The sequence below is a fragment of the Lytechinus variegatus genome, chromosome 8 (genome assembly GCF_018143015.1).
Source record: "Lytechinus variegatus isolate NC3 chromosome 8, Lvar_3.0, whole genome shotgun sequence".
Classification (NCBI taxonomy): Eukaryota; Metazoa; Echinodermata; class Echinoidea; order Temnopleuroida; family Toxopneustidae; genus Lytechinus; species Lytechinus variegatus.
Genome location: NC_054747.1, coordinates 8,402,388 through 8,474,476, shown reverse-complemented (window position 1 = coordinate 8,474,476; position 72,089 = coordinate 8,402,388). Strand labels below are relative to the sequence as shown.

Genomic DNA, 72,089 nt, shown 5'->3' with positions numbered 1-72,089 from the left:
GGGGCAAAAGGGTTCAAAAGTTGATATTTCAAGATGGCTTCATATGGCGGCCATCTTGGATTTGACCTGAAGATAACATTATATTGCAAAATAGGAAGCAGAAAGAGATTCTGCACACGCCAAAACCCCTAAACAGAGGTATTTAATACTCGTCATTCTGGGGCAAGGGGATCAAAAGTCAATTTTTCAAGATGGCATCTGGCGGCCATCTTGGATTTGACCTGAAGATGACCTTATATTGCAAAAATGATTACAGAAATCGGTTCTACACATCTCTAAACCCCTAAAACGAGTCATTACTCATCATTTTGTGGACAGGGGTTCAAAAGTTAGGTTTTCAAGATGGCATCTGGCGGCCATTTTGGATTTATGCTAATTAGCAAAATTGCCCAAACGGCAACTTTTGGCAACCAAGCTGAATTTGTTCTAGGACCCCATAGGAACACGAATTAAGGAAAAAACTTCATCGGAAAGAACATTTCTAGGTTGGTGTATTGAGCCTATGAGACTGTCAAATCGACTAGGAGCACTTATCGCCGGTCAAGCAAAATGTCATGGAACCCTCTATTTACACCGGTCAACATGAGAGTGTTTGCGTAGCACTAGTCCGAATACATTAAAAATCAAAATATGATCGATGTTTGAGGGGTGGGTAATTGTGGAGTTTTACCTCTCAGGGGATTAATTTTAACTTCGATAACATGATATTGAGCATAGAACGACCATGCAGTTCGGACATACAGGGCCTTTCCTTTTCGAGGTATATAATCACGAAAAACAGAATGATAGTTTGTCTAATGCAGAAGTGGGTATTTTTTCATTCATTTAAGGCACTTTTCGATTGAATTCCCTGATGAAGATGACACTAAGATGGGGTCATGTATGAGGAACAAGAGGTCCTGTTTAACTGAATTAGGCAAACAAATGAATCGTTATTTGGTTATGCATATGCTCATTTTTAGATGTTTTTTTCTTAATATTCAAAATTTAATTTACAAGCTATTAAATTAAATTAATACTTCGATGATTCAATGAAGAGATCCCTTATTTCCAATAATTCCACACGACGAAGAGATCAATATACCAATCCTGCAAATAGAGTAAAATATAATACAAAATTTGTAACGTCATAGATTGTCTCACGTCCATATGACAACTGCAGATTCAGATATAGTAATTACTGTTTAGAAAATTTTAATTGTCATAACTTCTTGTTATTTAACATCGGAATGCTACAGTGGCATAAATGTAGTCCGAGCAGTTGGGCATGGGGTGATACCAACACATAAAGCTGGAAAGTTTTAATTAGGGGGCACACCCTCTCAAGGGCTATGCATACAGTGTAGTACAAAGACCATCATTTATGAAGGTGACATCATTTATGGTGGTGAAATCCTATCACGGTTTTTATGGCTGTTTTAATGGGTCAATTTTGATTCTCAAAAATTATCAAATTGGTTTACCAAATTATTCAGTAGTTGGGGATTACATGATTTCCAAGTTCGTGCTTCATTTTTAAACAAAACTTAGAAAATGAATTTTAAAGAGTCGAAATTAATTCAATGAAAACATTTCTTGCCGGTGAGAAGAAAATGGAAAAAGGTGTCATTATAATCGGGAATTCAGGATTACGGGTGTCATAAAAAATTAATTATATGCCATTCCAGACCACAACACAACATTTGTGGTAACTTGGAAAACAGCACATTAATAAATTAAAAATAAAATGATAAAGGATTTGTATAGCACACGTATCCACCTTGCTAGGTGCTCAAGGCACTCCTACATTACCCCGGCTACGCTAGTCTACCGATTCCGATGCGCACAGCCTTTTTGAGGAATTACTTCCTGCCGGTACCTATTACCTCACCTGGGTTGAGTGCAGCACAATATGAATAAATGTATTGATGAAGGAAGAAAGTACGCCATAGCGTGGAATCGAACCCACGTCCTTCAAATTGAAAGACGAGAATATAAGTATCGTATTTTGTTCATATAATTTACATTACCCAATTTTTGCAAATGTAAGGTCGTTACTTTTGTTCATTTTTGTAATTGTATTTATGTATTTGTATTTATGTATTTTTGACTTGTACATGTATTTGAAAAATGGAAAGAAAAGAAATGAAATAAATCAATAAATCTAATTGTTGACAAAAAAAATAAAAATAAAAAATGATAGATGTTTGATGGGTGGGTAATTATGGAGTTTTACCTCTTTAGGGGATTAATTTAAACTTCGATAACATGATATTGAGCATAGAATGACCATGCAGTTCCAAAATATAAAGTTCCTTTTCATTTCGAGGTAATCAAGAATTACTTCATGTTCTCATATCTTAGTTATCGTGTTGTTTGAGGCGATTGCAGTCGAACGAAAGTAGACAAATTATTTAAAAAGAAAGTCTCTTAATATTTATGATGTGTATTATTTTTTCCATTGCATTAATTGGTTTCTTTTATTTACAGAATATACTAATCTTAATATCCATAAAATAATTACCCTTATTCACCGGATACATATTCACAATACCCGTTTTAAAGATCATTCCACGTATGTCTAGTTAAAACTAATAATGTAATGAAATGTGTACGACAATTTCCCTGTGATTTGGAACTCCATCCCTAGAGATGTAATTGAAAGCAAGTCTGTTAGGTCATTAAAAAAGATTGAACCAGTTTCCATTTCTTAAACATGTATATTTATTTTTTTCTTGTAGATTGACACCTTTTTTAGGTTGATTTTTCGGTCTCTGTTTTTAATTGTCGTTTATATATCACATTTAATTCTTTATCTTATTGTTTCTATATACCATGTCATGTTATCAATGCTCTGAGAACTGCGCTTACACAAGGCAACTTGGCTTTATTTATGCCGTTCCCCATTTCATTTTCATTTTTTACTCTTGCTTGTAAATAAATTGTTTCTCATAATTTGCTTAATTTTTTCTTGTCATGAGTTCTTTTTATCAAATACTTTGAGGGGGGGGGGGGGGGTGATAGCAATATACACATTAAAGGGCTATGCATACAGGGGTATACACACATCAACATGATATTATTTTTTATCACACTTGGCAGCTTGATGGTGACAGTGAAGGCCTATGACTATTTTTAATGGTCGTTTTAATGGTTTAATTGTGACATAAACTAATGATTTGGGATGATTATTACTGTATATACTTTTTAAAAATCGTGTTTTCTTTTAAACAAAAATGTGATTTTTATTTATAGGTGAAACGTATTCAACGAAAACATTTCTTACTGGTGAACATTAAAAATGTAAACAAATGTTCATTAACATTTGAAATACTAACTTTGTTGTTTACTATCCAATATCAAACCACAAATTTTGCTAATAAATCTGCAAGGAATTTTCCTCAATGAATAAATTATAATGTTCACAAAATGTAAAAGGAGGTGATGGATCCATTATCACATCCATTATCATTATCCCCTCGTCATATTCTATCCCATTGATCGATCTCTCCCTCTCTCTCTTTCTCTCTTTGTCCATCTCTCTCTCTCATCCTGCCCATATTCTATCTCCCTCCCAACCCCTTATTCTCTTGTCAGGAAAAAGGAAATAGTTTTCTTCTGGAAAAATGATGCTTCTGAGGGTGCGAATAATAGCAGGGCCCGCTGGAAGCACAGTTTTAGGAACTGAAGTGGCTATCCTGGGTAAATAACAATAATAATGATTTGTTGTTATTAATATCATTATTATTATTATTTCCACTGCCTGTCCCACCCTTACATATCTCTATCCGTAGTTTTGTTCCCGTACCTATCATCACCACTATGAGCTCTCTCCCGGTCTGTCATCCTTCTCATTCCCTCTCTCCCTCCCCACTTGTTCTCTCTTGTCAGGAAAAACAAAAAGAAAATATTTATTTAGACAAATGATGTTGTGAGGAAGTGACGTCGCAGAAAAAATAATTCGTGTATTTTTAAGCCCTCTCTCTCTCCCTCTTTTTTTTTAGATCTGTCACTCCTCCCTGCCTGTCTCCTCTTAACTCTAGTTGTTGTTGTTTTTTACCATACCTATCATCCGTGTGAGCTCTCTTTCTCTCATGTTCTCCCGTTCTATTCAGTTGGACATTATTCATATTTATCATTTGTTTCATTAAATCTCGAAGTACAACATATTTCACGCTGCATTCATTCACCCTGTTTATTTCCATATATGAAAGAAGGTTCAAAATACAGTAGTACAAAAAACTCCAACGTTCATAAGTATAACAGTTGTAGAAATACGTTATACATGTACATCCTAATAGTATAAACATGATAAATTACAATTTATACTCATATTAATATGAGCGTGAATAAACATTTAACCCCACAACAAAGCTTTTGGCATTAATACCACATCAAAGATGCAATAAAATTAGATGTATATGTAATTAATAAACATACAGACGAAGGTATGATACTCACATGAAATACATACAAATAAACTGTGTACATATCGGTATAACTTAAGAAATAACGTTAAGGCTACCGTATATTTATCATTAACCATTCTTAATCTCTGTTAACCACTCACAAACACACCCTCAAACACAAAATAATAACAATCAAATGCATTTCCTTGATGTGCTTTTTAAAAGCCACTGGTAGTAATGTTAGGATTTTCCTTCAGAAGTTTCACAGGTTATGCACGTAAGGCAATATAAATCTAATCACGCGTGCGATCTCTATCAATCATACTTTAAAAGAAGGAATTATTTCACGACTTTCTTATTTGTCCCCATTTCTGCTCAAAGAATAAAAAATGAAGACTTTAAAGCCTGATGAAATGACACTTTAACCCTACACCTCAACTGCGATGAAACATGTAACGTGTGCACCCATTCTATTTAAATCTTATTTGTTAATTCATTTACATTGTATTAAAAATTCATTTGCGCAAATATCTATAATCTTGATTAATAGAGATCAATAAATTACAAACAAAATGAATAAATGATTTTGAAAATCAATATGATCATGTGATTATTACGGGGACGTTCATATCCATACATTGTAGTAACGTATTTGAAAAGTGACCAACGCCTGAGGGGGGCAGAATTTAAGAGATGCTTTTATCAGTACAGTGATTTTGCAAGGTACCAGTTGTGCAAAATAAAATCATTTTTCAATATACTACACACGTGATAATCATCATAGCCAATACAAATTATTATCAATGAATATCGCTACATAACATCATACTTTGACAAAGGTAACACGTTAATTGTTAATCTACATTGGGTTTCCAGTTCACAAGTTTATATTTTCTTTATAAGCCTTAACCTACTTTGTATGGCTGGTAAACTATCTTCTGTTTCTGTTTGTGGTAACTCCCGTAGGAACTCGGCAGGACAGCATTTTAGCTGGTAAACACCTAGCTGGTATATAACCAATTACCTATGAAACATTTTACGTCTAGGTTAATCAGTCATAGTGGCTGACGTTATAGACGACAGATATCACTCTCGGGCCTTTTTATCAAAGTGGAGACAATGGCAGAGTTGGGATTCGAACTCACAACCTTGCGGTTATGAGTCCAACGTTCCAACCACTGGACCACACGACCCGTGAAAAGCATCGTGTCCCATACCGGAAGTCGAACCCGGGCCACGGCGGTGAGATCTTGATAGTTGATATCTAAGTAAATGACAAATAAATGTTCTTATCATACATAAAATCACATTGTGGGTACTTGCTGCCTTTTTACAAAAGTAGGGTATAGTATAGCTATCATAAATTTTCAACTATAATATATATATCCCATTTATGCAAAAGAGAATATAAGATATAATCAATGCATTTATATACTATTAATATCAAAACCGATTTCAATCGATAATGTGAAACTATTCCAGATTTGAATTCTTATCATGATGACAAGGGCCTCTTGCACCCATAACTCTCAATCTGAAATTGATCGAAAAAATAATTAATTGAATCCCTAGATGCCCAGTACAACTCATATCCACATTCCAATATGTGACTTAGATTTTTAGGAAGTTTTAGGTTTTTTGTAAAAAAAACTTGCTGAGTCCCAACCGCGACCAAAAAAGCTCAAGATCTTCTTCCTAAAGGATATGCATTGGGAGCGTTCCATCAACATTTTATGTCCGACAAGTAGTCAGATCTGACTTCTTTCCTTGATTCTGATTGGCTGAGAAGCAATGTTCCTATGCCAACTGTCGGGTTGGATAAAATGGTACTTGGTTGATGAAACACCCTCCCAATCCTTTCATGAAACGCTCACCAGAGCTGACATGCAGTTAAAGGGGTTACTCTGGGGTGAAAATATTTATATCTAACTAAATCCACTGATCAAAATTTACATAGTAAAAATTCATCGAGCAAAAATGCTGACAATTTCATCAAAATCTGAAAACAAATAACGAAGTTTAGCAATGCAGTTTAGAAAGTTTTATAAAAAGGGTTCAAGGATGTATCCAATGGTGAGTGCGTATTTAAGTCACGTGTTCATGCTTTAATTATGGGCAGCCTTCCAGTCGTGCATTTTTCGTGCAGCACTGTGCATTTTTTGTGCAGCACTGTGCAATTTTTGTGCAGCATTAGTTCTAATAGCACGTAAAAACTGATACGCGTTCAGTAAAAGAAGCTGGCTAGGATTTTGATGCGCTTACTTAGGCGCGCATAGAAGATACGCCTGCGATGTCATAATTGACAGTCTTGTGATCTCTTCGTCTGTGCGATCGTACACAAGTTGGAGGGATTTGAACAAGAATTCCATAAAAAAAATCATTTTGCGGACCCGTTTTATAAAACAATGAATGCACATTTTAAGATTCGTGATGTTAGTGACGATGCGAGCAACTCTCGGGCATTCACAATATCATGCAAAAGCACTCGGCGCAAGCGCCTCTTGCTTTCGCATAATTGTAAATACCCTCGAGTGTGCTGCATCGTCATAACTCACTCATAAATGTGCATTAATTGTTTAATATACACGTCGATCGTCAAGAATATTCATTAGGTGGGCTGATGTCACATCCCCTCTTTCCCTTTTCTTGCGCTATTACATAAAATGGTAATTGTTTCACTAGTTCATACATATGTGAATATGCATCCCTTGTAATGAAATAAGTTGAATCAATGAATATCTAATGCACTGAAAAGTTTGTCGTTCCAATTTTGTTAGTTCTTGAAGGTAAGAATTTGAATAAGCCTAATTACAATGAAATACAAAAGAATAGGTTGGGATATTACATTATTAGTTCGTTCATTGAACATTAATGAAGACACGCCTAGGACAGTTTCATCTCTGTGAAATCCAAACAAAAGCAATTTCTATATTAAATCTCAACATTACCGAATGAAAAGTGTTTATTTGTTCTTTATTTAAGGGAGCAGTTTTCAATAAAAAAAAGTCACTTTACGATGCATAGGTCAATGGTTGTACGCAGATATGTTTCCGGGTTTGGGGTGCGTAAACACTTTCAAAGAAACTGGGGAGCGAGGCAGCAAAGCAACCGGGCTTGTTGGATGGGTGGCACTTCTGCTTTTCCTACAGTGAAATTAAATTTCGTTCACATTTTTTTGTAAATTTTGAGATTTTCAGTATAAGCTATAAGTTTATCGAGGCAACTGTCCCATGCCTCCCCATCGGCTGCGAATGGCCATGAATAGGTATATACCTGAAGCATCGTTGAAATACAATTCATGCGTTATCAATTTTCATATACCTTCTAAAAAATCATTCAATTCAATTACAAATGGTATTTATTATGATTATCAAATATATTTATAGCTGCCGCACATGAAACGAGCTGAAGCTGGAAAATTTATGTTTACAAGCTTTTATAGGCACAATAAAATGGCACAGTAAAACATTATAAAAACCGCACATATAAAAAGTTATTACAAATTTAGGTAAAAAATCGTTAAATAAATAATTGAATATAACATGATATGAATCGTACGTTAAAACAAAAAGACGAACTGAAGGAGAGGAGACTGGCATTTTGCACACAATTTTGATGATGACAAAAGTGACTGTATGAGGGGAGAGGTGACCATAGTCTAAGCCTTTTCTAGTAAAAGTGTGTCAACCGGAAAAGGCAGTTGAATATTTTCAAATCTTGTGTTCTTTTTTAAAATTGTTGATGTTTTTAGAACGAAGTAAAATGTTGGTATATTTTTTTCGAGATAAATTTGTCTTACACAGAGGATGATTTGATTTTTCTGTATTCTTTTTACCCCTTGCCAATCTCCTCTCTTCAAGTGTTGGTTAATACATATTTGACATGCATTTGTGTGTATATATCCAAATGCCTAAGATAATTTTACAAATTCTCCGTGTATTCTTTGAATAACAACTGCTATGAAAGACTGGAGCACAAATATTGTAGAATGTATAACCTATATACATGTATATATATTGCCAACTAATCCCTCTTAGGTGTTTCATATCATTATTCTAAAACAAGATTATATATACATTTATGAGTAGAATCATTATTCTAAAACAAGAACGTGAGATAATTTTTAAATAACAAAGAGAAATAAACGTGAAAATATGACAAATAATGAAGAATACAAGGCTGAAAATAATATTTTTTCTGTATGAAAATAAAAGCATATTAAGTGAAGGAAATGCTAAGCTTTATGTACAGGTCGATCTTAGAATGTATTCTGAAAGCTTCCTACTAGACAATGCATAACTCAACAAGCTGCTTATTCATGTAATAAGTTTCACTCACTTGGGTAACGTAGGAAAGCATGTTTAATACATATTGACATATTTGAGACACAGCATCCAATTCACGCATAATAGAAATGATACGAAATATCTAAAACAAAACAAACATCTTAATTTTCGTGAAAGACTTGTGTTATTTCATTTCAACCGCTGTAAGTTATAAAAAATAGAACCCCTTTGCCATTTTGGGGATAGAACATTTAGTTCTTTTAATGATGGTGGGGGGAGGGGGTGGCAATCACTGATGAACAATCTCAACGTGCATACATGTGACTCTGTATAGGGTATTGCAATGGAGGCAAATTGAAACTGAGGACCCATCCGTAGACCAGCAACACCATGATTGATACTGCTGAGTAGGGCAATCCTCCCACTTATATTTGTCAATTTCACATGTATAATTTTGTATGTATATTTATTTGTTTTTAACGATGAAAAAAAATTAATTTAAATGTTATTTTCAGGAGGATAAATTGATTTGAAGAAAAAAAAAACACAGATTGCATTATAAGATTTGAAGTTTTACTATATATTAAAACACTAACACTAAGTTTCAGGGCTTGCCTCTCATACAAGCATGCAGCTTTTCTGAGATTTTTCGACAAAGGCAGTTCGATCTATTGAGCAAAATTTGAATTTGTTCTCTTTTTAATTCTGTTATCAATTTTCATGATTGACATGCTTTGTGGTATATTTCACTATGTACAGAAAATCAATAAATTCAGTACAAAATATATATTACCAATACTTTCACTGCCTCTCTGCGTATCAAAATTTAGTACATATCCAATAGGAAATTAATAAAAAAATGTCTATTTCATCATTTGAAATACAGTACAGAAATCATGAATTAATGAGGTTCCAAGAATGTCATTAGCATAATCAAATACATTATTATTAATACATGGTTATTTCAATGAACTGCATTGACTCTATGATACAATTCATAAAATGCAAATAAAAACCTTCCACTCGTGTCATTTAAAATATGTCTGCCCTTACACACACACAAACACGCACCGCTACTCCCATAAACACAACGAATCAATAACATTTGATCTTACATACACAGACACACACTCATCCGTGTACGTTCGCACACCCCTTCTCGGCTACAAACGTCATATTAAACTCATCCTCTTGTTTGTCTTTCTCTCATTCTATCTGTTTTTTCCCTATGCTCGTAAGCAAATGAGCAAGATATTCTTGCACAATCTCGCGAATCGCGAGACTTCAAATCTCAAAGAATTTAACCTCTTTCTATTCAAATAAAATTGATTATTCTTGTACCATAGGAAAGGGTACATGTTACTCTTTTATATTGGTCGTTTCTTTTGAGCAAAATAATTTGATAAGTGAATTTCAGGCCTGAATAGATGCCTCAAACTGAATTTTCTTCCTCTGTATGTGGCACCTTTTACACGGGTCAGCTACCAGCTTTTTCCATCAAGATAATAAAGGAGATTTCTGGAATTTCTGAGTATCATAAAATCCAGAGTTCTGATTGGTTGAATGTTTTTTAAAACAACAGGCGAGGGTAATTCGAAGAGGTAACCACATTGTGCGTGTGACCTTATAGATGCCCAGTGTTGAAACGTTGAAATTTGCGTGGGTGTGTTGTCTCTTTGACAAATTGGAGTGAAGTATTCTTGTTTTATAAGCTGCTAAATGTACTTGGCCTATGAAAAGCTGGCTGGTGACCCATCTAAAATACTTCTTCTTATAAAACTAATATCATATTAAAGCTAAGATATTCAGCTTTATCATAATTTAAAGATCATTCTGGCTAAAACAGAAATTAAGTGTAAAAAAACAACTTCAGTTGCATAAAAATAATGCAAACACCCTCTAATCATGAATATCACTGGGATAAAAGAAGCTACCTTTTGAGGACATGCCAACTGACTGCCTCTATCTAATCCTCCATTGAACAACATAGTTCATAGTTTACAAAAATCATGAGGTCCATTAAATCATTCACCAAATAGTACATCAGCGAGGTGGATTTGACCAGCCTCTTCTAGAGCAGTCTGCAATGCTTTCAGCTCTGTATTCGTTTTTTTCTTCTTTCTCCACCTACGGAGCATTGAAAGTGTTCCCATGTACGACACTCCTGTCTCTTTCTGGTTCTCCTCAACATAACGGTCGATATCCTCTGGTCCAAAGCCAAGAGCCTTTCCCAAATTATGTATTTCTTGACGTGAGGCAACCTTTTTTGCAATGGTTTCTAGGATGTCATCAAAGTCCATCTTTCGAGCAGGATTCATCCTATATTATTGATTTGATAAATTATTACAAAGTGTGAACCTTTTAAAAATGCTAATTTTCACTATTACTGCCATTCATTTCCCAAATCATCTCTAATCATATTATTCTGCACTTGCTTCACTTCTGAACAATCAAGTCCACCCCTGAAAAATAACGATTTGAATCAATAGAGAAAAATCAATAAGCATAACGCTGAAATTCTACCAAAAATCGGCTGTGAAATAAGAACATTTTGGCAATTTAAAAATTTTGCTTTTTTCACTAAACAGTTATATGCAAATCTCAGTGATATGCAAATAAGAGTAGATGATGTCACTCACTATCTCATTTTTATTGTTTGAATTATACGATATTTCAATTTTTACAGATTTAAAGGACCAACTTGACTGAACCACAAAATGTTCAAACAACATGTTCAGGGAGGAACAACGATTTAAGTGCGTCACGCAAGTTTCACGTTTCTACCCTCAAAATGAATATTTCGTTCTTTCTATTTCTTGCTATTTTGAATGTTGTTCGTGTTTTTATTGCAATATGGTTGTTAATTCAACAGGAGATTAATAAGAGCAAACAAATACATGTATCTTTCATAAGCTATCAATTACATAATTTGTATCATTTTTCCCCTTTTCAACAAATTAAATGAGATAATAAAAGCTTCCATCAATCTTTTTCCACAGTAATACCAAATGTCCAAAGTAGGCTTTTTCTTTTTCAACAAATTTATTGAGATAATAAAAGTTCCCATCCATCTTTCTGAAAAGTAATACCAAAGGTGCTTCTTTCTGCGTATTAATCAATTGGCAATGTTAGCAATTATTAGAAGTATATCAAATTATTAAAACGTACCGTAAGGTTCCCTCTGATGTCTGTTGCGCCTGTAAGCTTGTTGCACCGTGTTCTACTCCTACTAAAAAAAAAATCATGAAAAGTAATTTCGATAACTTTTATTCTATCATGTACATAACTATATTTTTTAAATTCGAAGAAGGGATTGAAGAGAAAGAAAACGAAAGATTTTAAAATATAACCGTTCAAATCAAGAGGAAAATTTCACTTATTGTGAAAATTTGTTTTCTATCAGGGTCATTTTTAAACAATAGGGTCCCCATCGTTTGAATCATATTTCTTCATTCACTTCTTAAATAATTTACTTGTGTCTTTTAATGAGCGGATTAACTCTTCATGCGTTACTTTCGCATTATTGCACACCCGTAGGCGTGTTTCGTTCGCATTTTTGCACAACCACAAATTTCCCATAGACGTCCCTGTCCCATTGTTTTTCGAACAAGTGCATGCCGCGGAGCGTGCCTAGCTACAATGTATAGCCTGGCGTTTGTGTATGCCATGGGCGGAAATCCCAGGGGGACACAATATCAAATTTCCCCCCTAATATTTTTGGTCTTTTATGATGGTAAGAAATACATCATTCTAAATCGAAATAAAACATGTATTATGGGACGAGTCGGGACGAGATGACCGTACTTTTGGGATGATAACCTTTTATTTATTGTCAAATCTCCCGCCCCTTGTCCCCATAGGCGGATCCAGGGGGGCCTCACACACATATACTCCCATAAACACAACGAATCAATAACATTTGATCTTACACACACAGACACATCCTCATCCGTGCACGTTCGCACACCCCTTCTCAGCTACTACAAACGTCATTTCAAACTCACCCTCTTGTTTATCTTTCTCTCATTTTTTCCGTTTCTTTCCCAATGATAGTATGCAAATGAGCAAGATATTCCTGCACAATCTCGTGAATTGCGAGACTTCAAATCTCAGAGAATTTAACCTCTTTCTATTCAAATATATATTGGTTGTTTCTTTTGAGCAAAATAATTTGATAAGTGAATTTTAGGCATGAATAGATGCCTCAAACTGAATTTTCTTCCTCTGTATGTGGCAACTTTTACATGGGTCAGCACCCAGCTTTTTCCATCAAGATAATAAAGGAGATTTCTGGAATTTCTAAGTATCATATAATCCAGAGTTCTGATTGGCTGAATGTTTTTAAAACACCAGGCGCGGGTAATTCGAAGAGGTAACCACATTGTGCGTGTGACCTTGTAGATGCCCAGTGTGGAAACGTTGGAATTTGCGTGGGTATGTGGTCTCTTTGACCAATCGGAGTGAAGTATTCTTGTTTTATAAGCTGCTAAATGTACTTGGCTTATGAAAAGCTGGCTGGTGACCCATCTAAAATACTTCTTCTTATAAAACTAATATCATATTAAAGCTAAGATCTTCAGCTTTATCATAATCTAAAGATCATTCTGGCTCAAACAGAAATTAAATGAAAATAATGCAAACACCCTCTAATCATGAATATCACTGGGATAAAAGAAGCTATCTTTTGAGGACCTGCCAATTCTAAATCGAAATAAAACATGTATTATGGGACAAGTTGGGACGAGATTACCGTACTTTTGGGATGATAACCTTTTTTTTTAATTGTCAAATTTTCCGCCCCTTGTCCCCATAGGCGGATCCAGGGGGGCCGAGCCCCCCCCCCGCCCCCTATTGGCGGAGCAATAAAAAGAAAAAAAAAGGAAAGTAAGAAGGGAAAAGGAAAACAAGGAGGGAAAAGAGTGGAGAAAATGAAAAGAAGGACGACGAGTGCATAAAATAAAATGAGGGGAAGACTTGGAAAATAAAAAGAATCTTTCGTGCCACTATATAAAATTTTCGCTCGCGCTTCGCGCTTGCAATGCCTGTTAGGTGATTTATGTATCTTGTTCAATATGGAGCTCAAATATCAAGTTTGGAAGTCAATATACAAAACACATTTCACCTCGGAAATCGAACTTTCATAATTTTGTGTAATTTACAAATTAATTTTTTAAAATGGCTCTTTAAAAATGTCCATTTTAATGGTCTGAATAATTGAAGTAACAACATTTGCTGCTTGGGTTGCACGCTCGTAAATTTTGATTTATCAGATACCTATTATATTCGTGTATTCCATAAAGTGTTCAAAATATCCCTTTTCAGGTCTGATTGTAAAGACGCATCAGCTAGCACTGCATGCTTGCATTTTGATTGGCGAGTAATGTATGTTTCAATATTAATTATACAACAAACTACTTAAAATCCCCTTTTCAAGACAGTTTATCAAAAGTTTAAACTCGCAATTTGCGCTCGCATTAATGCATAAAAATATATCAACTGATGCATCGTATTCATAATTACAAAAGAAAAATGTCATGTTTTTATGCCATGATATTATCAGATTTCACGCCCTCATTAGGCATTAATAAACATGATATTAATTTAATAATTAAATTGTCCCTTCTGTTTCATCTAACGCTTAGCAAGAGGAATAGGAAGATAGTCATCATTTTCATGACATGTCGTAAGGATGTCCCTGTAAACTCAAAATAATAGTAATGATTTTTTTTTTAAGTGCGATCCATATTTACCTTACACTTTTCCTACAAAGTGCTTGAAATATGAAGCTGTAATTGACTCTTTTTTCAGATCGGAATTTCAAAGTTTCATGATATTCATGATTAAAAATGTATTTAGAATGCCTAGATTCTAGGTCTAAATACGAAACGCGCGCGCGCGAATGTTTATTCGAATACTCAATTTGTTCTCTATTAAAATCATTATCCAGTTTCAGATCACAATATCAAAATTGTTCTGCTCGCACTTTGTGCTCGCATTATTAATGTAAGAAGACCCCTTATTACTCATCATTTTAATGATTTACAACTCATGAACAGAGTGGCCCAGTTTTAGGTCTAAATTCCGATTTTTTTCTGCTCGCGCTTCGCGTTTGCATCAATTGTTGAATTATATAGCTATCCTGGATACAAAAATTGATTAAAAAGTTTCATACTTTCTTTAGAAATTTCAAAATTTTTCAGCTCGCGCTTCGCACTCGCATTTTTTGATTGTTGAAATATGTAACGCCTTCATGGCTAAGTGCACGCAGTCCTTAACAGGAACCTTTTCAACAGCTACCATTTCTTAACGTATATGAACATTTTGCGCTCACATTATAAATACTAATCCTTTCATTATTTAAAAAAAAATGAATAAAGTGTCTCGTTCAGTAAATATTATCTCGAAATTTTCTACTCGCACTTCGCGCTCGCATCAATTGTATATTTATATACCTTTTCTACTAGAGTTACGAAAAGTGCTTAGAATTTCCATTCTTAAAGGAAACCAAAACCCAAGAAGAGAAGCAATCTTATTGGAAAGAGTAAAATGAAAGGAACAATTGAAAAAAGTTTCAACAAAATCGGTTATGAAATAAGCAAGTTATGGACAATTAAAAAGTCTTGTTGTACTATGTGGATCCTCAAGTTGGCAAACGTGCTTCAAAATGGCTGATTTTGTGGTCAACTCTCCATTTGTTTTGTACACATATTTTCAAATTTTTCCCCTTTATTTTACATATTTCACATTCTGACCTTGACATATATGGTGTGGATTATATTTTCCCATGACATATGTTGTGCTCAGAAGGAGGCAAGATGCAATTTGAAAGATAATGAAGAAAATCTGAAAATTTGTGTACAAAACAAATGGAGAGTTGTCCACAAAATCACCAATTTTGAAGCACGTTTGCCAATTTGAGGATGCCCATAGAAAGTAGGACAAGAGTTTTCAAACTCCCATAACTTGCTTATTTCATAACCGATTTTGATGAAACTTTGTTTAAATTGTTCCTCTCATTTTACTCTTTCAAATAAGATTACTTCTCTTCTTGCGTCTTAGTTTCCTTTAAAGTGAAAATGTCCACAAGAAATCAGCTCGCGCTACGCGCTCGCATAATTTAATTGTTAACTGTAAGCAGTCCTTAACAGGTATCTTTTCCATCAATTCATTTCTGCTCGCGCTTTACCTTCATAGTAATTATTAAGTTGCGTACACATTTTTTTTTCAGGATAACAAACATTGCCCAGAATGTTCAAATTTTAGGAAAAAAATGCATAAAATTTCCAAAAAATTGGCTCGCGCTTCGCGCTCGCATCATAAGGATTATGATATTGTACATGTATATTAATTTCTAAGAATAAAGCTACGAAGTGACTAATGGGGACTACCTTTCAAAGAAACAAACAAAAACCAACTTCGAGCTGCCGAGCGGGGAAATATGGCTGAAACAATTTTCCACCCCCCCCCCATCTATTGGCGAAGGCAGGATCCGCCCCTGTGTGTCCCCCCTACCTTTTGGGAGAGATTTCCGCCCATGGTGTATACCGTACATGTGTACCGATCGATCGATTGCTTGTGCGACATTAGTTTAGCGTTCGACGGATTATCGAAGTTTACAAATTACAGAATCGTTGAGTTTTCTTTGAAAATTAGTACTTATATCGCGTTTATTTTATTAAAAAATCAATACATCCTGATGATCACAGCCAGGAAGTTAATTGGAAAGGGAGAGGAGAAAATCAATAAAACCCTCCTCACAAACATCACTATGGCCAGGTTTTTTTGTTAGGAGTCTGTGACTCATGGCACGAATATGAATGAGACCCTTTCAATGCAGTACAATACCTTGACCAGGCAAAAATTTACTCTCTTTTATTTTCCGCTATATATGGGCTATTTTTATCAGATCATCATGATTTTGGTATCAATAGAAACCTTATGTTATGAACAGTCCAAGTGGATAAATAAAAATCATGCCACTAACACAAGATCCAAAGTAAAAGGGAGGCTAAATTTTGTTGGAAGTATTAGGAGAAGGCATTTAGAAAATGTAATTTACTATACATGTTTTCATAATTTATCCAATAAATTTATGTACGATGAGAAAGCCAAGGAAAACAATCTACAAGTTTGCTACAAAACATTTTCTTTAAAAATGATCAGATAAAAAGTTATGACACTCTAAATAACAGAGTGTATTATTGTCGTGTACAGGATTAAGTTTTTGGTAATTTCTAATTTATTTTGATACTGTTTTGTTTTATCTTGTAAATCGATTTCTATTTAGATTTGTATTCACCGACTGAGGGCGCATTGATTTTTGTAGTCATGGAAAGAATGTCACCTATCAGTTTAGTTGTTAATTTCCCTAATTTTTGTGATACAAGCCCAATGATATTGAACCAGTCAGTCTCATCAACGTTATAGTCAAGGCTCGGTCTGATTCTTGGGTTTTGTTTGACGTATCACACGCCACATCTACAGTTCAATATCAGCTTGAGTGTATTGAGTGTCATCCTCCTTTAAGTACGTCACTGCAATGGAAGGCAGCACAGATGAAGAAGTCACCTTTAAGGTCAATAGTAAGTCGGAGGATTCTAAGTTGGACAGTGTCAAGATGCACAGTGACTTTATGAACAGATATGACATCAGGCCCGAAGACTCTGTGAGTCAGAGGGGTAGTAGCAGTACCACGTCAGATAGTTGGAGGCTTCGAGCAAGGGCTAGGAGAGCTGCCTTAGAAGCGGAAGTTATGGTCTGCAAGAGCAACAAGAGCTTGAGCTTGAGGAAATCAAGTTAAAACAAAGGAAAGCTGAACTTCTTCTTAAAATGAAATTGAAGGTAGCAGAGGCAGAAGAAGCTCTTTGTAAAGGTACACAATCAGATATCAAGGTCAAAGGAAAGACTGATCCTTTAGAACAGGACAAGACTGAAGAACCTTTTAAGCTTGAACCTTCCAGGGGCAATTCAACAATGCCGGCTAAGACAAAACTGACACCAATTTGTGACAATTCTTCAACCAGTGAAAGTGATAAAGTGATGGGTAAGATGCATTCTGACATTTTCCATCACTTACAGGAAGGACAGAAACAACATCAGCAGCTGTTGGAAGCTATCACCATTTCCACTGCCAACATTATGTCCTTTGATGGTAACACTTTGAATTTTTGTGAATTCATGCGGTCGTTTGACAGCGTCATTGGTAGTTCTTCATTGAACAATAACACCAAGCTACTCAAGTTATATCATCATTGTAGTGTAGTTGCCAAAGACATCATCCATTGATGTCTAATGATGCATCCAGATGATGGATACGTACATGCAAGAACGCTACTGACTGATCGTTTTGGAAATGCCTTCAAGATCTGTGATGCCTGGATCAGAAAGATGACAGAAGGACCAGTCATACAAAATTATTCAAAACAGCTGAGAAATTTCGCTGATCAGCTTAAGACCTGTGTAGAAACCCTGATGGCAATAGGAATGCTCCGAGAGTTAAGCTGTAGGAGTGAATTGGTAAAGATCATTGAACGTTGCCATTCCACCTGAAGAGTCGCTGGGTACGTCATGTTAAATCCATCAGAGATGTTGGAAGACAGCCTACCATCCAAGATGCAGTTGACTTTATCACTGATGCAGCAGATGAGCTCAATGATCCTGTATTTGGTGCACTTCTTACTGGAGGACCAAAAAGTGGAGGTACTGACAAAGTAAGAACCATGTTAGGTAGAGGTCAGGTGAGCGTATTTTCCACTTCAGCCAATCTATCAACTCAGAACTGCATCATGTGTAATGCAAGCCATGATCTTTTTGGCTGCCAGGAGTTCAAAAACATGAATCCTGATGACCGCTTTGATTTTGCCTTCAAGAACAGATTATGTTTCAATTGCCTCTTACATGTTTCAATTGCCTCTTATCTGGCCATATTTCTTCTAGATGCAACATCAACAGAACCTGCTCTGTTAGAGGATGCGATCAAAGACATACAAAGTTTCTCCATACTGGAAGAAGTATGACATCTCCACAGCGCCCTACACTTCTTAGTGCAAGTGACGCGTCTACTCAAACTGACAGCGATGTATCATCCCATGCCAGCTGTGGCGCCATGGGGGCCATCAGGACAGCACTAGGGTGGACGTTAAATGGACCACAAGGAAATGAAAGTAGTCTTCTGAATCACCAAGCTTCATCTAACTTCGTTTCTGCTACAGGAGAATTACCGCTGAGAGTCGAACCTCAACAAAATTATAAGCAAGGTGGAGTTGATCGAGATGATGATTGCCAACTTCCATCTCCCACCCTAACTCAGGATCTGCCAAATAATCCTCAAGTGTCAAGCAGACAAGACTCCATGAAGACTCGACTGGATAAGGATGGCTGTCTACATGTGCATCCTAACTAAAGGGAGGAGATGAAGTTTTTGCTGGAGGAATCATATGCTAAGGATGTTCTTGATGCAGCTCCTGAAAAGGATGAAGGTCTGATAGAGCTTTTCTCCAAGATCCCAGGCATCGTCAGTAGCAGGCCTTCAACAAGAGAATCAACACAGGTCTATGATGATGAAGAGGTGAATTCGAAGCTCTTACTTCTGTTGGACAGGAGGCTACAGCTACTTCCAGAAGTAACAGACCAGATGTCTCGAAGATGACTCAGAGTTAAATGCGACCTTTAGCGGACTTTAAATACTATTCAAGAGAATACTTACCTCATGTGTAAATTCGAAACGTTGAAACCTTTGCATCGCAATCTACAAATTAGTCGCCTTGTGATTGATGCCAATGGAAACTCTTCACTTATTTTGTGACTGCTTGGAAAATTTATCCAGGCTTTCTCGGCAAGAAAGGCGTCAACCGCGGCAAATCCAAACAAAATCTAGCATCATTATTTAAACTATGTCAATATTGAACATTATTCTGGAAATAAATTATTCATTGTGCTAATTTAGAGCGCTAGGTCAGGACCTAATTGATCGCAGATAGAGAAACTTGTAAAGTATATGCAATTTATGATAACTGGATTAACGATTATCTTCGCGAGGATAATATCAATTTTGATAATCCTGTGCATTGATCTTTGAAATTATCACGATATGAGCATAGTGAAGTCATTGATAATCGTCAAATTATGAAATCATATGGATCCTGTTCGCGAAAGCATTACTATATGTCTACGAAAATTTAATATCATAATGTCGACAGTGATTACATCAAGTGTCAAACTGTTATATCATTATCATATCATCACGGGAAGTTTATAGCGTGATTGATAAGCTTGTGAGCTGGATTTAACTGGACCTTAACGCGGTCAGAGTATCAACAGTAGTCTTACCAGTACTGATATTTGATAACTGAAAACTGAACTGAGACAAAATCTAACGTTGAATCATTTACAAGAAATAGACTTGAACTTATAAACTGATTAATAAGGTTGTGTATCAACACATGTGGACTTATCAGCCAGAATATTCATGTTTATTCATGCATTTGTAAAATAAAATGGATGTTGTCATATTTCAAGAAATTTGCTCAGTTGACATTAAATATGTGACAAAGTTTATATGGGTTATGTAAATTTAGAAAATTTATAATTTTCAGTGTGAATTGTAAATTTGATTCAACAGGATTTGAGCTGCAGTCAAAACATGTATACATTTGTATTTGTGTTAGGTCACCATACTAAAGTTGAATGTGGTAGAAGAAGAAATTGCCTTAAAAAAAGGATTGTTATAGAAATTTAGGATTATCTTTACTTTAGGAGAGAATCAATATGTCATGCTTAGCAAAGTTTATGCAGATTAGTTTTATTAAAGGAGAAAAGACAATTGTGAGTTATTATATAATGATACGCTTTTCAAAGGATGGTTTAGAAACTTCAATACTGTCAATTTGATATGATGAATGAAAGAAATGCAAATTCATTATAAAGCAGAACTTCAGAAATGTATTGAATGTTGTTAAGGCGTTCGTAGTTTAGTTGTTAAGGCATTCGTAGAACAGTTTGTCTTTTGTATTGTAAAAAAAATGTCAAGAGTTCAACTCTTCGTGAGAAGTTCAAGTCGGAGTTTACATTTGTATTATGCAAAAAATGAATGTGTTGAGAAACAGCTAGTTTTTCTGATTGCATGTTTCGCATATTATAGTAATTTTCTCATAGTGTCACAGATGTCCCTTTTTCTAAGCCAGAATGAAGACGTCGTTTTGATTAAACATTTTCAGTGTCATTCCCGGTGTATGGAATTATAGTTAGGAATCAGTTTCCTTTTGTGTCAAATGTTTACCAAAATGATGCTTCTTCAGGCAAGGAAAGTTGGAGGCCCTGAAGTTGGTGTTGTTGTCATGGTGACGTTAAGAAGAATGTTGCAGTCATTGCAGTGTACTTATTGCTATTTTGGATTTTGTAATTTTCATCTGTCCTTACGAATGCAAAAGATTGTTTTGGCTAGTTAATGCAGTTTGTTTAAAAATGTTTCTTCATTGTGAAAACATAAAATACTTAAGATAGGTTAAGGCCTAGTTAATCAACTGAAGTTGTGAATTTTGTTTTTTTATGAAAGAATATATCAAAGGTTAAGGTTGTTGAATAAAAAAAAATGATGTTAATATAGGAATTCATGATGAACATAGTGAGTTTTTATGTAATTTTGATTTCGTAAAGGAATGAATAGTTAAATGCTCAGAAAGGCTTCTCATTTAAGGGGGCCGGGATGTCGTGTACAGGATTAAGTTTTTGGTAATTTCTAATTTCTTTTGATACTGTTTTGTTTTATCTTGTAAATCGATTTTTATTTAGATTTGTATTCACCGACTGAGGGCGCATTGATTTTTGTAGTCATGGAAAGAATGCCGCCTATCAGTTTAGTTGTTAATTTCCCTAATTTTTGTGATACAAGCCCAATAATATTGAACCAGTCAGTCTCATCAACGTTATATTCAAGACTCGGTCTAATTCTTGGGTTTTGTTTGACGTATCACACGCCACAATTATACTGCGTAGAGGGGATCACTGCTAAAATAATGCAACACACAGGGGGTTTACAGGTAAACGCATGAAGAGTCAATTGGGAATATTATTTATTATTCAAAGTCAACATGAATATGGGTTATTATAACAAGCGACTAGTTGTCATTATGCATTATTTCAAAATATCAATTTTGATATCAAACACGATGTGCGTTCTTATTTCGTTTCCAATTCATTTCATATATTTAAAAAATAATAATTAAGTAAACAAATGACGTAATTATTTAGATCTAAATTTAGGTTGGTACTACAAAATCTCAAAAAGGCATTAAATAACGATATGTTATAAATGTTTTTTTTTAATAAATATTTTGAATTCACTTGTCTTATCAAGAATATACATAAAAGTCCAGGATAGAAGAGGCATAACCTTATTTTTTTATACATACAATATTTTTTGATGGATTTTTGTCAATTCGAGGGTGCTGATTACGAATCTGAATGATGCCATTCGTGTAACCTTGAGCATTTTCCGCAATTTGGCAAAGTTCAATATGGCCGCCAAAATATGCAAATTACCCATGAATATCCTAAAATTTTCCACACATTGGCTACGAAATGCATGAAGTTGTGTGGCAGGAGTGAAGTACTATCTGAAGAAATATTTTTTTTTCGAAAATATTCATTTTCCTGGTATTCAGAATGGCCGCCATAGGCCCTTGTATACTCTTATGTACAATATGAATAGAGAAAACTGATTTTCGCAAAAATAAGCACTAAACTGCAAAAAAATTGCGATGTATAAACGAAGTAATATATGCAAATCATCATTGCTAAGGAGATATATCATTGATTATGAAATTTATGGGAACATTTCTATAGTTTGATATCTAAAATAGCCGCCACTGGCCCAAACAGTATTCCGTACAATGGCAATGGGGGCGAAAAAATCACAAGAATGATTACTAAAATGCATATTATTAAGATTAAACTAATGGAATACTGACTAAAAACATAATTTTTAACGAAATATATTATCAATATGCCATGTATGTTTCATTTTGATTTTCAAAATGGCTGTCAAAGGCCCTAAAAGTATTATTCACAATCTGAAAGAGGAGCGCACAAATCACAAGAGAGAGCACTGTAATGCATATATATGTGATGAATTAATGGGATACCGTCTAAAAACATATTTTCTAACGAAATGTATCATTCAGGTTTCAAGTTTGTGTTAAATACTGTATTTTGATTTTCAAAATGGCCGCCAAAGACGTTAACCGTATTATGTACAATGCAAAGTGGGAAACCAATATTCACAGGAGTGAGCACCATTAATGCACGTAATAGTGATCTATGAGTAAAATATTGTCTGAAAGCATAATTTTGATTTAGATATATCATTTATTCTGCCAGTTAGGTGATAAATGCCGTTATTGGAAAGTAAAAATGACCGCTATGGTATTATGCACAATGTGAATGGGAACAAATCATTTCAACAGAATTTGGCTTTGCTTGGCCAAATGGTGATGTATGAGTGAAATATTGTCCGAAAACATGATTTATAACAAAATATATCATATCCTATGTAATTTAGGTGATAAATACTGTATTTCAACATTCAAAATGGCTGCCATATGCTGTTTTTGCTAACATTATTTGTTTCCACTCAAATTGTATATTATACGATAAGGGCCCCTGGTGGCCATTTTCAATTTAAAATTGCAGCATTTATCACCTTAATTACACAACATTATGATGTAACTCGTTAGAAACTATGATTTTAGACAATATTTAACCCTTACATAACGATTCATTATTATATGCAATACTTAGAGTCAAGCAAAGCCCAATTCTGTCTAAATTATATGTCCCATGTTACAATGTATACAATACTTTTAGGACCTATGGCAGCCATTTTGGATTTTTAAGTACAGCATTTATTACCTCCACGACCAATATGTGATGTATTTAGTCAGAAGTCACGTTTAAGACAATATTTTTACTCTTATATCGCAGTTATATGTATTTTATGATTCTCACTTTTGAAAATTATATAGTTTCTCCATTCGCATTGAGCATAATAAATATAGGGCCTATGGCGGCCATTTTGAATATGTTGAATGTCAAAATACAGCATCTATCACATAAATGGCATATTAACAATGTTTTTTAGTCAGTATTTCACTCGTTTATCTTAATAATATGCATTTTAGTGCTCACTCTTTTCATTTTTTGGCCCCGGCCATTGCCATTGTACATAATACTCCTTGGGCCAGTGGCGGCTATTTTAAATATCGAAATACAGCAAATTCCCCAAATATGACATAATAAATGATAGGCCTATATCTCATTATTAATGATGATTTGAATATATTACTTCGTTCATACATCGCGATTTTGTGCGGTTTGGTGCTAATTTTTGTGACAATTAGTTTTCCCTATTCATATTGTACATAATAGAGTATACAATGGCCTATGGCGGCCATTTTGAATATCAGGAAAATAAATATTTTGTCAAAAATCAGTTTTCCAGAGAGTATTTCAGTCTTGCCACATGATTTCATGCATTTCATAGCCAATGTATGGACAATATTGCGTGCATTTATGGTGCTCACTCCTGTGAATATTGGTTTCCCACTTAACATTGTACATAATACTGTAAATGTCTATGGTGGCCATTTTGAAAGTCAAAATATAGTATATAACACAAACTTGAAACCTTTATGATATATTTCGTTAGAAAATATGTTTTAAGACGGTAACCCATTAATTTATCACACCTATATGCATCATAGTGCTCTTTCTTATGATTTCTTTGCTCCTTTTTCTCATTTTGCATAATACTTTCATGGCCTTTGGCAGCCATTTTGAATATCAAAATAAAACATTCATCACATACATGGCATATTAGCAATACATTTCGTTACCAATTATATTATGTTTTAGTCAGTGTTCTACTTATTTAATCTTAATAATATGCATTTTAGTGATAATTCTTGTGAATTTTTTGGCCCCCATTGCCATTGTACGCAATACTGTTTGGGCCAATGGCGGCCATTTTAGATATCAAAATACAGAAATGTTCCCACATATGACATAATAAATGATATATCTCGTTAGCAATGATGATTTGCATTTTACTTCATTCATACATCGCGATTTTTTGCAGTTATGTGCTCATTTTTGCGAAAATCAGTTTTCCCTATTCATATTGTACATAATAGAGTATACAAGGGCCTATGGCGGCCATTTTGAATATCAGGAAAATAAATATTTTGTCAAAAATTATTTTTTAAGAGAGTATTTCCTCCTGCTACACAATTTTATGAATTACATAGCCCATGTGTGGACAATTTTAGGATTTTCATTGGTAATTTGCATATTTTGGCGGCCATATTGGATTTTGCCAATTTGCGGAAAATGCTCAAGGTTACACGAGTGGCATCATCCAGATTCGTAATCAGCACCCTCGAATTGATAAGAAACCATCAAAGAAAATATATTGTATATATAAAGCTACAAGGTTTGGTCAAGTTTCTATGGGACGTATCCTGGACTATAACAATGGACAGAAGACAACATTAAAGCCAAAGAAAAGATTGAATAAATAAATAAATAAAGGCGTAAATGTTTCTGATCTGTAATTGGTTTCCATTGCCCCGTAATACAAAGGTTGGCGATAAATCGTCATTTTAAAATAATAGTTCTAATTGGTTCCTCTTCAGTCCACTGAACAAAATGCACATGCAATGATGATCTTGGCCGTTCCAGTTACCGATTAATCGCTAACCTTTGTGTTACGAAGCCCCGATATAACGTATATACGTATGTGGATTTTTTTTCTAGTTGTCAATACAATTGAGATGTAATGTGATTTTAACACTAGATTAGTGATAGTAAACATTTCGTGATCGAATATAACTCCCAAACTCCCGGGGGGGGGGGCACTCAGTATATAATGCATAGTGGGTATGTGCCGCGGAGGGGACCCTATTTTTACACTCAAATTTCCGTTCCCAGGCAAAGCATTTTTGTCTTATTGAGAAAAAGAACAAAAAACCGCTCCAAAGCATAGCATTTTCTTCCTATCGAGGAAAAAGAAGAACTGAATCCGCTCCAAAGCTTCGCATATTTTCCGTTACGCCGTTCCAGCCGTATTGATGTGCTACAATGAGCCGCAATTTTGGTGAAAAGCGCTGTCCGACCATCGTCTCTGCGCTAGCGCACCCGGCGCCCTCGCCGCCGGGCTAGCTGCATGCACGTTCCATAGGGATTAATACGCAGGCGACCCGTTCCAAGGACCCCCGTTTTCGCACACATTTGTCGTTTCGAAGCCCGTTCCGAGGACTCTGCTTTTTACAATAAGCCCGCTCCAAGGCCCCCGTTTTTCGTCTCGCCGGCGGCACATACCTTTTACTTTTTTGGTCGAGTGCCCCCCCCCCCCCGGGCCCAAACTACGGGTTGTTTTTGACGGATCGATAAAAGTGAAAAAAAGTACTACCAATATGGATGATACAATGATAAAATTTTAGATTCATCATCATTCAGTTTCAGGCTATTATAGGTACAAGCAAAGTCTTAAGGTTTCGTAGACAATGTTTCAAGTTGTGTGATAGTCAACAACAGTATCGGCATTTTAGGTTGAAAGACAAATAGATATGTGTGTCATCAGCATTAAGAATGGTAACCTGTGCCGCATTTATGAAATGTTTGCTGATTGGTTGCACATCAACTCCTCAAAAAAGTTTGGAAATCTGAGTTTGGCCATTAATTTTCCCAACTCCCAATTTACACTATGCATAGTTTATATCATTCAAAACTTCATTTAATTATCTTTAGAATGATACCCAAAATATGATCATGGTTCACATGGAGGTGCTTTGCCTTGAAATGTGGGGCAAGGTCAAAATTCAAAAGTTGCAAAATGATACAATATTGAAAATGACTGTTACTTTATTTTCGTGCTGATAAGTGAGCTTCTCAGCCGTTTGTTTTGTTTTCATGCACCTAATAAGAACATTAACATGGAATCAAACACACCTTTGCACAAGCAAACACGTAACAAACAAACATGCATGGGTAATTCAAACCACTATTATAAAGAAAAAAAATTAAAATCCATATTTTATTATTCGAAATATAGACATGAAATGAAATACTCCGAAAATTTGCTTTGCCCAATTAATCATCCGCTCGTCAGCCGCTATGCAGCGCAAGATCCACGAGGGTCTATCTCTTTAATTGTAGAACGCCAAACAGGGTAGCAGCAATTCAAATCTTTTGACGTCTTTCGGTCTGACACGGCCGGGGCTTGAACTCCCGACTTCCCGGTTGTGAGACTGACGCTCTACCAATTGAGCCAACACGCCGGTATCAAATGGCACTCAGTATATAATGCATAGTGGGTATGTGCCGCGGAGGGGACCCCCATGTTTACACTCAAATTTCCGTTCCAAGGCATAGCATTTTTGTCTTATTGACATAAAGAACAAAGAAAGCCGCTCCAAAGCATAGCATTTTCTTCTTATCGAGAAAAAAAAAGAAAGAAATCCGCTCAAAAGCTTCGCATATTTTTCGTTACGCCGTTTCGGTCGTATTGATCTGCTACAATGAGCTGCAATTTTGGTGAAAAGCGGTCGAAGAGCGCTGTCCGACTATCGCCTCTGCGCGAGCGCACCCGGCGGAGGCCGCGCTAGTGCATCATGCTTGCATGCTCGTTCCACAGGGATGCATATCCACTCACACACGCTGGCGATCCGTTCCAAGGACCCCCGTTTTTTACAAACATTTGTAGTTCCGAAGCCCGTTCCGAGGACTCTGCTTTTTACAATAAGCCCGCTCCAAGGCCCCCGTTTTTTTTTTGTCTCGGCCGCTGCACACCCCTACCACTTTTTTTGGTCGAGTGCCCCCCCCCCCCGGGTCATCTCACAGATCTCTATGAATAATGATGGTGTTTAGGAGCACGGTACAAAATAAACCGCTGAGAAACTCACTCATCACCCCGGAAAAAGTACAGTGTCTTTCAAAATTGTGCTATTTTGCAACTTTTGAATTTTAAGTTGCCCCACATTTTAAGGCACTACAGCTGCACGTCAGCACCTCCATGTGAATCATAATCTTATCATGTAGGGTATCATTTTAAAGAGAATTAAATGATCTATTCATTATTATCAATCATAAATTAATATTCACTAAAACCGAGAAGAGACTATCGATCAAAATCAGACTTCTAAACTTTTTTAGGAGTTTAGATGGTCAGGAGAAGTGGGCCTCCTACGGAACCGTGGGTATGCCAAACTTCACAGTAGAAAAACCAGAAATCCTTAGGCCTACATATTGTTATCGTTTAGATAGACATGAAATAAAGCAATTAAGGACGGTCTCCCCCTTGATACCTAATAACTTCAGCCTTTGAATTATGAAAGTGTGATCTGCACTTGATCTACCATTATATCAAACACTGAACCCCCTGGCGGATTTCACCGGGGGGAAAATGGGAAAAGAGAAAAGGGAGGGAGGAAAAAATGTCAAGGGGAATGAAAGGGAAAAAGGGAAGGGAAAGTGAAAAGAAAACGAGGAAAAATATATATTTTTTAGGAAAAGGGAATGAAAGCGGGGTTAGGAACGGAAGATGAACATTTGAGAAAGAACAAATTATTCTGATATAGGCCTATGTCATGCAATAGCATGGTGGGAAATGAATTAAAAGATGACAAAGTGGCACAAAATAGCGGGAAACGAAGGTAATATGGAATTAGTAAAAAGCTAACTTTTAAGCTAAATATAATAACACGACCGGGCTGCCGATGATCGAAAGTATAGAGTGGGAAGAAAGATGGACAGCATACAACATTGTGCTATGAGCTTGCTTAATTAATGCAAATAAGCTACCGGGGCTTTGCACCAGACCCCACGCAGTAGGGACTCTTCATCTATAACCTTCAAATGGCTCTATAACGCCCCTCTCCCTTGTAGGGAGGGGGGTCTTGGTTCCACACACAAGACGAAATAAAAGAAATTATATGATACAACGTATGATGAACTTAATGGAAACAATGAAACGGAAAATTGTATCACATAATTAAAATTCAATTTCAAACGGCAGTTTTTTTGCAGCTCGCTTTGCACGCTGGCGACTTGTTACAAATATTCCCACATTGCTGTTTGCCCCCTCAAAATATTTTGTTCATTACGCATCTGGGTTGAATAGATGTACTGTGTAAAAGCTATATTCTGTATATACCCGCGATGTGATTAAAAATAGCGGCAATCTGCGAGGTTTAAATGGCTTTGATATCAAGACGCCAACCGCGTTGCACTGCCGTATAAGTGTTGGGCACTATGGTTGGGCCATGGCCCCCGAAGTTCTACAACCAGTGCAAAAAAAAGGAGGAAAGAAAATCAAAGGAGAAGTGTAGGATATGATTCTATTTACTGAATACAATGTCCAAAAATATCTCAAAGTTAGATTCTCATGAAAAGGTGATTTTTTTCTCGCTCGCTTCGCTCGCTCGTGACTTATATTAAGCAGCTTTTAAACACATGCTCCATACTTTGCCCCTCGTTTCTTTGGTACTCTTCACGCTACTGCCGCAAAGAATCCTGTTCACAGAGGCGTACAGACCACAAAAAAAGGAATGGAAAGAGAGAAGAGCGAAATATATTATTCTCTGGATATCATGTCAAAATCTATCACAAAATTTGATTTTTGTATAAAAAATGTCCAAATTTTTGCTCGCTTGCTTCGCTCGCAACTTTTTTTTAAAACATAAATTCTGCCCGATACGCAATATTCGGCCCTCTTAAAATCGTCTCCTCAATCGGCCTCATTACACCATTACGCATGTTCATACCATGACATGACCGGGATTTTGTTTTTGCTCTTGCTCCCCCCCCCCCCTCTCCACCACCACCGACCCCTGTTACGCCGCTGCACTGAACTCATATAATAATAAATAATAATAATAGTACATTTCTTAAATACGCATAACACCTACAGGTCTCTATGCGCGAGTGACTAAATCAAACATTCTGAAAAAGGTGGGTTTTTAATTGAACTTTGAATTTCTCAAGCTGGGTAATATTTCTTAATGTCGATGGAAGAGAATTCCATTGTGCTGGTGCAGCTTTCTGGAAAGCCCGATCCCCATATGATTTGGTCTTGACAGTAATTTCAGAGAGATTTTGTGAGCCAGAACGGAGATTACGCTTAGGTTTATGAATCTGGACAAGTTCTTGAAGATAAGCAGGGGCAATACCATGAATACATTTGAATGTTAATATGAGAAGTTTATATTTGATCCTTGATCGAATGGGTAGCCAATGAAGGTCAGATAAGATAGGGGAGATGTGTTCAAATTTTCCTTTTCGAGTTGTAAGTCTTGCAGCAGAATTTTGGATATGTTGTACTTTATCGAGAAGCGATTCCGGTATTCCGAATAGTAAACTATTATTATTATCTAAGTGACTTAAGATGAAGGCATGTACTAATTTTTCTGTTGTTTTCCTATCAAGATATTTTTTCATTTTCCCAATTTTGTGTAACCCAATTGCAGCAGCCCTACAAATATTGTTAACATGGGACTTCATTCCTAATTCATTCTCGACAATTACCCCTAGATCCCGTGCCTTGGAGACTGGCTGAATAATAGAACCAGCAACATTTAGAGTTGAGATATTATCTGAGTTTCTGTGACGCGATGTTTTGTACAAGATTTCAGTTTTCTCAGAATTCAACTTCAAACCATTCATAATTGACCATTTCATAATTTCATCTAAACAGGAATCTATTCTAGGGATAATTGAACTATGGTCCTTATCTGAGAGCATCATATATAACTGGGTATCATCTGCATATACAATTCTGCTCATACCTTGTTCCTCAATAATGGATTCTAGAGAAGCAGTATACATTATATAACACAGCGGTCCCATTACAGAACCCTGAGGTACGCACTCTGACAACGAATTTGGTGCAGATGACACACAATCAATTACTACACTCTGAGAACGATTTCTAATATATGAGTTGAACCAGTTCAATGCTAGACCTGAAAAACCATATCCGGAGGACAGACAAGATAGCAAAACATCATGATTAATACAGTCAAAAGCAGAAGAGTAATCAAGCAACACAAGAAGTGCTTCCTTTCCCTTATCAGCCGTTAGCAGGAGGTCGTTGTATATACGAAGCATAGCTGTTTCAACACTATGGTCCTTTCTATTAGCTGATTGTGTTTTGCCATACAGATCATTGGATGAGAGATAAGCATGAACCTGCTTAGCACATGCCCGCTCAATTATCTTACCAATGAACTTCAGTTTAGCTATCGGCCTGTAGTTTTTCAGCACCTCAGGATCTAGTCCAGGTTTTTTTCAAAAGAGGATTGACATTTGCCCCTTCAAGCGAATCTGGAAAGTGACCATTTCTCAATGACAGGTTGATGATTCGAGCAATCACAGGAGACAATTCATCCACACATTTCTTGACAAGCCATGTCGGTAGAGGATCCAGCTCACAGGAGGTAGATGGGGAATCTATAATCAATTTCTTCACTGCTTCAACAGTAACACAGTCAAACTGTAACATACAATGATGCTCTCCTGGTGGCACATCAGTGGCTGGTTTAGGTGAACTTACAGGTGCTGACGCAAAAGAAGACGTGTCCCGGATCGTATCCAACTCACACTTGATGTTGTCAATTTTGTCAGAGAAGAACTGTGAGAAATGTTCTGCAAGTTGGCGCCTGTTCATACCCTCGTTTGAAGGAAGGGTTTTGCTTGAAGATGGTGAGGATAATCTACAAACTTTCTGGAACAGTTGACGTGCACTACAGCCTTCAAAAGAAAGTCTGTAATATTCTTTCTTTGCCTGTTCAAGCATGTTCTTATAAAGAATACGTTGCTTTCTGAAGATTTGTCGATATACCTCAAGTTTAGATGAATTCCACAAGCGTTCCCATCTACGCAGATCCTGTTTGGCTTTACGGAGGGAATTATTATACCACGGTGAAACTCCTGGTATCGTCTCAGGTGCATGGACATCCATAAGATCTGCTAGAACATTTTCATACTGATCGATGAGAACATTGAGATCAGAAGATGGAGTGACGCAGAGTGTTGACGAACGAATATCATATCGAAAGGCATCAATGTCCATGTCTCGAAATTTCCGAAATTTGACCTTCACCTTGTGTTGCTCTGGTTTACTCAAGTTCAACCAACATTCAACAACGGCATGGTCTGATGGCAAAGGATTTGATGTCTTAACTTCATTGACGAAGTTAACCAAAGCTCGTGTCAAGATAAGATCCAAAGTGTGTCCGGCCTCGTGCGTAGGACCTGCCACCAATTGACTGAAGCTAGCCGAGGAAATGATATCATTAAATACCACAGCATTTTGATTGAAAGCATCGTCCACATGAAAGTTAAAGTCTCCGCACAGCATGACAAAACCGGGATGTAAAGCAATGTCTTCCAGGAGAAGTAAAAATTCATTGTAGAATAGAGGAACAGTCAAGCGCTTATCTGAAGTCATTTGTGGCCTGTAGACTACTACAGAACGGACAGGTAAGCAGTTACTGGAACTAATAATCATGTCCATGTATTCAAATGACTCAAATACTTTGGTTTCGTACAATCGAACATCAAATGACTTCCGAAGGCAGATGCATATTCCCCCTCCTCTCCTGTTCAGTCGTGGCACATGGTGCAGCTGATAGTCTGGAAGTGTACTTTGTAAATCTGCCAAAATGTGATGACTTCGATAATCCGCTGTCAGCCAGTTCTCTGTTATAGCAAAGATGTCAATGCTTCTCTCAATTATTAGATCACAGTGCACATGAGTTTTCTCATTAAGCTAACGGGCATTCCATAAGGCAAAAGTACACTTATCATTGCCTAGTGAAGATCCAAACGATGATAACAATGAAGGCTCAGGCCGAAGGTCTGATATCAATGACGTTGAAGGCAAAGACGACTCCGATGATAGTGAAGAAGGCTCCAGCTCAAGAGAGAGGCTTTCAGAAGTGGTATAAACTGTTGAGCTATTACTAGCAAGGTTTTGGTCCCCAAGCTTTTTGAAATTCTGATCAACTGCTCTCGGAATGACAATATTGCGCCTCCGATTCCTTCCACCCTTGTGGCCACGTCTAGTTTTAGCTTTTTTATGAATCTTAAGATCTCTGATTCTTTCCCTCACACATGGTTCCAGATGGTACGCAACATGATGACGTAGGTTGCAAAGCTGTGCACTCGTGTATGCTCTTTGAACAGGCAAGGTGGGATCTAGACTGGTTGACGTAAATGAATTTTCAACACCAGTTGGTCCTGGGTTCATGTGAACAACTCCACACTGTGCAAGTTGAAGTTGAAGTTGGAATGCACATACAGCATTGCTGTAGTAGGCTATTCTCCTTCCACAGAAGCCCTTGTGTTGGTGTTCTTTATTCTTCAGGTCACGACTGTAAGAGTGAAGTTGATGTCCATTGTAAGAAGATCCAGCAATGAATTGAAATGAAATCACCAGGACAATAAGTTGATAGCCTTCATTGTGAAGGTAACTCCAACCAAAAGAGGAATTAACTTCAATTTCTTAGTTGAATGACCAGTTACTGGTTCTGTACTGCAATAATGGCTGCTTGCTACCTTGCTAAGAGAAGCAATGTCCAAACATTTCAACCCAAAAGAACAGCTACATCTTGTGAAGAACAGCAATAAAATGGTCTAGCCAAGCCCAGACCACTCAATGAAGGTCCTAGTACAGTTTGAACACTAAAACACAATCAAAATAAACAGTTAAACGGGAAAGAGTGCAGAGGAGGAAAGAGCCGCTGTTACGCGCTCAGTCTCATTCTTATTACTCTTATTAATAGATAGTAGTAAAAACCGAGTCGAAATGTTGCCATTATCCATTTCTCGAAATATACATGTTGGTCATGGTGGACGTGGTGACGGTACGTGTCCTGGAACATGTCCTGGATATACAGTGCCGGCCGCGGGAAACGTCACGCCCGAGCACGCAAACAGCCTAGGGGGCTTTCGCGTCTAACCGAGGGTATTCAAGGGGAGCAGTCTAGGGCGTTTAGACGGGCCCGCGGTTTCCCGCGTGCTATATAATATTGGCCGTGCCCGCACTTACCCTCGGAAATCCGAGGGTACGTACATTGCACTATGTTTACATGTACATGTACTTCGATTATCTTGTGATAGACCATTATGTTTTTAAACTAGCGTGATCGGGATCTATTGTAGGTTGAATTTTTGATTTAAGATGTTATTTGTTTTCTTTTCTTTTATTCTTTAATTTCTGTTTCCCTTTTAATTCTTTTCCCTTATTATTTCTTTCCCTTCTTTCCTTCCCTGTTTCCTTTCCGTTTTTCTTCTGTCTTTGTTTCTTTCAAATAATGAAGGAATTATTTTTCTTTCTTTTCACCTCGGCTGGAACGTCGAAGCTATTATCGCAATGAATCTAAACTTTTTGACAAATAGATACATGCATATACTCTCGGACGAAGGCCTTCTCCGAGTCTTGACATTTTTTCAGTGCTCATTTATCATTTCTTTTCGCTGGAATAGTCACAATGATCGTTGATTACGATACAACGTTACGACGTGTTTATGACATCGGTCATGCGCGAGGTCGACTCATGATATTTCACCGCCTCCTTTTTGTGCCACGATCTTTCTTTGATTTCTTTAAAGGGGGTTGTCGATTACGATCCGACGTTGGTGTGTTCTTTCGACATCACATCATGCACGGAAGGCAAGAGCCCCACTTATTGTCATTTTATCTCATTTCGGTATTGATATTTTATAAACCTTTATCATAATAAGCGGGGTATATAGGGGGCCGGGGGGAGCAAAAAAAACCCCTCTCATATCGGGGAAAATTGTTCTTTCTCACATCATAAAAAGTAGACGCGCAAAAAGCGAACCCCAGCAAAACTGGTTGTGCTCATCGATTTTTTTTATTTGGTTCTTTTGTAATTGTGCAGTCTGGGAGAGTCTTGCTCCCCGTCCACGCCGACCCCTCTCCTTTGATCACATCCGCTTCCCAATTTATGACAGGATGTTCTTAGAAATGGGGGGGGGGTATTAATTATCTGATGCGTCAACAACAATGAATAAGGATATTCTTTTCAATTCGGTTCAAATCGGGTCTTTAAAACCCCCACCCTGTAAAAAGTATAAATTTACCCCAATGTTGCAGATTTAACAAGTTTGTCTTTTTGCTAAAACATCTGATTACATTATCTGCTCTCGATTGCGGTGTTAGTTACATCGGTAGATATTCGGATTGGGAAGATAATAATAATTAACATAATCAAAGTAAAGATTACTTGTCCAACGCATTTATTACGCGCAATTTTATAAAAAGTTATAGATGGGTTTAAAACGAATATTAATATCCTTGATACACTTATATGATGATCGTCGAAGTAAAGATTAACCTATCATTTTTACGAACTGCAGTTTTATATTGATAGATTAGTTGGATATCATTTATGGTCTAGACATTGTTTCAATTATTTCATTTCAGTAAAACAATATTTTCCTTCGAATATATTTTGTTATATGAATTGGAAATGATAAAACGAAATCACAAAACCAAACCACAGCTTGGTACAATACATAATTCAGTGTTATATGGAAGATAAAAATAATAATACATGAGATTTGTAAATCGCACTTTCCATCTTGATTAGATGCTCAATGTGCTCCAGAGCAGAACAACAAAACTATTTGCATATATGTAACTATGAAAAACTTTCCTAACGCATTTAGCTTAAATGCTTAAACCCAAGCAAAAGTATGTTTTTGAAAGCTACTATGACGTGTTGTATGGAATGGGTACTTAGCGAGTTAATTATCACTTGCCGACAAAGCAAGAATGGAGCTATACAAACCCTTCTTTTCTTTTATTAAGAATTTTAGCGGGTGCTCACGCAAACGCTAACTATCAAACCTAACTTCTTTTCGGGGAACAAAGGAGTTAGTCGAGCCAAGTTGAAGAATAAAAGCCCGTCCGGGTTCACCTCTATACAATATAGTCGAAAATCCCTTTAATCATCACGCTCGATATCCCCCGCTATATTTTCTCTTTCTCTCCCTTTCCCCTCCTTTTACCCCCCCCCCCATTTATTCACTCTTTTCCTTCTTGCTCCCCTTCATATTTTTCTCTTTTCCCTCCTTCTGCTGTCCCTGTATATATTTTTTCCCTTTCCTTCTTTTTTCCCTTTCCTTTATCCCTTCTGTTCCCTCCCCCCCTTCCTTTTCTGTGCCCCCTTTCACTCCTTGATTTGTTTCTCCCCTTTATTTTCTACTGCTTTCCCTTCCCCTTCTTTTGTAATACCCCCTCCGTTATATTGCGAAACAACAGTTTCTTGTATTCTATAGAAATGTATAAGTAGCTTAATTTAACATAGCATTATATGTTGGGAAGAGAGAATGAGTAGTTTTATAACTAAACGGTAAATGAAAATAAATTTGATGATGAGAGGTGCATATGAAAATGATGTCCACAGATAAACATCGGGAAAAGATGAGAGCTAGTGGTTGAGATAGATAAAGGTAAATCAGGAAGGGGATAAAAAATTATGAAAATTAGAGAGGGGTTCCAGTATTTTGATAAGAATAGTCGTATCCTTTTCTTTCCCTTTCCTTGTTTCTTTTCTTAGTCCCTTTCCCTCTCTCTTTCTGGCCTTCAGTAACTTTTATCCCCTCTATTTCATCTTTCTCAATTTTCCCTTTCTTTTTATTCTCTTTATTCCTTCTCTTTATCCTTCTTTCTTTTATTTGCCTTCCACCTTCCCTCTTTTCTTTCTATCTCACCTTCGCTTTTTTTCATCACCTGTTTTCTTTCTCTCTAGGTTCTTCTTGTTTTAATTTCCCCCTTCCTTATCCCTTCTCCATTTTACCTTTTCCCTCTTTCTCTTCTTCACCCCCCCCCCCCCTCTATTCTCTTTCTCCCCTTTCCCCTTCTCTCAGTCCGGGCTCCCAGTTTTCTATTTCTTTTATCAGCCTCTTATTACCTTTTGCTTCCGATTTGAAAGATAGTTTTCGAAAAGTTTTAGTGTTACAGTGCCGGCCGCGGGAAACGTCACAGTGCCCCGGGGATAGACGCGGGCGGTTCCCTAGGGCAATAATTTTCTAGGGGAGAGGACGCGGGCGTCTTCCCGCGTCCGCTCCCCTCAAATGCCCGCTACGGGCTACCGCGTCCGCCCTAGGGGGCACTGTGACGTTTCCCGCGGCCGGCACTGTAATGTTTTCTTAGGAAATCTTGGAAAATCTAGTGTTTGTTTAGAGAGTATGTGCCCTTGGGAAGGCTAGTTGAATGACACCTCAACATTATGAAAGACTCAAGGAGGAGATTTTGAACTCTCATTTGGCTAATAAGCACTGTGAGAATACGGGACATACCTACGCATATATACTACGTACTACTATATACTTCGTAGGCCTATAGGCCTGTACGCCGCATCAGACCGGCATTGAACCTTTCAATGCTGCTATTCCGAATCACCGAAGCCGACCACGTTAACCCAGGTACGTGCAATACACGCTAATAAACAAGATGAATCCTGATGATGACGAAACTAATGATGGTCCGTTTCAGACTCCACCTGACACACAATCTGAATTACTGTCTCAAGATGGAGACAGAAATAGTCAGTATTACTGCAAAAAGTGTAAATCGCCAGGTGATACTAAAACTATGACCAGATGCAGTACCAAGAAGTGCAAAGCTTATTTCCACTTTGCTTGCACGGGGATGCCCGCTCACATTAGGTGTGTTAATGGGGCCAAATATATTTGTGATGAATGTGAAATTGCTGATGTAGATATTATCCGCGAATTATGTGAGCAAATGAACCTAAACGGAACAATGAGAAACATGTACAGGATGTAAACGATATCAATCAGCTAAAAGGGGCCATAGAAATTACGGAAAAGGAAGTAATCAAGTGTATTAGAGATATCGAATTCCAAACACTAAATGAAGGTAGATGTACCTGTATTGATGAAAATGAACTAAAAACAACGATGGGCAAACAGCGGGATGAAATAATCTCTCTGAAAGAATGTATTAATCAACTGAAATCAGAGATTAATATTCGTGTGAACGAATGTGATCTATTGCTCAAAGAACAAAGACTAGTCGTCAAAAGCAAAGAACAAGAACTGAATATGCATAAAAGATACAATGAAAATGAGGAAAAGGAATCAAACAAGCTCCATAGTGAGTCGGATCAAACAGTTGAGCAACTCAAGATGGCGAAGAAAGAAATCGACAAAGTAAATGAAGAAAAGATCAATATCAAACGACAATGGCAAGCCAGTGAAAGTGATGGTGAATGGAGGGAACAAAAAAGATACACTAGAGGAAGTAAAGAAGGAAGAGATGATAGAAAATGGAGTGAATATAGAGGAAATTATCACAGAGGAGAGGGACAATGGAGAGAACGTATTAAGAGATTCATTTGTGACAGACGAGAAGAAGGAAGAAGCCCTACCTACAAAGAAGGAGGAGGAGTAGAACAAAAAAGATACAGCCTATACAGCGACGTTGCTGCCCCATATCGTGACGTTGACCGACCGAGGAATGGTCAACCTCGACATGCTCGAGAGATATCACCACAGAGGAATGCACGAAATGAAGGAAATGGGCGAACGACTGAGGGGATGAACGCAATACATGAGAAAAGAAACAATCACGAGTGTGATATGAATAGAGATAAACATAACATGTATGATGAAGGGCAAATGAATGACAAAACCGAAAAGAAAAGAGAAAAGTTGTTATAGTTGGAAATTCACAGATAAGTGGGATTGATCCGGATAAGTTTTCCCAAAATGTTAAGTTCCATAAAGTATTAAATACACAATGGCTGATGTTGAGTCTTAGTTGAAATCTAGTGAGGCAAAGCAAACTCTAAGCGATGCAGAAACCGTGATAATCCACGAATTAACGAATGACGTTAAACGGTGTAGTGCACTAGATTGTGCTTGTAAAATGAACAATCTCATTGGTCTCATCAAAGTGTCCTTCAAATCAATTAAGATAGTTATATCTCTCGGCACGCCCCGAGATGATAACCAATTGTATCAGCAGCGTGTGGACATGGCCTATAGTATGCTGATGGCTGATGCATTATATGACAGAAGAGTTAAAACTGTTCATCACAGAAACCTGCTCTACCATGGAACAATTAACACTAATCTGTATAATGATGATCGTTATCACTTTAGCAAAAATGGAACTAGAGTATTAGCAGGAAATCTCCGGTGGGCAATTGAAAGGAGCTTTTCACGAAATAAACGATAGACTTCTTGTTTAAGGTCTATCTGAGCATGGACCTAGTGGGTCCATGATCTGAGGACCGAGAAACGTGAATACACCTTATGAATGAAAGAAAAAATATTCAAATTTGTTATTGAATGTAAATGGGATACATAAGAGATGGGACAGGGTTAAATCTTCCTCAAAATTGGAAGAAGAGGATTTGTCAACGTTCTTAATTCATATGATATTGTTTGTCTGGCAGAAATAAAAATAGGGCCGAAGGAAAATATGTCTTTACAAGGATATGTCAATAAAGAAATATGCAGGAACAAACATAAAAATGCTAAAGCTGACTCAGGGGGCTTGGCCTTGTACATCAAAGAATCTGTTAAGCACCAGGTTACAATTATCAATAATACCTCAAGCGAATTTTGTTAAATAAAGATAGGTAAGAGTATCCACGACTCATTTGAGGAGCAATAACCACCTTTTCGTCAAAAGTAGATTTAATCAATGCAATCATGAAAGATATCGCAACTCATAAGAACCGAGGTAAATGTATGATAATGGTTGATCTAAATGCTCATAATAATACCTTACCTGACGGCATTGAATACGATTCAGAACGTGATGGTAGGGTATTACCAGTGCCTTTCACGCTCAATTGTTCAGAGGCCTATACAAGGGTAAATCAAGACACAAGGCCCGTGAACAAAAGAGGCAAAGATGTGATTGAACTTTGTAAAGCATGTTATCTAAGAATAGTAAATTGACGTAAACTTGGAGATTTGACTGGGAAATTTACTTGCTATGAGGCGAATACCAGAATTCCCAGTGTATTAGATTATGCCCTTGTTGAAAATGGTGCTTTGGATGATATATCATACTTCTATGTTGATGATCTCAACATATTTTCTGATCATTGCCCAATTGTCTTATCTTTAATGTCATCCACACTTGAACGTCAAAGACCGTGTGAAGTAGAAAAACAAGCTTTGAACCCCCCATCCTAAAGCTTATGTATGGGAACCGCAAATAAGTGATGCAGCCTTTGCTAAAACACTACAAACACCTGAGATATTGACCATAATAAAAGAAATAAAGGAAAAGGTAAATTGTACAAATGACATTGGTATTGAAAACGCAGTCAGTGATGTAACAAACTGTATATTAACTATCGCAGATAAAGCGAAAATAAAAGTCAAAATACCTCGGGTAAAAAAAAAGAAAAGGATCAGATAGAAAATATTTAAAGCTGGTGAATGCTTTGCTCTTCGGCGTCGCGTAAAACTATTGCGTAGACAAGTGTGTAAAAATCCATTTGATAGAGGCCTCAGGCAGCAATATTACACCATGAAGAATATGTTGAAAAGAAGGTTAAAAGAAATTGTACGTAATAAGAGAAATCATATAATTGACAAACTAGACAATCTCCAAAGGGAGAACCCTAAACTTTATTGGGATCTGATTAACGACCTAGAAAAACTGCACACTGATAGAAAAAGTCCAGTTAATAACATACAACCAAAGCGATTGTTTGAGTATTTTAAAGAACTCATGAATCACAAACCCCTACTTTCGAAAGATCAAAATGAAATTAAGAATCATGTAAATAACCCGAAACTGCATGACACGTGTTCATCTCTTGATTTTAAGATCACTCCCAATTAAGTGTTAGCGTGTATTCAAACCTTGAAGAGAAAGAAAGCCCCAGGAAATGATGCTATTTTGAACGAAATGTTGAAAGCTGAAAAATTTGTGTTGTCACCAGTTTTGTCAAAGGTATTTAATTTAATCCTTATCAGTGGTCATTTTCCCGATAATTGGTCAGTAAGCCTCTTAAAGCCTCTTTACAAAAGTGGGTCAGTTTGCAATCCCTCAAATTATCGAGGAATATCCCTCTCAAGTTGTCTTGGAAAGGTTTTTTGCTCAGTTCTAAACCGTCGCTTGGTATCATTTCTAAAAGAATATAAATTCAATACAGGCAATCAAATTGCTTTTAGATCAGGTTATAGAACGTCAGACCACATGTTCGTTCTAAAAACTATTCTTGATAAATATATAAGATGTAAGATAAATGATAACTATAATAAATTATATCTATGCTTTGTAGACTTAAGAGAGGCTTTTGACAACGTTTGGAGGGTGGCCTCTGGTACAAACTACTAGAACATGGGATTGGTGGCAATTTCTTAAGAGTCATCCGTGACATGTATTCAAAATGTAAAGTATCGATCAAATTAGACGAAGGTGTTACCCCATATTTTTATACTATTGTTGGAGTAAAACAGGGTTGCGTAATTAGTCTAACTTTATTTAATTTATTTCTTAATGACAAATAATATATTTGATACATCAGTAAGCGATCCAGTAACACTTTTTGATAAAGAACTAAATTGTATAATGTATGCTGATGATCTCGTTATTGTGTCGAAATCCCCTAAAGGTATGCAACACTGTTTAGATAAATTCACCACATACTGTAAATCCTGGATGCTAAACATAAATGTATCTAAGAATAAGATTATGGTGTGCTCAAAATCAGGGAGCTCGAACGAAGTCGTTTCATTTGAAATTAATTGAGAAACACTATGCACTGTTAAGGAAATGAAATATCTTGGTATTGTTTTCGCAAATAATGGATCACTTAAAGTGGCCGCAAGGGATTTAGCTGATAAAGCGAGAAGAGCATTGTTCAAATTCTACAAATCTTTTGGTTCCTATACTCCTAGCACTAAAACCTTGTTGCCTCTTTTCGATGCAACGATACAGCCGATATTACTTTACGGATCTGAAATATGGGGTACAAATGTTATAGACATGGAAAAAATCTACAATTAATTGATGGGAAAACAGGGCTATATTTTAAACATGAATCTGAAAAGGTGCACATTCAATTTTGTAAACATATTCTTGGGGTAAACCGCAAATGCAGTAATTTAGCAGCGACAGCTGAAATCGGTAGATATCCAAAAGTCATCCAAATTGCAATAAATATACTTAAATATTGGATTCGAATAATATGGACGAAGATAGTTTGGTTTACAAAGCTTTTGTAGAAAATGTAAGTCTATTGAATAACGGAAACAATTGCTGGCTTAAGACAATTCAGGATATTTTTAACATATTAGATATTTGTCTGAAAACTGACACCCCCATACTCGATCCAGAAAGTATACCAATTTCCCAAAAAGAAAGTATTACAATATGCAAAACATCCTTGGAAAGGAGATTTGATGAACAGTCTAAATTGGATTTATTTAACGACAGGGACAGCAGGGAAGGAAATAAACTAAGAACTTTTAAGCAATTCAAACTCAAAATAAGGCAAGAAAATTATTTATATTCAATACACAATGTCAATTTGAGAAAAAATATAACCAAGCTCCGACTGAGCGCTCATAATCTACCAATAGTAACAGGGAGGTACAAAAGACCGGAGAAGATACCATCTATCCTGAGATTTTGTGAGGATTGTAATTTGAAATTGGTCGGGGATGACTTTCACATTATAATGAAATGTAACAAATATAATGATTTGCGCAAAGATTTTTTTGAAAAGATAAGTACCCTTAATATTAGGTTTACTGAAATGGAGTGCCAGGAAAAAATGATTTACATCATGAAATTGGAAACTGATGCTTTGATTAAATTATTTTGTTCTTTTGTCCAAAACATACTTAATATTAGGGGGGAATTCTGAGTACTAAAAATATCAACCGGCGAACACCTTGAAGTACATTGTAATACATTCGCAATATTCTTACACAATAAGTTTACATGTGATGCCATTCTTCTCACTCTTCCTCAATCCCGCCCTCTTTATTTTCGAACTTCTTTCCTCTTTATTTCCCTCTCCTCTCCCACTTTCCTTTTGTTTTCCTTGTCCTCTCTTGGACATCAGCTTTTTTTTACTCATTGTTAAAATGAGTACCCGAATAATGCCTATGTTTATAGTGTATATTTGTATATATAAGTTGTTTTGTTATGTTCTGTTTTGATTTTGTTTTTGTTTTGTTTGACACAAAATACTATTTTGTTTTTGTTTATCTGTTTATATATATATTTTCTTGATTTGAACAAAATGTTGGCAATTGCCGGTGACGTTATGTAATAAATTCAGTTCAATTCAGTTCAATTCATGTGGACTAGTAGTGTCTACAATATAAGCAGTTCTGTGCGCAGGTTGACATGGTATGGGTCGAACAGTTCATACTCAGATAATTACCTTGTAGAGGAACGTTCTCTTTTCTATGTTGAATTGGGAAATCCAACCAGAATGAACAATTGGCCTCCTGTTTCTTGCTTTGTCCGGCATTCATGGATATTAGAACACTATCTGGCTGATTTGGAACATCCACTTTGATGGGTTCACAAATGTTGGGTCCGTTTATTAGTCTACAGAAAGAAATGATCTGCATAAAAAACAATATCAATTATTCCTACCACTATAACCATTGCGGTTAAGATTATTTTAAATTTGTGTTTATGTAATCTATTTGAATATAAGAAAGGGGCAACAAGTTAAGTATTACAATCACGGGTGAAGAGATATAGATATTAAAAAAAAGTTTCTACATAAGGACTTGACTTTAATCACCATGAGCTTAATGGACTCTTCTAAAAATAAGTATTTGGTACCCCAAAGTCGTAAAATAGCCTTAAAAACGGACATACTGAAGGTTTTCGACATGCGCTCATCGGAGTAAAATCGCATAGTTGACTAGAACGCTAGACCGAAAGAATACACAATAGAACCGGAACAATACTGTTCTTCCTGGTTGAAGGTACTCACCCGAGGTGCTTAGTGACTTTTACTCAAAGACGTTATTATACATTTACTCGACATAAAAGCTGCGTGCGCGTTCAGCACAAAACAAATGAGATTAGGTTCCGCCTACCGCTATCGATTGAGGACAAAAATAAGCTCAATTTCAATTTCAATTCAATTTCAATTTATTTTCTCATAAAAATCCATACAAAAACACAACATATACAAAGCATCGTATTAACAAAATAGAAAAACAACAACAACAAATAGAAATAAACATTGGATTGAATATGAGAGGGACAGCAAGAAAGGAACGAGCCTTGTGATTAGCTGACCCTATAACATAATAATCGAAGACTTTAATAACAAAGAAAAAAAAAATCACTAAACTACAACATAAAAAGGGGGGGGGGTTGCCTAATATGCCTAAATTAAATTTATACAAGCAAACTTTATGAATAACTATTTAAAATAATTTGCCTTGATTTTGACTTAAAAACATTTAATGAAACTGATTGCCTGATATCTACAGAAACAGAATTCCATAGTTGTGGTCCTTGAAATAAAATTGAGTTTTTAAAAGATGAGAGTCTTGGCTTAGGTAGATGAAAATCCTTTGCATTTCTTGTGTTGTATCCATGGAAATCACTATTGAATTTAAAAAATGTTTTGATATAATCTGGCAAGAGGTTATTGTTACATAAATACATAAATATAAGAATTTGAAATGCATGAATATCACAAAATTTTAATACATTCAATTCGACAAATAGAGGATTCGTATGGGCAAGATAAGGAGCATGAGACATAATTCTTATTGCACGTTTTTGTAAAATATATAATCTATTAATGTAAATGCTACTTGCACTTTCCCAGGCTAGAATACCATAATTGAGGTATGGATATATAATAGCATAATACATCAGTTTTAATATCTCCTTGGGAAATGATCTTAATCTATACATAATCCCCATATTTTTGGCAAGCTTATTGCACAGATTATCAATATGATTTTTCCATGTAAATTTATTATCTATTGTTATTCCTAAAAATTTTACTGACGATACACACTTAATATCTGTATTGCACATTCTAATTGAAAGACTATCTGGTAAACATAAATTACTAAATATCATATAATTGGTTTTGGCAAGATTAATTATCATTCTGTTTGCATAAAACCACTCAGATATTAATTCAAGTTCAGAATTGAATAAATTGTGTAAAACATGATAGTTTGTGTGAGATAAAAACAGACTAGTGTCGTCAGCAAACATAATACAATGTAACAAGTTGGATACTTTACTAAGATCATTAATGAAGAGGAGAAACAACAAGAAATAATGTTTTTTAGCTTCTTTAATCATATTACTGACTTTATTTCTACATTTTCTGTACACTTCTTTTCGATATGGTGATGGATTTTTTAGATAAAGTCGATATAAACGACATTTTTTCTTTGACAACTTTCGAATATCAAAATTAATCCATGGTTTATTCTTTTTAGGTCTTTTCTTCAAATATTCCAAGGGGAAACATGAATTATATACATTTAAAAACTTACCTAAAAATTGCACGTAATTTGCATTTGGATTATTATTGTGGCAAGACCAATTGACCATTAGAAGAGATCTTAAAAAACACTTAATACTATTGTCATTGATTATTCGAAGCGGTTTATCCAAATTTTGCTGTGTGTTGATGTCGTTCCAGCTAATAGAGTATACAGGTAAATGATCACTGATGTCAGTTATTAGTATTCCCGATTCAACTTTGTCTGCATGTATATCATTGGTGATTATATTATCAAGTAAAGAGATTGTGTCATCCGTGATTCTGGTAGGATGGTCAATCAATGGATACATATGATGTGATAATAATAAATTAATGAAATTATCAACATATTGCACTTTACCCACATTTAATAAATTGATATTGTAATCACCTAATAAATAAACTATTTTATTTTCATTATTTACAATACTTAAAACATTTGAGCATCTCTCCAAAAAATCATCAATTGACTGATCTGGGGGCCTATAGATTGAACCAACAATAATACCAGAATTATTATTGACGATTTCCACAAATACACTTTCGATACAACTATCATTGTGTTCTAAGTCGGAGCGTCTTATGTATTGCACACTATTATTTACAAAAATTCCAACTCCTCCCCCTCTTCTTGATAAACGGCTAACACCTTCAAAACTATATCCATCTATATTACACAAAGTGTGTATAGTGTGCTCCCGAAACCAGGTTTCCGTGACACAAATTACTGTAGGTTTAAGTTTCACACTGTTTAAAAATAAAATTATATTATCAAAATTATTGAGTAGACTTCTTGAATTCAAGTGGATACATGAAAAGGGATTTGTAGATTTTGCTCTACTCTCAATATATGTGTTAAACTCATCAGGAGTGAAATATTTCTTACAAGGAGAAAATTCAAAATTATCAAGCGATAGAAATTCATGCAAGATGTTTAAGTCATGGTTGCAATTGTTTAGGCATTCTCTAAAAAAATTACACGTAGACATTTAACAACAACAAACAAAAAAAATAAATAAAAAAAACATCAATATTTATAAAAGTACATAAGAATGTGAAAAAAGGCAATATCATTAAAACATGCATGGAGTTCACCGGGGTAAAAGATATGTTCGGTGTGGTATTACCCACATAATAATTCATTTAAGAAGTGAAGACAAATGTTTATTACATGCATTTCTTTATGTATTGTTCTGTTCGTGTTCTGTTTGTTTCAACTTTATAGTTTATTCAAATCTTCTTCACAGGTAATCAGCTTAGTCATGGACTTCCCTCCTTGGGCTGGTAGCTCTCATTGATATTCATGAGCACCAAGGTATTCATAATCCGGCATTTTCATTGGCAAGAACGTCATTAATACGCGATGTCCCCGATTCTTTGGTCATCGATACTAGTGGCATCGTGTTACAACAAGTGGAATGCTTCTGGCCGTCTCACCTGCATCACGCGATTCAACATAGCAGCAGTGCTGACTTTGAAACTACTATAACTCACACAAGATGTTCAAGTGATACTTGGTTTCTCTTATTTCCACGTTTTATGAACTAGACCAATACACTTACGGAAATAGGATGGTAATTCAACAAATATCCCCAATGTGGCCAAAGTTCATTTACCTCACATGACCTTTGACATTGGTCATGTGACCTGAAACTTGCAAAGGATATTCAGTGATACTTGATTACTGTTATGTCCAAGTTTCAAAAGTCAGATCAATAAACTTGCAAAGTTATGATAGTAATTCAACAGATACCCCCATTATGTCCAAAGTTCATTGACCTTTGACCTTGGTCATGTGACCTAAAATGCGCACAGGATGTTCAGTGATACTTGATTACTCTTATGTTCAAGTTTTAATGAACTAGGTCCATATATTTTCTAAGTTATGATGACATTTCAAAAACTTAACCTAGGGTTAAGATTTTGATGTTGATACCCCCAACATGGTCTAAGTTCATTGACCCTAAATGACCTTTGACATTGATCATGTTACATGAAACCCTAATAGGATGTTCAGTATTACTTGATTAACCTTATGGCCAAGTTTCATGAACTAGGTCCATATACTTTCTAAGTTATGATGTCATTTCAAAAACTTAGCCTTAGGTTAAGATTTGATGTTGACACCGCCGCCACCGTCGCCGCCGCCGTCGGAAAAGCGGCGGCTATAGTCTCACTCTGCTATGCAGGTGAGACAAAAATAATAGCGAGTTTTTGCAGCCGCGGGGACGCATCATTAGGGTCCGGTAAAACAAAAGTTAATGATTAATCATACACTGGGTTTCTAAAACTGATTGTACATCATTGTCAATAGAATCAAATGTAGAAAACTGTTCGACAATCAATGCTAAGCTTTACGGTGTTCTGGGCCCTATAGATCTGCTTTTCGTGTGCAAAATTTTTTCATGCGACGCCATGCATGCCTTCATAAGATGCTAGAATAAATCCCGCATTCATGCATGTGCGACTGGTCATCAGCGAATGCCCGCCCGAGGCCTTCGGCAGGCCTATACTCTGGCAGCTAGCTCGAGATATTCTAAATGCTAGGCCTATACATGGTAGCTTATGACAGGGATAAGAAAGTGATTTTTCAAACAAATCGAGTACATATTGAGTGAGAAGAAAACACACTGAATTAAGGCTTAGAAAGTCCATCGATTCGATATTGCATCAAATGTGGATGTTTAGTGGATCACTGGCGATTGATTCCATGGGTCAGATCACCTCTCCAGCCGAAACCATTTCGCATGCGTTGATATGTACACAGCATATGAAATAGACCTGTCTGAAAACCATCCAAATTTGAGGGTTTTCTTTTTACTCTTTCCTACACAAACGACATTAATTTGGTTCACTCTTTCGTTGTTACCTTCGATATTTTGTATAGCCTCCTTTTAAACTGTTTTCCGTCTCTCCATTATACAGTACAGTTGTGTAATATAGTATTGAAACTAAGTTACGGGGGTTTGCCTCCCATGCAAGCTTTTCTTTCTTGGCAAACCCCTCCGTTCTGTTTTATTTAGTCAAAGTTACTTTAGTTTGCATTAGTTCTCATTGTTTATGCCTTATTCCGATTGATGTTGTACTTTAAATTTGACTATGCATTGTTTGATTTTGTTGTGCTTTGTGAACGGAAAATTAATAAATCTAAATCTAATCTATTCATTTGACCTCACTACGTCATCTAATCTGTTCATTCTGAAACTTTTCTTTCCACAAAAATGGACCTACGAACACTCCGGTGAGTACGTCTAAACTGATGTAACTACATGAATTCAGTTGAATATTTACACATTTTGCACTATTTTTTGCCCCCGCAGACCAAGTCTGGATGGGGCAATAAGCGTTACCCCTGTCCGTCCGTCCGCCCCCCTCCCACTTGGTTTCCGCGCAATAACTAAAACAAAAATGAATGGATTAATGGATGTAGGTAGATGATACCAAAATACAGGCTAAGTTCGAATTCGGAGTCCACAGGTCAAAGATCACAGCTCATTATGTATGCGAGTTGGTTTTCTGCATGATAACTTTGGAAAAATTCACCAGATATTAAACATGTTTGTATCTGGGTAGATGACAACAAAATACAGGCTAAGTTTGAAATCGGAGTCCACAGGTCAAAGATCACAGCTCATTATGTATGCGAGTTGGTTTTCTGCATGATAACTTTGAAAATATTCACCAGCTATAAAAAAAATGTTTGGTGTCTGGGTAAATGACATCAAAATACAGGCTAAGTTTGTAATCGGAGCCCACAGGTAGATTTCAATTTTTCAATTTATTGTTTAACCATCAAATACAAAAACAATACCAACAAATTAACAACAATGAATCGGAAATTACAATGATGGTAAGGTGACCCCGGAGAAGCAAGGCTTATAAAAGGGGCCACCAGATAACATATATCAATAAATATAAAAAAAACACAAACATAATAACACACTCATGCAGAAAAAAAAATTCATTGGTAATTTCAGAAGGTTAAGAGGTTAAAATTGCCCTGCACAACTTTTTAAATCTAGTAATAGTGGAGCTGTTTTTAATGTCATTGTGAAGTTTGTTCCATAATTTAGGGAAAGTCATTTTAAATGAATTAGAAACAACAGAAGTTCGAATTGGAGGGAGACGAATGAGATCACATTGACGGGTATTGTATGCATGAATTGATGAATTTGGAACAAAAATATCTCTCAAGGTAGGAGGTAAAATTTTAGTGTGGAACTTATACATGAAAACAAGAGAATTCAATGATATTAATCCATTCAATGGTAGAATGTTTAATTGGGTAAATAGCGGTGTGGGAAGACTATTAAATGCAGCATTACATATAATTCGGATTGCTTTCTTTTGTAGAATGCATAACTTATCTAAGTGGGTTTTAAATGTGTGACCCCAGACAATATTGCAGTAGTTTAAGTGTGGGAGAATAATACTGTTATATAAAGAAGTAAAAAAAGTGTGAGGCATAAAAAGTCTAAGTCTGCAGAGAACCCCTATAGATCTTGATATTTTAGTACAAACTGAGTTGAGATATGGTTTCCAAGGAAGATATTCATTTAAAAAGACACCTAAAAATTGGATACTGTCAACTTTAGAGATTATATTACCACCAATAATAAGATTAGTAATATTCAGAGGAACCGTCCTGCCTCTTCCTCGAAAAATTATATACTTGGTCTTCTCAGAATTCAAGAGTAGTTTATTACAAACGAACCATTTATGTAGTTTATCCAATTCATCATTTGCTGATGATATAAGATCAATCTTTTTGTGAGTAAGTGAGTAAGTGTAATAGTGGTATCATCAGCAAATAATGAAAATCGTAAAACTGAGGAGCAATTAATTGTATCATTAATATATACAAGAAAGAGGAGGGGGCCTAACACAGACCCCTGAGGAATTCCACAAGATATATAACTTAGATTAGATTTGACACCATCGACCACCACTTGTTGCCTTCTACGTATCAAATAACTGGTGAACCAATGTAGTGGAACCCCTCTAACACCATAGTTTTCTAATTTACTTATCAAAATGTGGTGATCGATGGTGTCGAATGCCTTTGAGAGGTCCATAAATACACTAAGTCAATAGTTGCTATCATCGATTGCTTGTGATATAATGTTTATTAAATTTAATACACCATGTTCTGTAGAAAAATCTTTTCTAAATCCAAATTGTTGTGATACTAATATGTCATTGGACGAGAGAAATTTGAAAAGCCGCGTATAAATAATTTTTTCTAGCATTTTTGAAAAGAAAGATAAAAGGGCAATAGGTCAATAATTAATGATGTCATGCCTATCACCCTTTTTGTAAATTGGTACTATCACAGCTGTCTTAAGTTTATTAGGAACGGTGCCTTGCGACATTGATTCATTGAATATAAAGCAAAGTGGGTTAATAATAGAATGGATACATGCCTTGATAACATGTGCTGCAATGCAGTCTGAACCTGGTGAGGCAGAGGATTTCATGCAAGAGAGAACATTAAGTATTTCGGTATGAGAAGTTGGGTTAAAGAATAGTGAAACTGATACACGATTGAATAAATAGTCATGAAAATGAGAAGAAGAAATGGGTATCTTTTCTTGTGTAGTCTTACCGATATAAACAAAATAATTATTGAATGCTTCAGCAATAGAAGCTTTACCCAATATTTTGGTCTGATTGTAGTACCTATGAGAAGGTATCGACTTTTTTCCCTTACCCAGGAGCTTGTTTATTACGGACCAAGTTTTTTCCATGTTACCTTTCACGTTTTTAAATAAGTTTTCATAATATAATTTTTTTACGTTGACGAATGATACCAGTTAAAATATTTTTGTACCTAACATATTTATCACGATTGAGATGTCAGCCTTCTTTAGATAACGACAGTAAAGTTTGTGTTTTTTCTTAATAGATTTGCTAATACCGTTAGTGATCCAAGGTTTCTCGTATTTTTTACGGACTTTCCTCTTTACAAGTGGAAAACATTCAAAATATAAATTACTAAAATTATGAATGAAAAGATCATAAGATATATTAACATCTGTTTGACAGTAACTGACTGACCAGTCAATCAAGTGTAGTTTACTTTTAAATAAGTTAATTTTCTCATTTGTAAAAACGCGTGACTTAGTACAAAAAGGTGGATTAATAGAAATGGATAATTCATCTTTCAAACAAAATATCGGGAAATGATCTGAGATATCGGAAAATATTATACCACAGTTTGTATGCATATGAATACAATTGGTAAAAATGTTATCAATTAAAGTTGCAGAATGTCTAGTTACCCGTGTTGGTTTAGTAATAGATGGAAATAAACCATTTGAAAACAGATTATCTAAAAAATGACTAGTTTTGTAATTGATATCAGAATTGAGTAAATTGATGTTAAAATCACCTAACAGATATATTTCTTTATTATGTAGATTAATATTGACAAAAATACTTGAGAGTGTTTCTTCAAACATGGCAATATCAGTATTAGGTACTCTGTAAACACATCCAATAATAATTGCTTTCTTTTTGGGTAGCTGAATTTCAATAAAGAGAGTGTCACAATGATCACGGCTAAAAGATATATCAGAACATAAATTATAATCAATATAGTCTCTAATATATAAAGCTACTCCTCCTCCGTGTTTATTAAGTCTATATATATGGACAAGTGAGTATCCATCGATGTCAAACATATGAACTAGAATATTGCTACGAAACCAAGTTTCAGAAATTCCAATAATTGTAAACCTATTATTTAATGAATTGAGTAGAAGTTGTAATTCATCATAGTTACGAACCAAGCTCCTTGAACTGACATGCAGTATTGAAAAAGTTTGAGGAGTAGATTTATATTTTTTGAAATCATCAGAAAACATATACGTACAAGGATCATTTATTACATCATCATTATCATCAAGTGAGAATTGTAATGAATTTAAGTCATTCCCAATGTCATTTAGACTTTAGAGGGTTAACAGATAAAGAGTTATATTTTTCTTCATTAATATTTTTTTCTAAATGAAAAAAAGTAAATACAGACAATATAAATTCATCATCATCTAGATAGTGATTGAAAGGAAATATTTCTGAACTGCAGGGAACACAGAATGTATTGACTCCTTTTGATTGTAGTTTACAACAGTTATGACAAAGATTACTATTACTTCTCATCAGAGGAGCAGAGTAGAGAATAAAAAAGAACAATATACCGATACAGTGATATGATATCAACGTACGAAAACTACGAAATACAAATCTTATACAAACTTACACGAAGGTTTAAAAAGCAGAAATCAATATCGAATAAGAAAATTTCTTCAGAATATATTACAATTGTCATGAAGGTATCCCTCCAAAACCACATTCAGCAAAAGTAAATGCATACATAAGATAAATATAATTCACATTCCTAAAAAGGGAATAAATCTATAAAAAGAATTCGTATGTAATATGTTTATCACACAATACAAATTTCATTCGTTTTGATGGAATATTTTTCATATAGTATTGTAATATTTTAAAAGTCTCCATATTGTGAATCAGTCGGAAAAAGGAGCAGACTTTAAAGTATTTTAAAATCACTATTAATCCAATAAATCTGTACATACAATAAACGAAAAAAAAAAGAAACTATCAATCCGCAGTCATCACATATTTGTGAAAATTACTTAGGCATGATGAATCAATCATAATAGAAATTTAGCAATCGTTTCGTTTTATAGCTCATTTATGTTTTATTCATAGGTTTAAAAAAGGAGTACAAATATAAAATATGTGAACTTGATTGAACAGTCAATAATAATTACATAGCCAAGGTATTTCTGGTCCTAAAAAACAAAATCGGGAACCAGGGGATATGTACATAGATGCACGAATGATCCCCATGGGAACGTAATCAGTATTTGTATACATTAGGCACATGCTTGAGGGGGATGAAGAGGATCAGGGAAGAAACATTTCATAGGAACATGTGGTTATTTCCCAGTAGGTCGCTGTATACAGGGATAACACTTCCCTGCTGTATACAACTATCGTGATGACATTCGATGTACCAACAAAGACACTTGCTGCTCTGGTGCATTTATAGTAGTTTATATTGTAAGGCACTGAATAGATCCGCGCAATTAAGACAAATTCTTATATACATTTATCCACGGTCACCCTTGAATATATGGAATACAAACACAGATCTATTGCTTTAGATCGTTTGCTTCTTTTAAAGCTCGTGGTGCAAATGCTGAAAGTAAGAGTAGCTGTGTTAAATCTTGATCGTTTAAGCGAATCTTGGAATGCACTTAAACAGTAACGCGGTCGAGGGGGTCTTGCCACTCCTAAATAGAGATTAACATAATCACCCGTGGGAAAGTCGTCGCTTGTTTACAAACATCATGCACGTGGTTGACGAATTTCCACATGATACACGATCTTAGCCAAAAGGCCTCCTGAAGCGATAAAACAAGAAGACAGGAACTTCAACTGAAAGATTTCAATTTTAATCGCTATATATACATGATTTATTGAAACATCGATCCTGATTACACCTGATATAGCAACCAGGACGCTTGTCGCTGTGCTTTTGGTCTGTATTCAAGAATTAGCTTTGTGCCGATGAGACGAATTCGTGTAGACATTTCCTTGGTCTTCCTCAAATCGTATGCTGCCTTTTCCAGCTCGTACCTCACCTGCTTAAGTTTTTGTGGTAGGTCTATGCGAATCGTGATAGCTGACTTGGATCTCGATCATTTCAGCGAATCGTGGTATGCACTAAGAACAGCATCGCGATCAAAAATCGTCACGAATCGTGCGGGTCTGGGTTGGAAGGGGTCGCCGATGACGACGTCGAAGATTTCCTCGGCAAACGATAAGTGTTAACAGATTGAATATTCCGAACTTGGTCTTCGGATAAACCAAGCTCTACCATAACCTTCCGAAGGGTGTCAGTAGTATTTTCTCGTGGTCTCTGGGGAACTCCATAAAACAGAAGATTTTGTTTACGGTCATGGATCTCCATCGCAATTAATGAGTCACGCATCATTTGGCTGGATTCTTTCTGCATTCTTGACATTCCGGGGAGGGTCTCGCGTTCTAAGGTATCGATTCTCGCCGCCGAATTAGCCGATAATTCCTCAACTTCATGAAGGGAGGATTTGATATTTTTCATTTCATCTCGAACTGATAATAATGTTGACGTTACATTATCAACTTCGTCTACAACTTCTGAAGAGAATTTGTCAAATTGGTCTCTAAATTCCGATACCGCTTCCTCCGTAGCGTACGTAATAGAAATGGGCGTGTCACTGAGTTTGCCGGTGTACGCAGCAGATTTAGATCTTGTATTCGACAGTATCGACACTTAAGAACAACAAAAATCAATAAATGATGCAAATCCAGTCAATCAGATATGATATTACCTTATGATGCTGAGAAGTAATTCGAAGAAGGTCCGTTATTGTGGATTTGGAGAGATTTTGTCGGAGCGAAGAAATCCTTCTACATTATCTTCAAAGCGCCCTCAACAAGTTGATGGCAGCAAAATACAGGCTAAGTTCGATTGCAAAGTCGGCAAGTCAAAGTTCACAGCTCATTATATATGCAAGTTGGTTTCTGAATAATAACTTAGGGAAAAATCAACAGATTAAAATAATTATTGGTGTGTGCAGGTTTGTGAACGAGATTAAGTTCATTCATATGAATAAATTTCCGATTGCGCTAAGCGGGGCATCTGTGTCCTTTGCACAGGTCAAATTTCTAGATTGTGATCTTGGGTTATTTCTTCAACTAGTTAGAGTGTTTGCTATCATTCAACTGTTTAAGATCTTTGAAATTGAAGATAGATTGTCATCGTCGCCCAGTGCAGCCTGCAATATGTTGCTTGCAGTGTTGTGGTTATGTCGCTGTGTTAACTACATCATGAATTTGGAACGGGCTCTTAGCCGGTTGGGTATCGAGATAAAATCGGCCCTGGTTTGGTTAAGCCCCAAGAAGGTCTACGATCCCAACCAATGTCACAACTTACCTAATCGATTAAAACATAAAGAATAAGGCTTCTTAATTTCTGTAGATCTACACTGTAGATCTAGACTAGAGGGAGATCTGCATCAAGCTTAAATAGATCGAGACTCAGTCAGGACTAATCTAGGATGAAGCGGAGTGTGGAAAAAGATCTATTCCAACGTTCCCCCTGTTGATCAATCCTCATTTTCATACAAATGTCAAATTTTATTTTGCATAACTTCAGGTTTCCACTGCATTTGGTCCCCCCTGTTTATTAACATTGTTATTTTGAATCTATAACGTTAGAACTAACAGTTATCCTCGGTCCTAGGAAATAACATGCTGCTTTGCATGATGATCTAAACTGTTTATCTAATCTCACTTGGTTGACATAGTCTTGCTTCTTGGTAAGATCTAGACCTAATTCAAATATAATATAGTCATCTAACTTTCTTTTCCAACCCTCGACCCCCCCCCCCCTCAGGGCCTAGGATCTAGGTCTATGATTTAGGCCTAAATCTACTCCATTTACATGTACTACGAGTATGACTGTCGGTGGATCAAGAGCTAGATCTACTCGGCCAATGGTATGGTTTAGCCAGGAATGAAAGTCAGACATCAAAAATTTCTAAATCAAGATCTAGGTCTAGAAACGAAGCTTCACTTTTTAGGTTTAGAGTCTATCGTAAGTCTAGATCTATAGAGATCCAGACCTTGATAAATGAATGCTGTCGCACAGCACTTGAGTCTGGTAGGACTCTAGGGACAACTTTTTACAAAAAGACCTAGATCTGCATGAAATTATGTAAGAATACGCTTCAAGTTCTTAAAATCAAATAAAATAAGATTCAGAAATTAAAAAATTGTCGTCTATGCATTTTTTTTTCTTGGGGGGGGGGGAGACACATAAAAAAGATTAACGAGAAACCTGAATTTCTGAAAGCGAGGGCGAGAAGTGACCAATATTATCTAGGGCCGGTTTTGCATTTTGTAAAGTAAAATTGAAGTTGATTTTTTTATGTAGGTTTTCACATTTCAGCTCGCACCCCACCCCCCCCCCCTACATACGACCATAAAAAAGATCACTTCTTATCATTGTTCTCTCTTTTCTTTCACAGACATGTTGAGTTTAAAGTACAAGAAACAGTATCTATGATGAAAGATGATCATCATGTGCATGCATCATACTTTTCAGATTCTCATCCAGGTACAAAAATTAAACTAACCTATACAAAATTACAGATACGTGCATTAAATGTAAACCATGTTTACATTAAATAAAAAGAACCTGAGCCACTAGGAGAGAGGATCTATACTGAATGTACACTTCTTATATTAAATATATTATACAAGCTCTCGAGTCTGAAATAGAAGCAATGCCAAAATGTCCTTGATATACTAGAATACAAATGACATTTTTATTTCCTCTTTGTTTGTCAGTAAAGAAATGTTTATTTTTCATATTTTTATATATTTCATAACATTCATTTTATTCATCCTTTTGCGTGATATTTCATTTGTGTAGATTTCTGATTTTTTAAATCATGTTACTATGTTACATTTTGTCCTATAGTATGATGCAGTTTTACAATTTTCATGGAGGTGATGATGATGATAAATACTTGTTGAGGCAATAGGACAGTGACTGGACCCCAAAGGGAAATATAACCTATAACAGTTATATGACTGAATCAATTAATGATTATTATTTTTTTTCACTTTTTTTAGGTGAGAAAAAGACCTACATTTGAAAAACCCATTTCAATTTCTGGTTTCACTCACTTGCGCATGCTCGAGACAGCGCATATCCAGCTAAAAGACCAGATTCTTTGCCAAGGAAGGAGTTTGTAAGAATCGTTGCGTTATTTTATTTGCTTCGCTTCAATTTACGGCTGGTGCTAAGCATGAATTGTTCACCTTGACAGCCAATTACAGCTCGCCGTTTAGCGTCCATTGTCTCCTTCGGTTCTATATATTGTTGCGCTCTCGCGTTTTAGTCATTCATGCGATTTTACTCCGATGAGCGCATGTCGAAACGCTTCAGTGTGTTCGTTTTTAGGACTCTAAAAACATTCCCTTCTTCTTATTGATTTTTAGTGTTTCGAAGCCTCATATTACGTAACGTACCTAAACTTCTGGTCCCACCGCGGTCTAGCGTCTTTTGGCAAGGCGTTAATCCACTCTTTGCCACTCTCGACTCAGGTGCTAAATGGGTACCCGGTAGGATGCGAAAGTTATTGTATGTTTGAATTTGCCAGCGCCATTATGAAGCAGCGATGAATACAGAGAATGCTCCCCATTGAGTGTGAATTGCGCAACCGGGCAATAATATGCTGTAAAGCGCTACATGTATGTGCCGTTTTGGGAAAAGCGTTATATGAAACAGGCTATCACGGATAGAGCACCCCCGAAATTTTGCTCGTCCGTTCGTCCCTTACTCCTTTATGCATACGGTTTGAGTCCATCGGCCAGTGGGACCGGCCATTTAACAACCATGTTTCGAAGTAGAAAACTGCATTTTTTTTGTCTATTTTTCCCAAAAGTTGAAAATTTTGGAAATACATGATTTTACATAATTCTAAGAAAAATAAAAAAAGTTCCAGAAAACTTTTTGAATATACTATTATCATGTAGATGAAATTCCAATTCTAAATCATTCTTTTCAGCAAATGTATAAGTTATCAAACTTGAGTACTCAAATTTCAGAAATGACGCTTTTTGTATGCATTTCGTAGATTACTATATATAATAAGTAAAATGAATAACTAAAAATTCACTGAAATTATCTACCATTGGTAATCACTTGGAGAGTTAAGAGTAGGATTTTCTCTATCAGCTGGGTCAATCCATGTCAAATCAACCAATGCTTGTCACCCGACCCTCTTCGATTTTCTTTAAACTCGCACCAAATGTTGCCCCAAGTGTCTGACGGAAAAATCTGAAATATTTTGCCCCAAGGTCAAATGGTTGCTAAGATACGGCCTCCCATAGCAACCAATGCGCACACAACAAAATTATTTTAAATAAAATTGCCTATTTTTGATTGACTACTGCAGCAAAGTTTGATTGATTACAGTCTTCATTTTAAGTAAATTGGAAGAACTTTTTGGTCTAAACATGCAGAGTATACTTTAGCGCGGACCTGTCAACCGGATTTCGCACACGAGGTCACCGAAAATGGCGTTAAGCATCCGTGTCAATGATTTCAGAAGCATGTTTGGAGGCTCATAAATCCAAAACTAAATTAGCTTAGAACCAAATATTATGCACACTTATGGACTTTCAGATACTCAACAGAATTACAAAAAATTGATCCAAGAGTATGTGTCGTTTTCCTGTAGGGCGCCCTCAAAGTTGGATTTTTTTCAAAAGATGCCAAGTTCAAGGTCACGGATCACCTCCCGTCCCATCGAGGAGGGGGACCAATATCTGTGTTTTGATAGACATTTACCCATATTTTCAAGTGTTACTTGAGAAATTTTGCTACCGGAATGTTAAGGGACTGATTTGCGCATTCCAAAATGGTCGTAAATACCCTAAAATTGATGTTAATGACACATACATGCTTTTCAACACTTTTCAAATTGTGATAACTCAAAGATGAAGAGCCCAAAGACATTGATCTCTTCTGTGATGATAGTCTGTAATTAGTATTAAAAGGATATATCTTCAAAAATAGTTTGTATTGTTGGTAATGACCTTGAAAACACACCTAAAATTCAATAAAAACAGTAAATTGGCTAATTTTCCAGAATCAAAAGGCATTCAAATGGTGTTTACATTGACTTTCAAATGGGTGTCATTTCAAGACAAAGAGTGAGCTAAAGCTAAAACTTGAAAGACATGTTCAACTTTTGGTCTACTTTGAGCAACATCAAATATTTGAACTCAAAACCATATCATTTGACCTTGAAATTATTCCAAACATAGCTATTTGTTGCTTCATAAGTAGCATATTCAAATCACGCGTGTACATTGTACTTTGCAACACATTTCAAAATGGATTTTCTCATAGAGAGAATACCTGATCAGGCTGATATTTGCAGTATAAGTAGTCTGTAATGGGTTCTTGGAGGATCTACAGATTAAGTACCTATTATCTCATGACAATGACCTTGAAAATACAGCTGAAAATCATAAAAATCAATATATCATACAATTCTCATTAATAATCAAGTGTTTTTATCCACTTTTAATTGTGTGTTATTCCATCTTAGATAGTGAGTTCATGCTGATAATTGCAAATCATGTTCCACTTTTGGTCTACTTTAAGCTACATGAAATATTTGAGATCAAAACCATATCATTTGACCTTGAAATTATTCCAAATATAGCTATTTGTTGCTTTATAAGTAGCATATTCAAATCGCACGTGTACATTGTACTTTGCAACACATTTCAAAATGGATTTTCTCATAGAGAGAATACATGATCAGGCTGATATATGCAGTATTAGTACTCTGTAATGAGTACTTGGAAAATCTACAGTTTAGGTAACTATTCTATCAAGACATGAGTGGGTTAAAAACACTTGATTACTAATGAAAATTGTATGATATATTGATTTTCATGATTTTCAGCTGTAATTTCAAGGTCATTGTCATGAGATAATAGGTACTTAATCTGTAGATCCTCCAAGAACCCATTACAGACTACTTATACTGCAAATATCAGCCTGATCAGGTATTCTCTCTATGAGAAAATCCATTTTGAAATGTGTTGCAAAGTACAATGTACACGCGCGATTTGAATATGCTACTTATGAAGCAACAAATAGCTATATTTGGAATAATTTCAAGGTCAAATGATATGGTTTTGAGTTCAAATATTTCATTTAGCTTAAAGTAGACCAAAAGTGGAACATGATTTGCAATTATCAGCATGGACTCACAATCTAAAATGGAATAACACACAATTAAAAGTGGATAAAAACACTTAATTATTATTTAATTAATGAAAATTGTATGATTTATTGATTTTCATGATTTTCACCTGTATTTTCAAGGTCATTATCATGAGAGAATAGGTACTTAATCTGTAGATCCTCCAAGAATCCATTACAGACTACTTATACTGCAAATAACAGCCTGATCAGGTATTCTCTCTATAAGAAAATCCATTTTGAAATGTGTTGCAAAGTACAATGTACACGCGCGATATGAACATGATGAATATGCTACTTATGAAGCAACAAATAGCTATATTTGGAATAATTTCAAGGTCAAATGATATGGTTTTGAGTTCAAATATTATATGTTGCTTAAAGGAGACCAAAAGTTGAACATGTCCTCCAAGTTTTGGCTTAAGCTCACCCTTTGTATTGAAATGACACTCATTTGAAAGTCAATGTAAACACCATTTGAATGCCATTTGATTCTGGAAAATTAGCCAATTTACTGTTTTTATTGAATTTTAGGTGTGTTTTCAAGGTCATTACCAACAATACAAACTATTTTTGAAGATATATCCTTTTTATACTAATTACAGACTATCATCACAGAAGAGATCAATGTCTTTGGGCTCTTCATCTCTGAGCTATCACAATTTGAAAAGTGTTAAAAAGCATGTATGTGTCATTAGCATCAATTTTAGGGTGTTTACGACCACTTTGGAATGCGCAAATCAGCCCCTTAACATTCCGGTAGCAAAATTTCTCAAGTAACACTTGAAAATATGGGTAAATGTCTATCAAAACACAGAAATTGGTCCCCGTCCTCGATGGGACGGGAGGTGATCCGTGACCTTGAACTTGGCATCTTTTGAAAAAAATCCAACTTTGAGGGCGCCCTACAGGAAAACGACACATACTCTTGGGTCAATTTTTTGTAATTCTGTTGAGCATCTGAAAGTCCATAAATGTGCATAATATTTGGTTCTAAGCTAATTTAGTTTTGGATTTATGAGCCTCCAAACATGCTTCTGAAATCATTGACACGGATGCTTAACGCCATTTTCGGTGACCTCGTGTGCGAAATCCGGTTGACAGGTACGCACTACAGTATACTCTGCATGTTTAGACCAAAAAGTTCTTCCAATTTACTTAGAATGAAGACTGTAATCAATCAAACTTTGCAGTAGTCAATCAAACATAGCCAATTTCATTTAAAATAATTTTGTTGTGTGCGCATTGGTTGCTATGGGAGGCCGTATCTTAGCAACCATTTGACCTTGGGGCAAAATATTTCAGACTTTTCCGTCAGACACTTGGGGCAACATTTGGTGCGAGTTTAAAGAAAATCGAAGAGGGTCGGGTGACAAATTGTCTGAAAATTGGTTGATTTGACGTGGATTGACCCAGCTACTTAAAAGAAAATACTGGCACATCGAGGCCTACCCCTCTCGGGGGGGGGGGCTGTCGAAGTTACACACTGAGGGTGGTTTCAAAGCATTTTTTATAAAACGCTTTAGCTTCCGCGATTCGCGCGGGGAGAGGAATTATTGCGATTTCCTCAATCTTTTCCCATTTTGGGGGCGCTCATAATTTATTTCGAAAGCATTTTCTTTTAATTACTGCAAGTCAATTGATTTCGAGTTAATAAGGGTATTGCAGACGCAGGTAACGTCGACTTCTTTGATTTGAATTTGATGAAACATCAAAATCGTCGCGCTTTGCGGTAATAAATATTTCCTCCGTGCATAATATATACCCGTCTTTTACTCAATTCATTTCCATTCATTTATTCTTTTCCATTAAAAAAATATGTACATTTGAAATACACATGTATATACAAAAAATAGATCAAATGCATTTGCATAGTAAATTAATATTGTAAGTGATAGAAATAAATGGAAGATGGAACACCTGTAGAAAACTTTTTTTAAAAAGCTTGTAAATGGCAGGAGTCAAAAAGTTAACAGAATGCAAATACAAATATAATGATAATATTAGATGGCACATGTATTTGAACTCAACGTCTTGCCCCCTATCCCCACCTGCCCCCCACCCCATCTTTCTCTTAGGTAGAATTCAAAATTAATATAGGCTGAAATTTTAAATTTAAATTAAATTAATTTGACTACAAATAAACTTCTTTTTTTAAGTATTCAAAAAGACATCCATAATAGAAATTGGTAATGAGTTCCAAACTGTGGGCCCTGTATATCTATCTGTTTTTTGCATATACTGCTTATCAATATTCCAGATATGTAATTTTTTACTGTTTCGAGTGTTATATTTGTGAATCATAGAATTAGTTTCAAACATATTGGCAAGAGGAGGCAAAATGGTTCCTTTGATACACTTGAATACAAAAATAGCAATTTGATAAGTGTTCAATTTATAAATATCTAATGTGTTTAACTGTTTGAATAGATGTTTAGAATGAGCTAAATAATGCGAGTTTGTACAAATACGCAGACGACACTTTTGCAATAAAACAATGGTTTCAACTTTGAAGGGGTTGAATTTGCCCAAACGATATTACCATAGGACAAATAAGATAAAATTAGTGAATTGTAAAAAGTAAATAATTCATTCAATGGTAAATAGTGTTTATGTTTTGAAAGTAATCCTGTAGTTTTGCTGATTTTTGAAGAGATCATTGTAATAATGAGGCTTCCATGAGAGATTCTCATCTAATAGTATACTTGGAATTGTATGTTAGATACTCTTTCAATAAGAGTTTCATCTATATATAATGGGGGTACTTCATATATTACTTGCTTGCTATTACTCTGTATTGTTTTTGAAAAGAATTCATTTTGTTTTTGCTAAATTTAAGCCACAACGATACCTTTTTAATTTGTTCATTAAACTGATTATTTACTAAATGTATATTATTATTACTCATAAATAATGAAGTATCAGTATCAAACTGTATAAATTTTAAGGAAGGGGCATAGTTACAAATATCATTTATGTATAAGAGAAATAAAAGTGGAACCAAATTTGATCCTTGTGGAATTCCGCATTCAATCAGCAATTGTGAAGAAGTACATCCATTATATTCTGTAAACTGGTATCTATTAGAAAAATAATTTTTGATCCGTTTCAATGCTATCCCTCTTACACCATAATTAGCCACTTTCTCAAAAAGTATCGAAAATTTTATAGTATCAAAGGCCTTACTTTGGTCCATAAAAACACCGAAAATAAACTGGTTTGAATAAAGAAGCATTAACAATTATATAATGAACAGATATCAAAGCAGAATCTGTAGAAATATTTCTTCTAAATCCAAACTGATCATAAGGTAATACATTATGTTTTGCTAAAAATCATATAACCTATTGCAAAATATTTTCTCAACAATCTTTGAAAAGCAAGAAAGGAGTGATAGAGGGCGATAATTACCAATTATTTTTTTTTCCCACTTTTAAATATTGAAATAAGTTTTGATATTTTTCATTGCGAAGTTACTATGCCTGCGCTAAAGGAAAGGTTAACTATATGAGTTAGGGGTTTTGCTATTGCATATCTAACCTACTTAACAATGTCGGGACTAATGTCATCCCATCCACAAGACTTATCATTCTTAAATTAACCAATTATTTTGATAATTTAATCATCATTAGTAGGCTTCAAGAATAAACAGTCTTTAAGAGGAGGACTCAAAAAATAAGAAAAATAGTTTTTTTTTTTTGATTGAAGATGCTAGTTTTGGTCCAATGTTATTGAAATATTTATCAAAAGTGTTAGACTATTATCTCAGAATCGCTTAAAGTGTTTCCTTCATCTTAAAAATGTTGCGGTGAAATAGACTTTTGTTTATCAATTGCCACGTTCGCTTAAGATTAGTTCTACAATCATTAAATTTTTGATTAAAAATACACCTTCTTCGCTTTTCTAAGTTCTGATGAAATATTGTTTTGAATTGCCTTATATTTCTTTTCACTTTCTTTTACAGGGTAGCAATGAAACTTTTTATACAGTTTACTTTTCAGTTTGTGATTTTTTTTTAGCAAGTCAGATGTTACCCATGGTTTCTTTATTTTATTTTTCTTATTTTTATTAATAAGTAAAAACTGATAATCTACGGAATACATCAATTGTTCTACATTAGATGAGTTCTTATTTAGGCTTCGACAATTTATATGCAACAAACCAAAGTCAAATTTATAATTTTTCCTCTATATTTACAAAAAAAAATTCTGGAAGAAATATATTGACAATCTTGAAACAACGGAGTAAAATTTCTGTCCGGATCCAGACCAATGACATCATCATCCTCATCATTAGCTATGTCATTAAGAGTCTGTGTAAATTGTGTAATCAATTCTGTGTCATTATGTGTCATCATGTTCAACTCCGACTTAAGTTAACTTAAATTAACCAAACTGATGTGACCAAGGTATACATTTTATACCACTTCTGTTCTCAATTTTCATAAAACGTTTTGGGTAGAGGAATTGCTTTAAATTCTTCAATCTTACTTCAAATCATCAAGCTCATAATTTCTTTTGAAAACAATTTTTTTTTATCACGCAATTCAATTGAATTAGAGTTGATTAGAGTACTAGAGATGCAAGAGACATCTCCTTTTGATTTGACTTTGATGATATATAAAAAATTTCGCGCACCGCGCGGGAGTGGAAACCTCCTCGTCCCTAAATCCTCCCCCTATGTAGGGAACGCGCTTTGCGCGCTCTGTAAGCGTTGGCGCCTTGGCGCCCTTTGCGTGCACTTACCGTTCCCTCTAAAATTAATTCCTTGCTACGCGGTTACTTCGAAAGCCCCCCCCCCCCCCCCCCGAGAAAGGCTTCGATGTGTCATTTGTTTTCAAAGTATCTGGTAGAACAACAAAGCCTACCCTTTTCTCTTCAATTGGTTTCAAAGCAATTAGAGTGCTCTACTGTATGCAGAATGCCATTTGCCTCTATGGGTGCTCCAGGCAAGATACAACATGATATATAACCAAGGGGGTGTGGCTTCGACAGTCCTCCCGCCCTCCCAGAGGGGTAGGCCTCACTGAGCCAGCATATTTTTTATGTAGCTGATAGAAAAGCCTACTCTTAAAACTCCAAGTGGTTTTAAAATGAGTAGATAATTGCATTGAATTTTTAACTAGGCAACAATATACATATTAGTCAACGGAAATGCATTCAAAAAGCGCCATTTCTTACATTTGAACTTTCAATTCTGATACCTTTTAAATTTGCTTGAAAAATGATACAGAGAGTGACACCTTGCTTAATTATGAACCGGACTATCGACACAAATTACAGACCAAAATATTCAATTTCAAATGTAAATATCTTCAATCGAAATAATCCAATCCTGTGTTTAGTTTTCTTTAGTTTAGGATCAGTATTTGAAACAGAAGAAAAATCTTACCGCAGTTTTTTCTTCGTTGTCGTCCACGCAATATTTCACTTTAAGGTCAACTTCTGCCTTCTTAATCTTGACATTTTGTTCACGATATGCAGGTACGTATTGTAGTTCTTTTTCATCGCTTTCAACAGTCTGTTATAAAAAAAGAAGAATTTTTATACCGCGGGGTTAAGATCAAATATTCTTAATGATGATTTCAAAAGTTTTGCTTCGTCTTTCATTAATTATTAGGAAGTTTTTTTTGCTCCATGACGCACCAGTGATACAAGAGCATAAACAACATATTGCCATTAATAACAAAGAACAACCAATAAGTCATTATCGAAAATTGTTGAATCAAATTAGCATATTTGTCCTGGACCCTTGACAAACGATATATTCGGAATGGTTTGTCAGCGCCTAAGATTGTGACCAAACTACTACCCGGACACCTACCCCTTGGACATCCATCCCATAGAACAAGTACCCCTAGGACATCTACCCCCCCCCCTGGATATCAACTCTCTAGGACATCCACCCACTAGGACAAGTACCCCCTACGACATCTACCCCCGGACTTCTACCCCCCCCCCGGAAATCTACCCTCTAGGGCATCCACCCACTAGGACAAGTACCCCCTACGACATCTACCCCCTGAAATCCACCCCCGGACATCTACCCCTTGGACATCCATCCCATAGAACAAGTACCCCTAGGACATCTACCCCCCCCCCCGGATATCAACTCTCTAGGACATCCACGCACTAGGACAAGTACCCCCTACGACATCTACCCCCGGACTTCTACCCCCCCCCCCCCGGAAATCTACCCTCTAGGGCATCCACCCACTAGGACAAGTACCCCCTACGACATCTACCCCCTGAAATCCACCCCCGGACATCTACCCCTTGGACATCCATCCCATAGAACAAGTACCCCTAGGACATCTACCCCCCCCCGGATATCAACTCTCTAGGACATCCACCCACTAGGACAAGTACCCCCTACGACATCTACCCCCATGCGTCTACCCCCCCCCCCCGGAAATCTACCCTCTAGGGCATCCACCCACTAGGACAAGTACCCCCTACGACATCTACCCCTGAAATCCACCCCCGGACATCTACCCCTTGGACATCCACGCACTAGGACAAGTACCCCCTACGACAAGTACCCTCTACGACATCTACCCCCGGACTTCTACCCCCCGTACATCTACCCCCGGACATCCGCCCTCGGACATCTACCCCCGGACATCCAAACCCTAGGATATCCACCCCCTACGATAATTACCCCCTAGGACATCCACCCCTAGGATAAATACTCCCCCCCCCTAGGACATCCAACCACTAGGAAAAGTACTAAGACATTTACCCCCGGACATCTACTCCACGTACATCTATCCAAGGACTGTTTGTCGGATTTTGTGGAGAGGATGCGTATCTCAGCTAATTAAATCATGCGAGCGCGTAGCGCTGTATTAATTTTGATTTTTTTTCAGCACTTTTAGTGAACATGAACATGGTGCGTATCTCTCTAAAGCAAAATAATGAAGAAATCGAATCGCGGGCAGAGTTATTTGTGCATATTGACTTTAAAAAGGGATCTTTAATGCCAGATGCAGATCCATGGGGAGCCGTGGGGGCCTTGCCCCCCCCCCCTTTTTACCCCCCCCCCCAAAAAAAAGAGCGGGAAAGAATGAAAAAAAGGGGATAAAAGAAAAAATCAAATTAGCATATTTGTCCTGGACCCGTGGACAAACGATTTATTCGGAATGGTTTGTCAGCGCCTAAGATTGTAACCAAACTACTCCCCGGACATCTACCCCTTGGACATCCATCCCATAGGACAAGTACCCCCTACGACATCTACCCCCTGATATCTACCCCCGGATATCCACTCTCTAGGACATCCACCCACTAGGACAAGTACCCCCTACGACATCTACCCCGGACTTCTACCCCCCGGACATCCACCCCCCTAGGATAATTACCCCCTAGGATATCCACCCCTAGGATAATTACCCCTAGGACATCCACCCCGAGGATAAATACCCCCCCAGGACATCCAACCCCTAGGATAAGTACCCCCTAAGACATTTACCCCCCAGACATCTACTCCCTGTACATCTCCAAAAGGACTGATAGCCGCATTTCATGGAGAGGATGCGTATCTCAGCTAATAAAATCATTCGAGCGCGTAGCGCTGGATAAATGTTATTTTCAGCACTTTTTAGTGAACATAAACATGGCGCGTATCTCTCTAAAGCAAACTAATGAAGAAATCGAATCGCGGGCAGAGTAATTTGTGCATATTGACTTTAAAAACGGACCTTTAATGCCAGACGAAGATCCATGGGGAGCCGTGGGGGCCTTGCCCCCCCCCCCAAAAAAAAAAAGAGCGAGAAAGAATAAAAAAAGGGGATAAAAGAAAAGAAGAAAAAAGAGAGAGAGAATTGAGAATGGAGGAGAAAAAAGACAGAGGAAGAGGGTGATAAAAATAGAGGAAAAAAGAGAGGGTAGGGGGAAGAAGGGGAAAAATAGAAGGGGTGAATAAAGAGAGAATGAAACAAATATGTTGACCGGGGGCGACGAATAGGAGGGCCCTAATTGATGTTAACTTAGGGGGCGCCCAATTGATGTTCCAACAAGGGGGGGGGGTCAAATTTTATGTTCAAACAAGGGGGCGCTGCATTGATGTTCAAACTAGGGGGCGCTGCATTGATGTTCGAACTAGGGAGGCGCAAAATGGAACTTCAACCAAGCTGGGGGCGCCGAATTGATGTTCGACATAGGGGGCGCCGAATAGATGTTCATCCTAGGGGGGGCACCGAATCGATGTTCAAAACAAGGGGCACAGAATTGATGTTCGACCTGCGGGCGGAGAATCAATGTTCGATATAGGGGCGCCAATTTGATATTTGTTCGGGGGCGGAAAATTAATTTTAAACTAAGGGAGAGGGTGTATAATGGTACATGATCTATAAAATACAATTATTTTCATTAACTTTTTTAATATTATTAACTAAAGTTAATGAAATACAAATGCATTACTTGGTTCGACCCTAATGTGGATGCAAGAAAGAAAACCGGTCACGAAAAAAAAATTGTATACATGAATTACTGCCGAATTTGCATATATCATGCAAATTATTACCAAAATGATACATTTCATGATATTGAATTATTTATATGCATAAAATTAGGATATTATAAAAAATAAGTAGGGCTAGATGAATGCTATTACATTTGTTCAGATTTATTTTTTTGTTACATATCTATTTATAAAAAATATTTCAACAGGATGCCCAATCAACATAAAAATTGCTCTCCCTTGGGGTAATGCATAGTTAAAAAACACTCAAAATATATCTTATAATACACAGTAAAATTAACATGAAAAAAATATACATTTCTTTCTGCTAACGTTATTGGCTGCTTCATGTTCTTTCCATGATAATTTACTTTAAATAATTATACCAAAACATCCAAATTTCCTATCTCGTGACCACTGCAAATTATTTTTAACTGAGATTCATTGGAATGAATAGAGTCTGCAAGTCTAACTCGTGTACGAATAATAATACATTTTGCTTTTCATAATTCATCATCATACGGTTTTCTTCTAACCAACAGGCTAAACTTTCTCAATCCAATCATAATTTAATATGCGTTTCAGCAAAACTATCACCCTCGGCATAAGTAGACGTATCGTCTGCGTACATAACTGTTTTAGAGTACATTACGCATATCATTTATAAATATACAAATGTGCAAAATTTTTTGTCCCAATATGGATCTCTGCGGTACTCTTTTCTGCGTCTCTTTAGTTTGGGAAAGTACCCCGTTTATGTTAACACGTTGTGATCTATTAAATGAATAAGAATTAAACCATTTATTGAGTTTGATGAGAAACCGTATTTTTCATTGTAATAACAACAACTCCAAATCTACCAAATTGAAGGCCTTTTTCAAATCAATGAAAATTAAACCCACCATTTTCCCATTATTAATACTTGAATAAAAAATCATTGGTTACAATGCGTAATTCTGAAGATTCGTTATTCCAAAGGTTAGTAATTCCGAAACACGTAAATTGCCTATACTTCTATGTTCGTAAATCCGAAAACGAAAAAGGGTTCGCTAATCCACAAATGTGTGGCGTTATTCCGAAGGTTCGTCAGTCCGAAAACGAAAAAGGTTCGTTATTCCGAAGGTTAGCCGTGAAATCAGAAGGGTAAGAGTGTGGAGGGGGGGGGGGGACACCGTTGCTTTTCAATTGTTATGATGACGAAAAGGTATTTCATTTCGAAAAACGGCACATTTCATTTTGGAGAAAAAAAGGGAATTCCCCATTTTGGTAAAATGGTATTTCGTGTCTGCGGGGATTTTCTTTTTTTGGAGGGGGGGGGGGAGATGCAAGTGCTCCCCTCGTCTTTTACTGCCCCTGTGGGAAGGTTCTGATCTATCGTTACCATGGGCGTTTACGTACGCATAATTCTCTCAGAGGGAGGATCATATATGGTCATGAGGCTCGTTCATGATATTATTCATTATATTTATCCGGTTTAAACATAAATGTACATGATGAAAAATGACCTTTTCTACAATCTTGGAAACAATGCTTAATACTGAAATCGGTCTATAATTACTCATTTCTTCGATACTACCCTTTTACTGACATGACTGAAGGGGAACATTTTAGCTTCCTTCCATTCCCTTGGAAGAGAGCAAGATGAAAAAGGAGTTGTTTATCAAAGATACTATCGAAGGAATCAAAACATACCCACTTAATTTAAGTTAACTTAAGTTGGTAAGGGGATGATCCAGGATTTTAAAATAGGGGGGCGCCAGAGGCGAGGGAGCGAAGCGACCGAGCGGGGGAGGGTGTGGCAGGGGGAATACCCCCCTCCCAAGGCAAGGACTTTTTCAAAAAAATCATGTCAAAAAGTCGTATTTTGAGAGCACCTTTAGAAGAAAAATGCACACTCAAATCACTGTAACTTCATGAATAAAAGACACAGAGGCATCCTTTCCAGTATACCGACGTCAGAATTGAGTTGTACAAAAAAGTATGAGCACGTGCACGCGTATAGCTTGTCTCAAGTCACGTCAGTCGGACGGGTGCGCGGAGGAACACATCAAGGAGGGGGAAATCTGTCTTCCACCAACCTCCTTGGTCAGATGGATTTGGGTTTACGCGCATATCATCGGCAGCGATCGGGGGGGGGGACGGGGGACGTGTTCTCCCTCAAATATTTCGGGGGAAGTCGTTCCCCCCTAGATTTTTAAAACTATTTTTTTTTTCGATTTTGCTGGCACTTTTTTTTAAGATATATTGTAATCAGCAAACCTATAGATTATCAAACATTACAAATTGGGTAAGGGGGGGGGGGTTAATGTCACAATTTCTACTTTTTAACAATACACAATGTGTCCTCGGGACGTTTTTCCCTAGCACGTAAGTATCTTTATTCTCCCCCCCCCCCCCCCCGTCACATAAAATCTTCGCTCCTTACGCTGACATATAGCTGCCTATACACAGCAAACGCGGAGTGGGGTCGACTGGTGATTGAGAATATACAATTTCGCTCCTTGATAATTCGTTGGAATGATTGCTTCGGCGAAACTTAGTTGGGGCGCCCTGGATAATATGCCTCTGAATCTACCAGAAAGTGTAAAAGTTAGTTTACATTAAATACAAATATGTCTGACCTATACATTTCAGTGAAAACGTACATGACCAAGGCAGAATGATAATACTGCGCACGTGGCGCCCGATATAGGGCTTCATGTTTGAGTGAAGAATAATCTCGGGGATAGACATTATCATTCGCATCGTTGACACTTTCTCTCGCGATCTGTTACTTACAATTTACATGTATTTGCCATAAAGACGGACAAACGCATGTTACAAAAAACACAAAATTTGGGGGAAAAAATTATATCCAATCCAACATCTTCACACTGGTCACCGCACTGCAACTCCCGATTACAAGTGGTGCAACTTTCCAACCAATCGACTTGCACGCCCTGGAATTCCGGAATTTACATATTGCAATACAGTACGACAGAGGTGCATTTGTGCGAACACAAAGGCCATGAGCGTAAGTTAATATAGTTTTGACTAGATCTAGCCCTTGAAATTGACTACATTGTACCAATCCAGTAAATATAACCATCAAAAAAAAAAAAATCCGGCAAAAATAGGGGGGCGCGCCCGGGGCGCCCCCCTCTGGATCCGCCACTGTTGGTAGAGCGTCCGTCTCACAACCGGGAGGTCGGGGGTTCAAACCCCGGCCGCGTCAGACCAAAAGACGTTAAAAGATAGAAGTTCCTGCTACCCTGTTTGGCGTTCAACAATAAAGGGATAGAGCCTCGTCGATCTGGCGCTACACAGCGGCTGCCGGGCCCACGATCAATTGGGTAAAGCAAATTTTCGGATTATTTCATTTCATGTCTATTTTGAACAATAAATTATGGCTTTTCATTTTTCATTTTCATTATTCCATCGAGACCACAAGACGAATTTGTATTTAAGTGTTACTACCCTTTGTGTCTTGATCAGAATTCATCATCGGTAAGTTAAAAAGAAACTTTATTTGGGATGA

The 72,089-nt window shown here is 36.3% G+C and overlaps 1 protein-coding gene and 1 pseudogene across 1 annotated transcript; one reads left to right on the top strand and one right to left on the bottom strand.

Annotated features, from left to right (window-relative positions):
- Positions 1-30,989: 30,989 nt before the first annotated feature.
- On the bottom strand, positions 30,990-32,174 carry LOC121420622. Its single transcript, XM_041615284.1, has one exon. It carries the CDS (start codon positions 32,172-32,174, stop codon positions 30,990-30,992), a length of 1,185 nt encoding a protein of 394 aa, XP_041471218.1.
- A 5,507-nt stretch (positions 32,175-37,681) lies between these two features.
- On the top strand, positions 37,682-38,963 carry LOC121420621 (annotated as a pseudogene).
- Positions 38,964-72,089: the final 33,126 nt, after the last annotated feature.

What these genes read in the sequence shown, in the direction of transcription:
- LOC121420622 (XM_041615284.1), bottom strand. Translation starts at nt 32,174, where the DNA reads ATGACTTCAGATAAGCGCTTGACTGTTCCTCTATTCTACAATGAATTT.